At 46.1% G+C, this 55,122-nt stretch overlaps 1 protein-coding gene across 2 annotated transcripts; it reads right to left on the bottom strand.

The window, feature by feature from the left end:
- Positions 1–7,996: 7,996 nt before the first annotated feature.
- On the bottom strand, positions 7,997–52,178 carry LOC306968638 (serine/threonine-protein kinase TAO2-like). Of its 2 annotated transcripts, XM_079564075.1 has the most exons (21): positions 51,742–52,178; positions 40,771–40,911; positions 35,761–35,832; positions 35,523–35,624; positions 33,845–33,890; positions 32,477–32,573; positions 32,286–32,399; positions 30,165–30,256; positions 28,943–29,036; positions 26,996–27,077; positions 26,751–26,921; positions 24,175–24,384; positions 22,174–22,302; positions 21,853–22,089; positions 17,323–17,451; positions 17,051–17,254; positions 15,917–16,156; positions 13,855–14,076; positions 13,583–13,765; positions 9,916–10,388; positions 7,998–8,511 (listed from the first exon to the last, which is right to left on the bottom strand). In XM_079564075.1, the coding sequence occupies exons 2-21, from the start codon at positions 40,900–40,902 to the stop codon at positions 8,109–8,111; spliced, it is 3,432 nt and encodes a 1,143-aa protein (XP_079420201.1). In that variant the 5' UTR covers positions 40,903–40,911; positions 51,742–52,178; the 3' UTR covers positions 7,998–8,108. The 2 variants fall into 2 exon arrangements, with proteins under 2 accessions (XP_079420202.1, XP_079420201.1); XM_079564076.1 differs by lacking the exon at positions 51,742–52,178 and having other exon boundaries at positions 7,997–8,511; positions 40,771–40,906.
- Positions 52,179–55,122: the final 2,944 nt, after the last annotated feature.

Below are 55,122 nucleotides of genomic sequence, written 5' to 3'. Positions count from 1 at the left end.
CATTTTTTCATCAATTTTTTGTCATTTTTTCGTCTAATTTTTGTCATTTTTTCATCATCAACAACCCAGCAGCAGGACCGCTCTCTGCTCATAGTGCGCGGAGGAACAGGAGAAGCACTGCCCGAGCCCTACAAAAGGACCTTCACTGACCCCTAGTGGACACCAGAGGGAGCTGCAGTGAATGTGCCTGGACATGTTTTAAATCAGGGGTGCCCAAACTTTTTGTCTTCAACAGCACCACCTGTACTTGCAGTATCTACAGTGACTTTAGCTGATTCATTTCTTTAAGTCAAAGAAAATGCCATATTATATCATTTTGAAAGTGTCAGTTCAGCAAGGATTCTTTTATAAATCATAGATGTCAACGATTTTTGCAAAAAAAAAGTTGGATAAATGGGAAAGTTGATGCTACAGCGCTCTGTGATTGATAAACACCAAGACACCAGAACAGTGTTTCCTTAACTTTGTGAAAGGAGTGAAACAGCGCCCCCAATTTGACGCTGGTGGACAAAAAGTGTACTGCATCCATATATTTACCATTGAGAATGAACCGGAGTTTTTGACCAGTTGCGGCGCAAAAGTAGGTCAATCTCTGGCGGGCCAAGCTAATTGTTCCGGCGGGCCAAATTTGGCCCGCGGGCCCCACTTTGGGCACCCCTGTTTTAAATAAAGACAGAGTTAGACACACCGTTTTCTTCAGTTCGTCTTTACCCAAATCTAAAAGGGACGGTTTGTGAGTCAGAGTGAAGATCCAGCATCTCCAGGAACATCTCTCATCTGGACATGAACACGGCAGACACTTCCACACTTTGGCTTTATTCTCTTTATTCATATGTATATTTTAAAACAGTAACAGTAAAGATGTAGCTTCTCGCCTGTGTCGCAGCTGAAGAACGTTTTCCTGCAGTTAGAGCAGATTCTGATCCTGTCGACTGTGGTCGTTTCTGCTCATGTCCCAACGCTCTTCAGTTTGATCCTCGTTAATGAACACCACGGTTTTATTAAAGGCCACGCCCGATACCAGGAAGGCCGATTCCAAATGACTGAACCTCTTCCCACCCGCCTAAACCAAGTGCATTCTGTCCTCTTTGGCTTTGGTTATATAGGCCTGTGTAACACCTCATTTGAAAGCTAAGACCCACAAGACTGATCTTTTTCCTCGCATTGTTGCTGTGTTTTGTCACTTTATTAATGTTTTTTCTTGTTGAATTTTTGTCACTTTTTTGTCTCATTTTTGTCACATTTTTGTTGATTTTTTGTCACTTTTTCGTTGAATTTTTGTCACTTTTTCGTTGAATTTTTGTCACTTTTTCATTGATTTTTTGTCACTTTTTCGTTGAATTTTTGTCACTTTTTCGTATAATTTTTGTCACATTTTTGTTGAATTTTTGTCACTTTTTCGTAGAATTTTTGTCACATTTTTGTTGAATTTTTGTCACATTTTTGTTGAATTTTTGTCACTTTTTTGTTGAATTTTTGTGACATTTGTCGCGTTTACATCCTTGTTTTCTTCTCATTTTTTGTGGCTGTTTTGGTGCTTTTTTCCCCAAGAAGCTTTTTGATTCGGGTAAAGCCAAACTGGAGAAAATGGGATCCGTTCAGGTGGGAGTTAAGAGGTTAAACTCCACTACACTTAGATTTAGGCTCAGTTTGGATTAGTTTAAGTCACTTCCTGTGGAGGTGATGTCACTTCCTGTGGAGAGGTGGAGCTCACGTGCCCCTCCATCATCTGCATCCAGACCAAACTGTCCCTTTCATGTTAAATAAATAAATAAATAAAGACAGAGCCACATTTGGGAATCATTTATTGGACGTTCTGAGTTTTCAGTTTCGAGCCGAGTCCGAAAAACAACAAAAACATGAAACTAAAACGTAACGAAATGTTCTTGGCTTCAGTCTTTTTTTCCCGCTGAGGAAATGGCCCCAGAATCCGACAAATACGTAAAAACAAAGGGAATAAAATTGGCAAAAGACGCAGCTGACGGAGCGGCCCAGGCGTCGGGCCGGCCCACTGTGCAAAACTCTTAGAAAAACTACTAAAAAAAACATGGCACCAGAAAGAAAAGGGTTAATACTGGCTCATCAAACGTAACGGCCCTGAGGCATGCTGGGAAACGGAGTCCGTCGCGCGCTGGGACAGGAAGCCACGCCCCCCTGTGTCGCCTGATTGGACGAAACGGTACAAAACAAACCAACATTTTCTCAAATCTCTCGAACGAGCTCAACCAAAACAGAAAAGACGGACGACGCTGGACTCGTGTTTTTGTGCCGAAACCGAAAAACCCGAACCTACGGCGGCTCATGAGGGACAACTAGGAACAAAAGCTTTGGAGTTTAAACAGTAAAATGAGAAAATTTAAAGAAAACGGCAAGTTTCCCAGTGAACATTTTACATTTTTGAAGAAGTCGTTTTTTCATTCTGTACTTTTTGCTTTTACTTGAGTCAAAAAAAAGTAAATTAAGCGACAAAAGCTTCACTTTGCTCGATATAAAACAGATGAAGTTCATCTCACGCTCCTTGTTCTTTAGGATTCTTTACTTTTTCAACATTTTCTGGGAATTTTCTTTGGAAATGTCAGGATTTCCACAGGATTTTATATTTTGTTTCACTAAATGTATGGCGTAATCAGGGCTGGATTTAAGTTAAATGGGCCCCGGGGCTAACGTTTTCTTTAGGGCCCCCCATATACTGTCTCGCCCTCTCTCTACAAGGAAAAGACTGGTGGGGGGGGGGACATATTTAAAAGGGGGTCTGGGGGGGGGCTCTCACAAAGAGCTTTTTATTTTAATGGTGCAATTTGGTGCATTTTAACCGACCAACAGGTACACATTTTTTCCCAGTGTCAACTCAATGAAAATGGCTCAGACCTAGTTTAGTCCTAGTTTAATCCTGGTTTAGTCCTGGTTTAATCCTAGTTTAGTCCTGATTTAGTCCTGGTTTAGTCCTGGTTTAGTCCTGGTTTAGTCCTGGTTTAGTCCTGGTTTAGTCTTGAAAATAAATCAGACTTACTGTTACTAACTTCTCCAAGTACTTTACTTTTTCTTAGGTAATTTTTTAAGTCACTACTTTTTACTTGTACTTGAGTAAAATTATTTCAAAGTAACGTTACTCTTAGTTGTTTTCAAAATAAAAGCTTTAAATCTGTGGTATTTTCAAAATAAAAGCTTCAAAGTAACGTTACTCTTAGATTAGTAAATATTTTAGTGACTTAACCCACCTCGGGAAAGCAACATAAAAAAAAAGAATTAAAAAAAATTAAAAAGTTGAAAATGTGCAGGAAAAAAAGTGCATTTGTTAAATTGAACACGATAAAAAAAGTCAATTTCACAGCGATATTTAAAGTCTGCAAGAAGAAATGAACAAAAACAAAAAAAGGCTAAATTTGTGTGAAAAGTGTAGAATGTCAAAAACATAAATGTTCATGTTTCAAAGCTAAATTATTAGTGCGTTGTGATTATTAGTGTTATTTTCCCCTTGTTTTGTTTCTAAATGGCACTAATGGGCCGCCGTACGAACGGAACCGGCTGAAAACACCAAGTCAACTCCAGGTTTCGTCTCAGTTTAAACCGTTCAGTAACAAACGGAACCCGATACAAAAATACTCAGGTGTAAATACTGCGACTGCGTTTGACCCAAACTTCAACTCGCTCCTTCTCGCGCCTCAAACGTTTCCAAACCAGAAAAAGCACCAAAATAAAACACCAGAAACTTTGTTCTTCAGCGACGTTTTTCAAGTGAAATAAAAAAGTTCCTCCGTGGCTTCCCGTCGGCGAGTCTCTCACAGTAACGCACGCTCCCCCTAGTGGTCAACATTGGCAAATACATCTTTTATTAAAAAACTAACAGTAAAACTCTCGGACGACTGTTCGGAGGCGGAGCCGCGGCGGCGGAGCTCGTCTGGACAAAGCGCCGCTGGAAGACTTTAGTGTCGATTTAAAACCTCGGGAAAATCACTTTAAGTTCAAGACTTTAACTTTAAATTTCAAGTAGAAAAAAAACGTTTGGGATAAAGAAACTGTTCAGGATCTAAAATGAAAATGAAATTTAAAACTTACATCACTGATGTAAATGTGAAAATGTGTTTTCTGCCATTTCACGTTGTCATTTAAAATGGCCAAAAATGGCATATTTGTAAATATATACTTTTCATTTTTCAAAATAAAAGCTTTAAATCTGCGGCATTTTCAAAATAAAAGCTTTAAATCTGTGGCGTTTTCAAAATAAAAGCTTTAAATCTGTGGCGTTTTCAAAATAAAAGCTTTAAATCTGTGGCGTTTTCAAAATAAAAGCTTTAAATCTGTGGCGTTTTCAAAATAAAAGCTTTAAATCTGTGGCGTTTTCAAAATAAAAGCTTTAAATCTGTGGCGTTTTCAAATAAAAGCTTTAAATCTGTGGTATTTTCAAAATAAAAGCTTTAAATCTGTGGCGTTTTCAAAATAAAAGCTTTAAATCTGTGGCGTTTTCAAAATAAAAGCTTTAAATCTGTGGCGTTTTCAAAATAAAAGCTTTAAATCTGTGGCGTTTTCAAAATAAAAGCTTTAAATCTGTGGCGTTTTCAAATAAAAGCTTTAAATCTGTGGTATTTTCAAAATAAAAGCTTTAAATCTGTGGCGTTTTCAAAATAAAAGCTTTAAATCTGTGGCGTTTTCAAAATAAAAGCTTTAAATCTGTGGTGTTTTCAAAATAAAAGCTTTAAATCTGTGGTATTTTCAAAATAAAAGCCTCATCTTTCTGGCTAAACCCGCGGTGGAAGACTTTAGTGTCGTCTGTTTTTCAACTTAAAGCGTCTGAAATGTTTGTTTTTTGTCCCTTAATTTCGACGCTTTTGTCCAAACGGCTTCACTCGTCGCGTCTCCGTCTCTCACAGAGTAACACTAACCTGCTGCAGTAGTAGTAGTAGTAGTAGTAGTAGTAGTAGTAGTAGTAGAAGTATCAGACTAACGTTAATAATGATGGCGTTTTGCAGCCAGTGCTTCTGTACAGTCCTCCAGGTGGCGCCGTCTCTTCTTTTTTACACACTTTTTCTTACATTTCTACATAAATATTTGCAGTGTTTCCGTAGCAACGCTTCCGAAGTATGTACACGCCCACTCCCCCTCGACCGGCCAATCCGAATGAGCCGCTCCACGACGCCACAGGAAACAGGAAGTTTAATAAAAAACACCAGAATAAAAGGAAACTCTGCTCGGGCTCGAGGCGGAAGCGCAGGTTTGGGGAAAATCTAAAAAAATGTAAAGCGTCGCCGTCTCTGAAACCGAACCTCGAACTGAAGCACAAGAAATATTAGAATCAAAGGAGGACGACTTATCCAGAGCCTCCTCAATATCGAGGCTCACACAAATGTCAAGTGGAGCAAATTATTTGCATTTTCTCAGTTTTAATGTAATGACTTTAAATTAATGTAATAAAGAAACAGTTTGTAAACGGGACAGTATTTCTCCGTTTGGATCGCTGCCCTCGGCACTGCCCGACTGCACCATGAGCGCACTGCTGTCTGGTCCTTATGGCAGGGAGCTGTAACACCGCCCCCTGGTGGCCGGGGGCGACTCCAACTGACACTTGGGAGCATTGATTCTAATGAGACTCAAACGTCCAAAGAACGGCTTAAAAGCCGGGCTCCAAAGAGTTCTTCTTTCTAAAAATCCATGAGACCCATGAGACCCATGTGACCCACGTGACCCACGAGACACATGTGACCAATGAGACCCATGTGACCCATGTGCCCCTTAAGACCCATGTGGCCCATGTGACCCACGAGACCCACGTGACCCACGAGACCCACGTGACCCACGTGACCCATGAGACCACGCTAGGGCTAGGGCTAGGGTTAGGGTTAGGGAAGTGCAGGGCTTCCAGCCTTTTGCCCTCTGAAGGAACAGGAGGAGACCGAGCGGCCATTAAGGTTCACACAGGACTCGGGGCCTTTTCTATGAATGGGGCTGCCTGAAACCCGGTCATCTTTATTATATTATTATATCGATGCTCCTGCACCCTCCTCTCTCGGTCCTTCACGTAGTGGAGTTTATCCAAACCCATGCTCTCCCAGTCTCTGCGTCTCTATTTTACTTACGGCAGAGAATGTTCTGAGACTTCTCGTTACTGACGAACATTTCGACCTATTTTCTAACACGTGTTCTTCCCGTTGGTTCGGTTTCAGAGACGACTGAGCGTTTTGGTAACAATCATCGCCCCCTGTGGCGATGTGGAGCGGCGCCGGCAGATCGTCCCCGTGGCAGTGTCGTATAAAGAACTTATCACTACAAAAAAAACAAAAAAAACCTAACTTTGTTTAGTTTAAAATCTGACTTTGAAAGGGTTTTATTTACAGCCTATGTACAGCTCGACCCTCGGCGTGTGCGGGACCTACGAGAACGTCCCAAAGGGAGAAGATCAAAGAGGTGGAAGAGAACGCAGCGGGACAAGGGGAACGAAGAGTCTTTTTCTGGAAGATGTTTCAGATCAAACACAGAAAAGAGTTTTTAATAGTGTCGGATCAGATTCACCTAAAGACGCCCCTGAATCTGCGCTTTGGGAGGGATTTACAGGACAGTTATGATGCTGAATCTTTCTCTGGAGTGGGACAGGTGTGGGACGTTTCTCTCTCAGGTGTGGGGCGTTTCTCTCTCAGGTGTGGGACGTTTCTCTCTCAGGTGTGGGACGTTTCTCTCTCAGGTGTGGGACGTTTCTCTCTCAGGTGTGGGACGTTTCTCTCTCAGGTGTGGGACAGGTGTGGGACGCTCCTCTCTCAGGTGTGGGACGTTTCTCTCTCAGGTGTGGGACAGGTGTGGGACGTTTCTCTCTCAGGTGTGGGACGTTTCTCTCTCAGGTGTGGGACGTTTCTCTCTCAGGTGTGTGACGTTTCTCTCTCAGGTGTGGGACGTTTCTCTCTCAGGTGTGGGACGTTTCTCTCTCAGGTGTCGGACGTTTCTCTCTCAGGTGTCGGACGTTTCTCTCTCAGGTGTGGGACAGGTGTGGGACGCTCCTCTCTCAGGTGTGGGACGTTTCTCTCTCAGGTGTGGGACAGGTGTGGGACGCTCCTCTCTCAGGTGTGGGACGTTTCTCTCTCAGGTGTGGGACGTTTCTCTCTCAGGTGTGGGGCGTTTCTCTCTCAGGTGTGGGACAGGTGTGGGGCGTTTCTCTCTCAGGTGTGGGGCGTTTCTCTCTCAGGTGTGGGACAGGTGTGGGGCGTTTCTCTCTCAGGTGTGGGACGTTTCTCTCTCAGGTGTGGGACGTTTCTCTCTCAGGTGTGGGACGTTTCTCTCTCAGGTGTGGGGCGTTTCTCTCTCAGGTGTGGGACAGGTGTGAGGCGTTTCTCTCTCAGGTGTGGGGCGTTTCTCTCTCAGGTGTGGGACGTTTCTCTCTCAGGTGTGGGACGTTTCTCTCTCAGGTGTGGGGCGTTTCTCTCTCAGGTGTGGGACAGGTGTGAGGCGTTTCTCTCTCAGATGTGGGGCGTTTCTCTCTCAGGTGTGGGGCGTTTCTCTCTCAGGTGTGGGACAGGTGTGGGGCGTTTCTCTCTCAGGTGTGGGACGTTTCTCTCTCAGGTGTGGGATGTTTCTCTCTCAGGTGTGGGATGTTTCTCTCTCAGGTGTGGGATGTTTCTCTCTCAGGTGTGGGATGTTTCTCTCTCAGGTGTGGGGCGTTTCTCTCTCAGGTGTGGGATGTTTCTCTCTCAGGTGTGGGATGTTTCTCTCTCAGGTGTGGGGCGTTTCTCTCTCAGGTGTGGGGCGTTTCTCTCTCAGGTGTGGGGCGTTTCTCTCTCAGGTGTGGGGCGTTTCTCTCTCAGGTGTGGGACGTTTCTCTCTCAGGTGTGGGACGTTTCTCTCTCAGGTGTGGGACGTTTCTCTCTCAGGTGTGGGGCATTTCTCTCTCAGGTGTGGGACGTTTCTCTCTCAGGTGTGGGGCGTTTCTCTCTCAGGTGTGGGACGTTTCTCTCTCAGGTGTGGGACGCTCCTCTCTCAGGTGTGGGACGTTTCTCTCTCAGGTGTGGGACAGGTGTGGGACGTTTCTCTCTCAGGTGTGGGACGTTTCTCTCTCAGGTGTGGGACGCTCCTCTCTCAGGTGTGGGACAGGTATGGGACGCTCCTCTCTCAGGTGTGGGCCGCTCCCCTCAGGAGTAGGACAGGTGCGACCCGTTGGACATGTGCGAGGTGACCGAGGTGCTGCGGCTGAGCCCTCCGTCTCCGCTCTGCCCCCCGGAGGCCGTCCTGCGCAGCGGCGTGGGGCTGTTCCTCAGGGCGTGGGCGCGGCCGTACCCCCCCTGCTGCTGCTGCTGCTGCTGCTGCGAGGAGGAGGAAGACGAGGAGGGGTACCCGGCCCAGTCCCGGCTGCGCTCGGGCCGCTCCCGGGGGTCGGGCGCCTCGTGGTACAGCTGCGGCGTGCTCTGGTGGTGAATGAACGGATACTGGTGCTGCGAGGACGAGGAGGACGAGGAGGAGGACGAGGCGCGGCTCTTCATCTCCTCTCTGTACTTCAGGTCCTCGCGATACTTCAGCTCCTCACGCGGGTACTCCCTGGAGACGACAGGGGGGGGAACGGTTACTTTAACCTCTTAACCCTGCACATTTACACCAGGCTTTACCCAAATCTAAAAGCTTTTCAAAGTGTGGAAATAGCAACAAAAATGAGACGAAAACAAGGATGAAAATGTGACAAAAATGCAAGAAAATAATCTGTATAGATGAGTTTTGTCGGTCTTAGCTTCCAAATGAGGCGTTACACTGATCTATAGGCTATAACCTTAAAGATTTGGGTAAAGCTGAACTATAGAAAATGCTCTTGGTTAAGAAAAAATAGCACAAAAAAGGCTCATTTTCCAAATTAAAAAATGAGTCTGGGCTGAAATTATATTTACATTTCAAACACCGTTGGTTCAAAGATCAGCTAGGATTTTTGCAATTTTTTAGTGTCGATGTAAAGTCGAGTTCTCATGTATGTATGAATTGTGGCCCCCCCTTCTCTCATATTAGTTAACCCCTTAACTCCCACCGAGCACATTTTCCCCAGTTTGGCTTTACCCCAATCCAAAAGCTTCTGGAAAAAAGCTGTGAAAATAGCAACAGAACTGAGACGAAAACAATGATGGAAATGTGACAAAAACATTGACAGAAAAGGGATGAAAAATTGATGAAAAAGTGGCAAAAATGTCACAAGAAATTGACAAAAATGTGACAAAAATGTGATAAAAAAAATGACCAAAAAATGACAAAATGAGACAAGAAAATTACAAAAAAATTGATAAAAATTTGACAAAAAAATGACAAAAAATGACAAAAAATTGACAAAAATGTGACAAAAATATCGTTAGCCACATAGCAAAATTGCCTGACTCATTTTTGTTTTGTTTTTGGAACACATGTAAAAAGACATTTTGTAGGAAACACATTGTTTTTCTCATATTGCCATTTTAATACAAAATGACTTTTATTATGCAATAATGCTATGTGGCTAACGATATGACGAAAATGTGACAAAAAAAATGACAAAAATTAGATGAAAAAATGACAAAATGTGACAAGAAAATTTAAAAAATGTGATAATACATGAAAAAAGTGTGACAAAAAATTGACGAAAAAATGAAAAAAATTTGACAAATACCCAACAAATCCCGGTTCAGGCGGGAGTTAAGAGGTTAACAAAGCCCGAACGTGTTTCTCAAGTCGAGTCCAGCTCCATTTATCAGACTTTGTTAAGAAGCCCGTCACTACAGCAGCACTTTAAGGTCCATGTATGGAGGTAAGACTCTGCGATGAAGGATATTATTGAAGCCACAAAACTAGAAAAAGGAAACCTCTTGTTCTAAGAGTCTGTGTGAACATGACAACATGACTCGCATTAAACTAGAAGCTCAAAGAAACACCATAAATAATAATAAACCTTCTCAGAGTCATGTATTTGTTATATTTGAGAAGTCTCACCTCTGCTCCCTGTACTTGAGCTCCTCCCGCGCGTACTCCCTTTCCCGCGCGTACTCCCTTTCCCGCGGGTATTCCCTTTCCCGCGGGTACTCCCTGTCCCGCGGGTACTCCCTCCCGTACTTGTCCTGTGGGGAGTACTCCGTGGCCTGCCGGTACTTCTCCAGATACTTCTGCTCCTGCGTGAAGCCGTGGTTCCTCCAGGCGGGGGCGCCGGTGGCCGACACGCTGTGGGACCAGTGGCTGCCGGAGCGGGGCACGGGGCGCGAGGGCCAGGGGGCGGAGCCTGAGGGGGCGGGGCCGGAGGAGTACCCCTGAGAGTAGGCCTCGGCGGGGATCCCTCCCAGAGCCATGGTGCTGAAGCCCAGCCTCATGCTCTCGGAGTCGAACGCCTCGATCTCGTGGGCCTGGCGCTCCAGCAGCGAGCGGATGCGGTCGGAGCGCTCGTTCTGCAGCGACAGCATCTCCTCCTCGATCTGCGGGAGAGAACAGGGACTTTGAAATGCCGACGACGGGCGACAACGGACCACGGAGGATCCAAATCAATGGTTGTATTAGCACTGGTGTTTTGAGCCCCATGCTGTTCACGTTGTTTACTCATGATAATAATGTGATAATCAAATACATCGATGATTCCTCCATCTTTGAGCTGATGGATCTCGTTATCATGAGGAGGAGAATGTTGTTCAATGGAGCAAAGAAAACTACTTGTATTTGAACACTTTGAGTTGCCCATGACCATCATGATTCTGAGGCGGAGGTTACTATTGCGTAATTGAGTGTTTTCTGTGTATTTTGGTCTCACTGCTGAACTGGAGAAAGCACCTGGTTAAGGCCAGGGTGAAGAGGCTTAAATTGCTGCTTCACTGAAAGAAAATGATAATTACAGGGTGTCTGCAGAGCTGGACAAGTCAAATTTAAGACTTTTTAAGACCTTTTTAAGTCCACAAAATCTCAAAAATAAGACCTGTTTTTGAACGTGCAATATATACGGTAGTACAGCGGTTAGTGCTTGTGCTTCACAGCTAGAAGGTCCGGGTTCGATTCCCACCAAGGACGGGGCCTTTCTGTGTGGAGTTTGCATGTTCTCCCCGTGTCTGCGTAGGTTTCCTCCGGGTACTCCGGTTTCCCCTACCGCTAAACACATGTACAATAGGCCAGGATGTATGAGAGTGTGTTTGAGAGTGCGCATGGGGGACGACGGATGAAAATTAGCCTAAGGCTACAATCCGGTGTGGCTTGTTCATTAACTTGCACTGTCCCTACCAAATAAACCATAAATAAAATAAAAAATAAAAATAATGTACACTGCGTTCCAAATTATTATGCAAATGACATTTTTCTAAGATTTTCTAAATTGTCAACTCAAATGAGAGTCAGCATAATTTTTAAGTCTTTACCTGGTAGAGGATCATTTAAATGTGATGGAAAAAATTTCCTAGTGATAACAGTATTTTTTTCAAAAATAAATATAGTAAAAACCTCAAAATCCACTGTTTCAAATTATTATGCAACTCACCGTTTCAATACATTTTAAAGCTTGTAATTAACTGAAAATGGTCATTTGTTGAATTTGCAGCATTAGGAGGTCATATTTACTGAAATCAAAAGCTATTTCAATCAAAAAAATATTAACAGGTCAAGTTATATTTGACCATAGGAGCCCTTGTGTGAAAGCAGCTTCAAAATTCTTAAATCCATTAAACTTGTGAGTTTTTGGACAGTTTCTGCTTGGATTTGTTTGCAGGATGTTAGAATAGCCTCCCAGAGCTGCTGTTTGGATGAAAACTGCCTCCCACCCTCATAGAAGTATTTTTTGTTGAGGCTCCAAAGGTTCTCAATAGGGTTGAGGTCAGGGGAGGAGGGGGTCCACATCATGAGTTTCTCTCCTTTTATGCCCATAGCAGCCAGTGATGCAGAGGTTTTCTTTGCAGCAGGACATGGTGCGTTGTCAGAAGACAGTTGTCAGTCAGAAACTCCACATATTTTTCAAAGGTCATTTTCACACCTTCAGGGAGCCTAAAAGGGCCTAAAGGGGCCCACCAGCTCTCTCCCTTATGATTTTGGTCCAAAACATGACTCCGCCCCCTCCTTGTTGACTTCGTATCCTTGTTGGGACATTGTGGCCATTCACCAACCATCCACTACTCCATTGAGTTGACCATCCAGGGTCACACGGCCTCATCAGTGAACAGTTTGAAAATGAGTGCTCATGTATTTCTGAGCCACTGCAGCCGTTTCTGCTCATCAGCTTCAATTAACCGTTTAGGGGAGGCCCGGATAGAAGGTTTATGCACAACTGCAGCCTCTGGAGGGTCCTACACCTTGATGTTCGGGAGACTCCAGAGGCACCAGCAGCTTCAAATACCTGTATGCTTCTTTGTAGCATCTGTTCTCTTAATCTGATGTGTTTGTCTGGCAGAAACCGTCCATATTGTGCCTTTATCTGCACAAACCCGTGTGTGCTCTGAATCATCCACAAATCTCTTATCAGTTTGATGATCATGCTTAATCTTTCATGAAATATCGAAGGTTTTCATATCTAGACCAAGGCATTCAACTATTTGACGCTTTTCATCAGCAGAAAGTCCCTTTTTCTTTCCCATATTGCTTGAAAATTATGATCTGCATAATAAAGTGGAACATCCTTTTTCAGTAGTTTTTCCCTTAACTGGGCTTAACCTGAAAACTAATCATCCCAGGTCTCTGAGATTAATGTCAGTGATTCATAGAGCCCCAAGACACGATACCATCCATGAGTTTCATTATTATTGTGTTTTTTTTTACCTTTTTGACACACAAGTACAATTTGCATAATAATTTGGAACGCAGTGTAAATGGACTGTAAAGAAAATCACTGTCACAAAAATCCAAGAGTCAAACTGTTGTTTCTGATTTCACAGTGACACGAACAAATGTAAGGACTTCATTTTTCACATTTTAACAGCCATTCAAGTTTTAACAACCTTATCCCATTATAAGAATATTGAGATTGAATAATTACTCACAGTTATCGCCTGAATGAAAGAAAACAGATATTTAGTTTTTGTATTTAAAATGCTTTGTAATACTTGAGCTGGTAAAACATTCACTGTTTCTAAAAATAAAAGCAGCTTTTCCACTCGTTTGCAGAGAATAAAACACCGTCAACTTTACAACTCATTAATGATCATCATTATTTTAATGATATTATTATTAGGTCAGAATCTAGTCTCGGTTTGATGTTTTCTAAACTTGTTTGTCAGATGTTTTGATGAACAAAGTGAGAAACGTGTTTCTAAAGTAGGACTTTCACAGAGGAGCGTTCGGTTTGTGTTTCCCAACATTTGGACAAACTTTATTGTGAATTCTGCCGTTCATGACCTTGAGTTGGATATTTACAGCGAACCATGAGCGTCACCGGCGGCTCCTCATCCCTGCTTCTGGGCATTTATTTGTCGACTTTTGTGCGCAAATAACTGGGTCGTTGAACTTTAATTTTTAAGACCAGTTTACCGTGGACTTAAGACCAAACAGGCCCAATTTTAGACTTTTCAAGGCCTTAAATTTGAATTTAACTTTAACTTTAACTTTTTAAGACCCCATGGATACCCTGATTAAACCGGTCATGTACTTTGAGGCATCAGTTTGGGCACAGAGCTTTATCTGCTGTGTTGTGTGTAAGGAGTACCCGCTGCTCGAGGAGCGCCCGGCGGATGGACACTCTCTGCTCCAGCTCCTTGCCCTCGCGCTCGTGCTGGCTGTCCGTGTGGATCTTGATCTTGCTCTGGTAGGCGTTGAGCAGCTCCAGCTCCTGCTGCAGCTGCATCCTCAGCACCTGGTACTCGGCCTCCTGCGTCTCGTCCAAGCGCAGCTGGGACCACACGGGAGGGAAGATGTGAGGACCACACGGGAGGGAAGGTGAGCGCCTCGCCGCGGTAAAGACCTGCTGGGTGAGCTTACCTTGCTGACGGCCTGCGTGGACAGCATGTCGTTGACGGAGTGGTCGTACTGCTCGGCTAAGATGGCCAGTTTGCGCGTCTGCTCCTCCTTCAGCCGCTTGAGCACCGCCTTGTGGTCGGCCTTGGGAGTGCTCTCCAGCAGGTGGTTCCTGAGCGCTTTGTACTGACGCGTCTGGATCTTACACGTCTCCTGGAACTGACGCTTGATCTGCAGCTCCTTCGACTGGACACAGACAGGGCACACACAATCAACTCACATCCTCTGCATCAACTCATTATCTGATATCCTCTCGTCAACTCATTATCTAACATCCTCTCATCAACTCATTATCTGACATCCTCTCATTTACTCATTATCTGACATCCTCTCATCAACTCATTATCTGACATCCTCTCATCAACTCATTATCTGACATCCTCTCATCAACTCATTATCTAACATCCTCTCATCAACTCATTATCTGACATCCTCTCATCAACTCATTATCTGATATCCTCTCATCAACTCATTATCTAACATCCTCTCATCAACTCATTATCTAACATCCTCTCATACACTCATTATCTGACATCCTCTCATCAACTCATTATCTAACATCCTCTCATCAACTCATTATCTAACATCCTCTCATCAACTCATTATCTAACATCCTCTCATCAACTCATTATCTGACATCCTCTCATCAACTCATTATCTGACATCCTCTCATCAACTCATTATCTAACATCCTCTCATCAACTCATTATCTGACATCCTCTCATCAACTCATTATCTGACATCCTCTCATCAACTCATTATCTGACATCCTCTCATCAACTCATTATCTGACATCCTCTCATCAACTCATTATCTGATATCCTCTCATCAACTCATTATCTGACATCCTCTCATCAACTCATTATCTGACATCCTCTCATCAACTCATTATCTAACATCCTCATCATCAACTCATTATCTGATATCCTCTCATCAACTCATTATCTAACATCCTCATCATCAACTCATTATCTAACATCCTCATCATCAACTCATTATCTAACATCCTCTCATCAACTCATTATCTAACATCCTCTCATCAACTCATTATCTGACATCCTCTCATCAACTCATTATCTAACATCCTCTCATCAACTCATTATCTAACATCCTCTCATCAACTCATTATCTAACATCCTCTCATCAACTCATTATCTGACATCCTCTCATCAACTCATTATCTAACATCCTCATCATCAACTCATTATCTAACATCCTCATCATCAACTCATTATCTAACATCCTCTCATCAACTCATTATCTAACATCCTCTCATCAACTCATTATCTGACATCCTCTCATCAACTCATTATCTAACATCCTCTCATCAACTCATTATCTAACATCCTCTCATCAACTCATTATCTGACATCCTCTCATCAACTCATTATCTAACATCCTCTCGTCAACTAATTATCTGACATCCTCTCATTTACTCATTATCTGATATCCTCTCATTTACTCATTATCTGATATCCTCTCATCAACTCATTATCTGATATCCTCTCATCAACTCATTATCTGACATCCTCTCATTTACTCATTATCTGATATCCTCTCATCAACTCATTATCTGATATCCTCTCATATGCTCATTATCTGACATCCTCTGCTCCCCTGGCGGACCTCCTCTGACCCTCTCCTCCTGTATGACCCTTACCTTCAGGCTCTTGGGCTGCTAGTGGACCTCCTCTGACCCTCTCCTCCTGTATGAGCCTTACCTTCAGGCTCTTGGGCTGCTAGTGGACCTCCTCTGACCCTCTCCTCCTGTATGACCCTCACCTTCAGGCTCTTGGGCTGCTAGTGGACCTCCTCTGACCCTCTCCTCCTGTATGAGCCTTACCTTCAGGCTCTTGGGCTGCTAGTGGACCTCCTCTGACCCTCTCCTCCTGTATGACCCTCACCTTCAGGCTCTTGGGCTGCTAGTGGACCTCCTCTGACCCTCTCCTCCTGTATGACCCTCACCTTCAGGCTCTTGGGCTGCTAGTGGACCTCCTCTGACCCTCTCCTCCTGTATGACCCTCACCTTCAGGCTCTTGGGCTGCTGGCGGACCTCCACGGTGTGCTTCTGCCTCAGCTCCTGCTCTCTCCTCTTGTTGTACTCCATCTGGTTGGTGAGCTCGGTCTGGTGCTGCGTGCGGATGAGCTCGGCCCTGGTTCTCTGCACCAGCCCGAGCTGCCTGAACTCCAGCTCCTGCGTGGACTCGTGATGGCGCAGCAGCATGGCCCGCTCCAGGTCCTTCTGCGTCTGCTTCTTGTTCAGCTCCTGAGGGAAAGAGGAGTTTGATGAGATATTGTCGAAATAATAGCAACATCTCATCTTGATTTTGGCACATTTTGTTTTATGCTTAGTTTCTTATGCTTCAACGCCTTTGATCGACTTCAACCTCTTAACTCCCGCCTGAACCGAAAGGATCTTTTTCCACACGTCAGATCAGATTTTTCTTCCATCATTTTTTTGTTGGGTGTTCAACTCATTTTTGTAACTTTTTTGTCATTTTTTGTAACTTTTTTGTCATTTTTTCGTCATTTTTTGTCACATTTTTAGTATTTTTTTAAATAACATTTTTGTCACATTTTTGTAATTTTTTTGTAAATTTTGTCATAAATTTTTTATCATTTTTTTGTCACTTCTTTGTAATTTTTTTGTCAAATTTTGATAACATTTTTCATTTTTTTTGTCATATTTTTGTCACAATTTTGTCATTTTTTTTCTCGCAAATTTTGTATCTAATTTTTTTCATTTTTTTGTCAATTTTTTTTCATTTTTTCGTCCTTTTTTGTGACATTTTTTCGCACATTTTTAACCAATTTTTTTTACAAATTTTTGTCATTTTTAAATCACAATTTTGTCATTTTTTTCGCACATTGTTGTCATTTTTTCGTAAATTTTTTATCACATTTTTGTAATTTTTTGTCACATTTTTGTCATTTTTTAATCACATTTTTGACAATTTTTTGTCATTTTTTGTCACAATTTGGTCATTTTTTCGTAATTTTTTTTCCAATTTTTTTGTCACATTTTTTCGTCCTTTTTTTGTCAGTTTCGTTGCTATTTTCCAGAAGCTTTTGGATTGGGGTAAAGCCAAACTGGAGAAAACATGCTTGGTTCAGGTGGGAGGTAAGCGGTTGACCAGAAACAGAACGTGTGGACAGTCACCTCTCTGAGAAGGTCCTGCTCCAGGTTGTGTCGGGCCAGGAGCATCTTCCTCTTGTACTGCCTGCACTGGAGCTCGTAGTACTGCCTCTGGCGCCGCAGGAGGCTGTTCTCCTCCTCGGCCTGGACCTGCTGCAGACACTCCTTCTGCCGCAGCAGCCACTCCTGCTTCTCACGCTTCGGAGTCGACTGGTTCTCGCTCAGCTCCTGGACACAACACAAACATGAAGGCCATCATCACATCAGCAGTGGTACCCCTGGGGTCACAGCAGTACCTCTTTGAGCTGGTCCTTGCGGGCTCTGTACTGCCGTTTCTGGGCGTCTAACAGGCTGGTCAGCTCCTTCTTCTGCTGGCCCAGAATGTGCTGCTGGAACTTCTTCTCCTCCGCCAGAGCAGCTTTGGTCTGAACACACAGAGATAATGGCGGTCGACGTTAGAGAGAGGGGAAAGGTTTCACTGATTTTAAGAAACAAACCAGACCCAGGCCACTAAGAAGATGACCAGCGGGGGGCGCTGTGGTGCCGTGTTCGAGCTGCTGGACCGAGAAGGAAAAAGAGATAAACTTGCTGGTTCCTCTGTCTCCTTCTCCAGAATGGCCTGGTGTTTCTGATGTTTCTCTAAAGTGTCTCACCTCCTCCTGAATGGCCTGGTGTTTCTGATGTTTCTCTAAAGCGTCTCACCTTCTCCTGAATGGCCTGGTGTTTCTGCTGTTTCTCTAAAGCGTCTCACCTTCTCCTGAATGGCCTGGTGTTTCTGATGTTTCTCTAAAGCGTCTCACCTCCTCCTCCTGAATGGCCTGGTGTTTCTGATGTTTCTCTAAAGCGTCTCACCTCCTCCTGAATGACCTGGTGTTTCTGATGTTTCTCTAAAGCGTCTCACCTCCTCCTGAATGACCTGGTGTTTCTGATGTTTCTCTAAAGCGTCTCACCTCCTCCTGAATGGCCTGGTGTTTCTGATGTTTCTCTAAAGCGTCTCACCTCCTCCTGAATGGCCTGGTGTTTCTGATGTTTCTCTAAAGCGTCTCACCTCCTCCTGAATGGCCTGGTGTTTCTGATGTTTCTCTAAAGCGTCTCACCTCCTCCTGAATGGCCTGGTGTTTCTGATGTTTCTCTAAAGTGTCTCACCTCCTCCTGAATGGCCTGGTGTTTCTGATGTTTCTCTAAAGTGTCTCACCTCCTCCAGAATGATCTGGTGTTTCTGATGTTTCTCTAAAGCGTCCCACCTCCTCCAGAATGACCTGGTCTTTCTGATGTTTCTCTAAAGCGTCTCACCTCCTCCTGAATGGCTTGGTGTTTCTGATGTTTCTCTAAAGCGTCTCACCTCCTCCTGAATGGCCTGGTGTTTCTGCTGTTTCTCTAAAGCGTCTCACCTTCTCCTGAATGGCCTGGTGTTTCTGATGTTTCTCTAAAGCGTCTCACCTCCTCCTGAATGGCCTGGTGTTTCTGCTGTTTCTCTAAAGCGTCTCACCTTCTCCTGAATGGCCTGGTGTTTCTGATGTTTCTCTAAAGCGTCTCACCTCCTTCTCCTGAATGACCTGGTGTTTCTGATGTTTCTCTAAAGCGTCTCACCTCCTCCTGAATGGCCTGGTGTTTCTGATGTTTCTCTAAAGTGTCTCACCTCCTTCTCCAGAATGGCCTAATGTTTCTGATGTTTCTCTAAAGTGTCTCACCTCCTTCTCCAGAATGGCCTAATGTTTCTGATGTTTCTCTAAAGCGTCTCACCTCCTCCTGAATGGCCTGGTGTTTCTGATGTTTCTCTAAAGCGTCTCACCTCCTCCTGAATTACCTGGTGTTTCTGATGTTTCTCTAAAGCGTCTCACCTCCTCCTGAATGGCCTGGTGTTTCTGATGTTTCTCTAAAGCGTCTCACCTCCTCCTGAATGGCCTGGTGTTTCTGATGTTTCTCTAAAGCGTCTCACCTCCTCCTGAATGGCCTGGTGTTTCTGATGTTTCTCTAAAGCGTCTCACCTCCTCCTGAATGGCCTGGTGTTTCTGATGTTTCTCTAAAGCGTCTCACCTCCTCCTGAATGGCCTGGTGTTTCTGATGTTTCTCTAAAGCGTCTCACCTCCTCCTGAATGGCCTGGTGTTTCTGTTGTTTCTCTAAAGCGTCTCACCTCCTCCTGAATGGCCTGGTGTTTCTGATGTTTCTCTAAAGTGTCTCACCTCCTCCTGAATGGCCTGGTGTTTCTGATGTTTCTCTAAAGCGTCTCACCTCCTCCTGAATGGCCTGGTGTTTCTGTTGTTTCTCTAAAGCGTCTCACCTCCTCCTGAATGGCCTGGTGTTTCTGATGTTTCTCTAAAGCGTCTCACCTCCTCCTGAATGGCCTGGTGTTTCTGATGTTTCTCTAAAGTGTCTCACCTCCTCCTGAATGGCCTGGTGTTTCTGATGTTTCTCTAAAGTGTCTCACCTCCTTCTCCAGAATGGCCTAATGTTTCTGATGTTTCTCTAAAGTGTCTCACCTCCTTCTCCAGAATGGCCTAATGTTTCTGATGTTTCTCTAAAGCGTCTCACCTCCTCCTGAATGGCCTGGTGTTTCTGATGTTTCTCTAAAGCGTCTCACCTCCTCCTGAATTACCTGGTGTTTCTGATGTTTCTCTAAAGCGTCTCACCTCCTCCTGAATGGCCTGGTGTTTCTGATGTTTCTCTAAAGCGTCTCACCTCCTCCTGAATTACCTGGTGTTTCTGATGTTTCTCTAAAGCGTCTCACCTCCTCCTGAATGGCCTGGTGTTTCTGATGTTTCTCTAAAGCGTCTCACCTCCTCCTGAATGACCTGGTGTTTCTGATGTTTCTCTAAAGCGTCTCACCTCCTCCTGAATGACCTGGTGTTTCTGATATTTCTCTAAAGCGTCTCACCTCCTCCAGAATGACCTGGTGTTTCTGATGTTTCTCTAAAGTGTCTCACCTCCTCCTGAATGGCCTAATGTTTCTGATATTTCTCTAAAGCGTCTCACCTCCTCCTGAATGACCTGGTGTTTCTGATGTTTCTCTAAAGCGTCTCACCTCCTCCTGAATGGCCTAATGTTTCTGATATTTCTCTAAAGCGTCTCACCTCCTCCTGAATGACCTGGTGTTTCTGATGTTTCTCTAAAGCGTCTCACCTCCTTCTCCAGAATGACCTGGTGTTTCTGATGTTTCTCTAAAGTGTCTCACCTTCTCCAGAATGACCTGGTGTTTCTGATGTTTCTCTAAAGTGTCTCACCTCCTCCTGAATGGCCTGGTGTTTCTGATGTTTCTCTAAAGCGTCTCACCTCCTCCTGAATGACCTGGTGTTTCTGATGTTTCTCTAAAGCGTCTCACCTCCTCCTGAATGACCTGGTGTTTCTGATGTTTCTCTAAAGCGTCTCACCTCCTCCTGAATGACCTGGTGTTTCTGATGTTTCTCTAAAGTGTCTCACCTCCTTCTCCTGAATGACCTGGTGTTTCTGATGTTTCTCTAAAGCGTCTCACCTCCTTCTCCTGAATGACCTGGTGTTTCTGATATTTCTCTAAAGCGTCTCACCTCCTCCTGAATGGCCTGGTGTTTCTGATGTTTCTCTAAAGCGTCTCACCTCCTCCAGAATGACCTGGTGTTTCTGATGTTTCTCTAAAGCGTCTCACCTCCTCCAGAATGACCTGGTGTTTCTGCTGTTTCTCGAAAGCGTCTCACCTCCTTCTCCAGAATGGCCTGGTGTTTCTGCTGTTTCTCTAAAGCGTCTCACCTCCTCCTGAATGGCCTGGTGTTTCTGATGTTTCTCTAAAGCGTCTCACCTCCTCCTGAATGACCTGGTGTTTCTGATGTTTCTCTAAAGCGTCTCACCTCCTCCTGAATGACCTAATGTTTCTGATGTTTCTCTAAAGCGTCTCACCTCCTCCTGAATGGCCTAATGTTTCTGATGTTTCTCTAAAGCGTCTCACCTCCTCCTGAATGGCCTGGTGTTTCTGATGTTTCTCTAAAGCGTCTCACCTCCTCCTGAATGGCCTGGTGTTTCTGATGTTTCTCTAAAGCGTCTCACCTCCTCCTGAATGGCCTGGTGTTTCTGATGTTTCTCTAAAGCGTCTCACCTCCTCCTGAATGGCCTGGTGTTTCTGATGTTTCTCTAAAGCGTCTCACCTCCTCCTGAATGACCTGGTGTTTCTGATGTTTCTCTAAAGCGTCTCACCTCCTCCTGAATGACCTGGTGTTTCTGATGTTTCTCTAAAGTGTCTCACCTCCTTCTCCTGAATGGCCTGGTGTTTCTGATGTTTCTCTAAAGTGTCTCACCTCCTTCTCCTGAATGGCCTGGTGTTTCTGATGTTTCTCTAAAGTGTCTCACCTCCTCCTCCTGAATGGCCTGGTCTTTCTGATGTTTCTCTAAAGCGTCTCACCTCCTCCTGAATGGCCTGGTCTTTCTGATGTTTCTCTAAAGTGTCTCACCTCCTTCTCCAGAATGGCCTGGTGTTTCTGATGTTTCTCTAAAGCGTCTCACCTCCTTCTCCAGAATGACCTGGTGTTTCTGATGTTTCTCTAAAGTGTCTCACCTCCTCCTGAATGACCTGGTGTTTCTGATGTTCCTCTAAAGCGTCTCACCTCCTCCTGAATGGCCTGGTGTTTCTGATGTTTCTCTAAAGTGTCTCACCTCCTTCTCCAGAATGGCCTGGTGTTTCTGATGTTTCTCTAAAGCGTCTCACCTCCTTCTCCAGAATGACCTGGTGTTTCTGATGTTTCTCTAAAGTGTCTCACCTCCTCCTCCTGAATGACCTGGTGTTTCTGATGTTCCTCTAAAGCGTCTCACCTCCTTCTCCAGAATGGCCTAATGTTTCTGATGTTTCTCTAAAGCGTCTCACCTCCTTCTCCAGAATGGCCTGGTGTTTCTTCAGCAGCTTGTCGGCCTCGGAGCTGAAGCAGTTCCTCTGGTTCTCCAGCTCTTTGTCCAGTTTGAGCTGGTGCTCGTCCATCTCGGCCTTCAGCTTGTTCTCCAGGCCCATCAGCTGCTTCTGGTGCTGCCTCCTCATGCGCTTGTATCCGGACATCTGCTCTCGGAGAGCGGAGCCCTGCTCGTGCTCCTGGATCTGACGTGTAACCTGTGAAACCACAGAAATCAGAAGGTCCGGTTCCTCTAGATCCTCAAACGTTCAAATTAAAAGACTTTATGTAATCTTCTGTACCAGAGAGGCCGTGCGGATGGTGGCGAAGTGGTCCCTGTTCCTGTAGTAGTGCCGGCGTCGGCCAGCAGAGGGCGCCTGGGGCTGCTCCACCTCAGGCTGGTACGGGTCGTCGTAGATGTTGTCCTGGTTCTGCCACAGAGGAGAAACATGTTTAGGGTTTGTGCTTTATATTGACAGTATTTGTGGATAATAGAGCTGTAGCACTTTTATTTTGACAGTATTTGGTGATGATGGAGCTGTAGGGCTTTTATTTTGACAGTATTTGATGATGATGGAGTTGGTGGACCTTTATTTTGACAGTATTTGATGATGATGGAGCTGTAGGGCTTTTATTTTGACAGTATTTGATGATGATGGAGCTGTAGGGCTTTTATTTTGACAGTATTTGATGATGATGGAGCTGTAGGGCTTTTATTTTGACAGTATTTGATGATGATGGAGCTGGTGGACCTTTATTTTGACAGTATTTGATGATGATGGAGCTGTAGGGCTTTTATTTTGACAGTATTTGATGAAGATGGAGCTGTAGGGCTTTTATTTTGACAGTATTTGATGATGATGGAGCTGTAGGGCTTTTATTTTGACAGTATTTGATGGATAATGGAGCTGTAGCACTTTTATTTTGACAGTATTTGGTGATGATGGAGCTGTAGCACTTTTATTTTGACAGTATTTGATGATGATGGAGCTGTAGGGCTTTTATTTTGACAGTATTTGATGATGATGGAGCTGGTGGACCTTTATTTTGACAGTATTTGATGGAGGATGGAGCTGTAGGGCTTTTATTTTGACAGTATTTGATGATGATGGAGCTGTAGGTCTTTTATTTTGACAGTATTTGATGATGATGGAGCTGTAGGGCTGTTATTTTGACAGTATTTGTGGATGATGGAGCTGTAGGACCTTTATTCTGACAGTATTTGTGGATGATGGAGCTGTAGGACCTTTATTCTGACATTATTTGTGAATGATGGAGCTTTAGGGCTTTTATTCTGACAGTATTTGGTGATGATGGAGCTGTGGGACTTTTATTTTGACAGTATTTGATGATGATGGAGCTGTAGGACTTTTATTTTGACAGTATTTGATGATGATGGAGCTGTAGGACTTTTATTTTGACAGTATTTGATGATGATGGAGCTGTAAGACTTTTATTTTGACAGTATTTGATGATGATGGAGCTGTAGGGCTTTTATTTTGACAGTATTTGATGATGATGGAGCTGGTGGACCTTTATTTTGACAGTATTTGATGATGATGGAGCTGTAGGACTTTTATTTTGACAGTATTTGATGATGATGGAGCTGTAGGGCTTTTATTTTGACAGTATTTGATGATGATGGAGCTGGTGGACCTTTATTTTGACAGTATTTGATGATGATGGAGCTGTAGGACTTTTATTTTGACAGTATTTGATGATGATGGAGCTGTAGGACTTTTATTTTGACAGTATTTGATGATGATGGAGCTGTAGGACTTTTATTTTGACAGTATTTGATGATGATGGAGCTGTAGGGCTTTTATTTTGACAGTATTTGATGATGATGGAGCTGGTGGACCTTTATTTTGACAGTATTTGATGATGATGGAGCTGTGGGACTCGTATTCGAGCAGTTCTTACCGTGGGCCGGTGGATGATGGAGCTGTAGGGCTTTTATTTTGACAGTATTTGATGATGATGGAGCTGTAGGGCTTTTATTTTGACAGTATTTGATGATGATGGGGCTGTAGGACCTTTATTCTGACATTATTTGTGGATGATGGAGCTTTAGAGCTTTTATTCTGACAGTATTTGGTGATGATGGAGCTGTGGGACTTTTATTTTGACAGTATTTGATGATGATGGAGCTGTAGGGCTTTTATTTTGACAGTATTTGATGATGATGGAGCTGTAGGACTTTTATTTTGACAGTATTTGGTGATGATGGAGCTGTAGGACTTTTATTCTGACAGTATTTGTGGACGATACGGCTGTGGGACTTTTATTCGAGCAGCTCTTACCGTGGGCCGGTGGATGATGGAGCTGTTGGACGTCACCGTGTGCTCGCCCTCCTGCATCATGGCCATCTCGCCGCCGCTGTCGTCGGAGGCGTCGGCGAGGCTGTTCACGGAGCTGCTCTGGGAACTGGCCGAGATGGACATGGACGGCACCGACTGCGAGCTCTCCATGGAGTTCACCGTCCCCGAGCGCAGCAGGTACTGCTCCGACTCCTGGGGACGCACCGGGGAAACGCAGGTGAGGACAGCGCCACCAGCAGGACGAACGCACGCACAGCAGCACAGGCGTCTGCAGGCTAACCCTAACCAGTTACCGTTATGCCCATAAGTTTACACACCTGTTTTTATTTATTTTTGTGTAAACTTACTGCCACAACTGTCTGTAAATATGTGTTAAAATGGAATGTCCCCCCGTTTGGACGCCGCCCGCTCCGTCACTTACTCTGGTGCGGCCTGAGGCTTTCCAAAATACTCACTTTCTAGCAGGACTGTGACAGGTTTGAGTTCAAACTGTGTTGTTTTTAATACATGTAGCCACAGGGGCTCTCACCAGATACATCTCCCTCACCTCCTCACCTACTTCCTCACCTCCTCTTCTCCCTCACCTCCTCCTCTTCTCCCTCACCTCCTCCTCTTCTCCCTCACCTCCTCCTCTTCTCTTTTCCCTCACCTCCCCCTCTTCTCTTCTCACTCACCTCCTTCTCTTCTCCCTCACCTCCTCCTCTTCTCCCTCACCTCCTCCTCTTCTCTTTTCCCTCATCTCCTCATCTTCTCTTCTCCCTCACCTCCTCATCTTCTCTTCTCCCTCACCTCCTCCTCTTCTCTTCTCCTCACCTCCTCATCTTCTCTTCTCCCTCACCTCCTTCTCTTCTCCCTCACCTCCTTCTCTTCTCCCTCACCTCCTCCTCTTCTCCCTCACCTCCTCCTCTTCTCTTCTCCCTCACCTCCTTCTCTTCTCCCTCACCTCCTTCTCTTCTCCCTCACCTCCTTCTCTTCTCCCTCACCTCCTCCTCTTCTCCCTCACCTCCTCCTCTTCTCCCTCACCTCCTCCTCTTCTCCCTCACCTCCTCCTCTTCTCACCTCCTCCTCTCTTCTCCCTCACCTCCTCCTCTTCTCTTCTCCCTCACCTCCTCCTCTTCTCTTCTCCCTCACCTCCTCCTCTTCTTCCTCACCTCCTCCTCTTCTCACCTCCTCCTCTCTTCTCCCTCACCTCCTCTTCTCTTCTCCCTCACCTCCTCCTCTTCTCCCTCACCTCCTCCCCTCCTTCCTCACCTCCTCCTCTCCTTCCTCACCTCCTCCTCTCCTCAACTAACTCCTGTAGTGATTATCTCCCTCACCTCCTCCTCCTGCAGTCATCAGTGTGATTAACCCTCCTTCCTCACCTCCTCCTCTTCTCTTCTCCCTCACCTCCTCCTCCTCTTCTCCCTCACCTCCTCCTCTTCTCCCTCACCTCCTCCTCTTCTCTTCTCCCTTACCTCCTTCTCTTCTCCCTCACCTCCTCCTCTTCTCTTCTCCCTCACCTCCTTCTCTTCTCCCTCACCTCCTTCTCTTCTCCCTCACCTCCTCCTCTTCTCACCTCCTCCTCTCTTCTCCCTCACCTCCTTCTCTTCTCCCTCACCTCCTCCTCTTCTCCCTCACCTCCTCCTCTTCTCACCTCCTCCTCTCTTCTCCCTCACCTCCTCCTCTTCTCCCTCACCTCCTCCTCTTCTCCCTCACCTCCTCCTCTCCTTCCTCACCTCCTCCTCTTCTCCCTCACCTCCTCCTCTTCTCCCTCACCTCCTCCTCTTCTCCCTCACCTCCTCCTCTTCTCCCTCACCTCCTCCTCTTCTCCCTCACCTCCTCCTCTTCTCCCTCTTCTTCCTCACCTCCTCCTCTTCTTCCTCACCTCCTCCTCTTCTCCCTCACCTCCTCCTCTTCTCCCTCACCTCCTCCCCTCCTTCCTCACCTCCTCTTCTCCCTCACCTCCTCCTCTTCTCCCTCACCTCCTCCTCTTCTCCCTCACCTCCTCCTCTCCTTCCTCACCTCCTCCTCTTCTCCCTCACCTCCTCCTCTTCTCCCTCACCTCCTCCTCTTCTCCCTCACCTCCTCCTCTTCTCCCTCACCTCCTCCTCTTCTCCCTCTTCTTCCTCACCTCCTCCTCTTCTTCCTCACCTCCTCCTCTTCTCCCTCACCTCCTCCTCTTCTCCCTCACCTCCTCCTCTCCCTCACCTCCTCCTCTTCTCCCTCACCTCCTCCTCTTCTCCCTCACCTCCTCCCCTCCTTCCTCACCTCCTCTTCTCCCTCCTCACCTCCTCCTCTCCTTCCACACCTCCTCCTCTCCTTCCTCACCTCCTCTTCTCCCTCCTCACCTCCTCCTCTCCTCATCTAACTCCTGCAGTGATTATCTCCCTCACCTCCTCCTGCAGTCATTAGTGTGATTAACTCCTCACCTCCACCTCCTCCTCTTCCTCCTGCAGTCATTAGTGTGATTAACCCTCCTCCTCCTCCTCCTCCTCCTCCTCCTCCTCCTCCTCCTCCTCCTCCTCCTCCTCCTCCTCCTCCTCCTCCTCCTCCAGTCATCAGTGTGATTAACCCCTCACCTCCTCCTCCTCTCCGCCCTCGGGGCCCGGCCCGTTCTGCTGCGTCTCCTGGAAGAGGATCTTCTTCATCTTGCGGTACTGCAGGTTGTCCAGCTCGCGCACGGCGTCTTTGGTGCGAGCGATGAGGTCCATGACGGCGGTCTGCGGGCGCTCGCGGCACAGGAACCGGTGCTGAGGAGGAAACAGAAGGGAGGTCAGGAGGAACCGGGCGGGAGAACTACCACCACCTGGAACGAGCGGCTTACGTTGAGCAGCACATCAGAGGTAGGACGGTCCTGTGGAATCTTCTGGAGACACGAGTCCACGAAGTTTCGGAACGAGTCGGACCTGCAGCCAAGAGGAAACCCCTCACTCAAACATCATGAATAATAGTGGATAATGGAGCTGTAGGACCTTTATTTTGACAGTATTTGATGATAATGGAGCTGTAGGACCTTTATTTTGACAGTATTTGATGATAATGGAGCTGTAGGACCTTTATTTTGACAGTATTTGATGATAATGGAGCTGTAGGACCTTTATTTTGACAGTATTTGATGATGATGGAGCTGTAGGACCTTTATTTTGACAGTATTTGATGATAATGGAGCTGTAGGACCTTTATTTTGACAGTATTTGGTGATGATGGAGCTGTAGGGCTTTTATTTTGACAGTATTTGATGGACGATGGAGCTGTAGGGCTTTTATTTTGACAGTATTTGATGGATGATGGAGCTGTAGGGCCTTTATTTTGACAGTATTTGGTGATGATGGAGCTGTAGGGCTTTTATTTTGACAGTATTTGATGGACGATGGAGCTGTAGGGCTTTTATTTTGACAGTATTTGATGATGATGAAGCTGTAGGACCTTTATTTTGACAATATTTGATGGACGATGGAGCTGTAGGACCTTTATTTTGACAGTATTTGGTGATGATGGAGCTGTAGGACCTTTATTTTGACAATATTTGATGGACGATGGAGCTGTAGGACCTTTATTTTGACAGTATTTGGTGATGATGGAGCTGTAGGACCTTTATTTTGACAGTATTTGGTGATGATGGAGCTGTAGGACCTTTATTTTGACAATATTTGATGGACGATGGAGCTGTAGGACCTTTATTTTGACAGTATTTGGTGATGATGGAGCTGTAGGACCTTTATTTTGACAGTATTTGATGGATGATGGAGCTGTAGGGCCTTTATTTTGACAGTATTTGGTGATGATGGAGCTGTAGGACCTTTATTTTGACAGTATTTGATGGACGATGGAGCTGTAGGGCCTTTATTTTGACAGTATTTGGTGATGATGGAGCTGTAGGACCTTTATTTTGACAGTATTTGTGGATAATGGAGCTGTAGGACCTTTATTTTGACAGTATTTGGTGATAATGGAGCTGTAGGACCTTTATTTTGACAGTATTTGTGGATAATGGAGCTGTAGGACCTTTATTTTGACAGTATTTGGTGATGATGGAGCTGTAGGGCTTTTATTTTGACAGTATTTGATGGACGATGGAGCTGTAGGGCTTTTATTTTGACAGTATTTGATGATGATGAAGCTGTAGGACCTTTATTTTGACAATATTTGATGGACGATGGAGCTGCAGGACCTTTATTTTGACAGTATTTGGTGATGATGGAGCTGTAGGACCTTTATTTTGACAATATTTGATGGACGATGGAGCTGTAGGACCTTTATTTTGACAGTATTTGGTGATGATGGAGCTGTAGGACCTTTATTTTGACAGTATTTGGTGATGATGGAGCTGTAGGACCTTTATTTTGACAATATTTGATGGACGATGGAGCTGTAGGGCCTTTATTTTGACAGTATTTGGTGATGATGGAGCTGTAGGACCTTTATTTTGACAGTATTTGATGGACGATGGAGCTGTAGGGCCTTTATTTTGACAGTATTTGGTGATGATGGAGCTGTAGGACCTTTATTTTGACAGTATTTGTGGATAATGGAGCTGTAGGACCTTTATTTTGACAGTATTTGGTGATAATGGAGCTGTAGGACCTTTATTTTGACAGTATTTGTGGATAATGGAGCTGTAGGACCTTTATTTTGACAGTATTTGGTGATGATGGAGCTGTAGGACCTTTATTTTAAACCTCGTAAAGGGAGAGTCTGTTTATTCTCTGACGTCCTGGCTCTAACCCAGCAGCAGCAGAGCGTTGTGTTGTTCAGAGTGTGATGTTCTCACCAGTGGTTGGACTGCAGGATGGGGCTCTCGTTCTGCGCGATGTGGTATAAGGCACTCATAGCGTTCATGTTGAAGAGCGGCGGCTTCCTCTCCGCTGTGGACACACACATGGACACACACACACAGGTCAACAACTGCACCAATGCCATAAAGAAACACAGGATCATCCCTCCTTTAACCTCTTAACTCCCACCTGAACCGAGAGGATCTTTTATGTTATCAGATTTTTTTTCCATCTTTTTTTTGTTGGGTATTCAACTCATTTTTGTAACTTTATTGTCATTTTTTGCCACATTTGTGATTTTTCGTCCATTTTTTGTCATTTGTCGCATTTTTTGTGACATTTTTTGTCACTTTGTCATTTTTTTTGTCGCATTTTTGGCATTTTTTTGTGACATTTTTGTCATTTTTTGTCACATTTTTGTCATTTTTTGTGACATTTTTGTTGTTTTTTCGTCGATTTTTAATCACATTTTTGTCAAATTTTTCGTCAATTTTTTGTAATTTTTCTGTCGATTTTTTATCAAATTGTTGTCACATTTTTGTCATTTTTTGGTCAAATTTTTGTCACATTTTTGTAATTTTTTTGTCACATTTTTGTAATATTTTTGTAATTTTTTTGTCACATTTTTTGTCATTTTTTAGCACATTTTTTGTCAATTTCTTGTGACATTTTTGTGACTTTTTCATAACTTTTTCGTCACTTTTTTGTTACATTTCCATCATTGTTTTCGTCTCAGTTTTATTGCTTTTCTCACCTTTTTTGGACTGGGGTAAAGCCAAACTGGAGAGAATGTGGTTAAAAAGAGTAAATGTATCCAATAGATTTAATTTCAGCGTGTGGTGATTTCACTAATGAATTTTGCAAAGGAGCATTTAAAGTTGAGATCGACCGATATGGGTTTTTCTAGGGCCGATGCCGATAACTCTTCATAACCCTGTGTATGATGCTCCTGAACTGTGACAGCAGAGGGCGCTTTATTGGGGCATAGGGCTGATATATTAATGCTTAGTAGGTTCCTCAGAGGGAGCTCGTTTCAAAGACAAATATCAGCAGATTCTGTAATAAACAACAATCCGTGACTTCTCTCAAGTGGAATTAGGAACAAATAATGTGCAAAGACTTTTTTTGAGCCATTTGTCGTCTGTTCAGGACCGTTATCTTTTTGAGTGTCAAAGCGATCGCTCTTTAGTGAGGGAGGAGAGAGGGTCAGGCTGGTACCGAGTTCGATGGAGGTGATTCCCAGAGACCACACGTCCACTTTCCCGTCGTACTGCCCCTCGTCCATGGCCAGGATCACCTCTGGAGCCATCCTGCACACAAACACGAGTCACGAGTCAGGCGGAGAGTCAGGGCGAGAGTCAGGGCGAGAGTCAGGGCGAGAGTCAGGGCGAGAGTCAGGGCGAGAGTCAGGGCGAGAGTCAGGGCGAGAGTCAGGCTGAGAGTCGGGCCGAGAGTCAGGGCGAGAGTCGGGGCGAGAGTCAGGGCGAGAGTCAGGGCGAGAGTCGGGCCGAGAATCAGGCCGAGAGTCAGGGCGAGAGTCAGGGCGAGAGTCAGGGCGAGAGTCGGGGCGAGAGTCGGGCCGAGAATCAGGGCGAGAGTCGGGGCGAGAGTCAGGCCGAGAGTCAGGGCGAGAGTCAGGGCGAGAGTCAGGGCGAGAGTCAGGGCGAGAGTCAGGGCGAGAGTCAGGCTGAGAGTCGGCCCGAGAGTCAGGGCGAGAGTCAGGGCGAGAGTCAGGGCGAGAGTCGGGGCGAGAGTCAGGGCGAGAGTCAGGGCGAGAGTCGGGGCGAGAGTCGGGGCGAGAGTCGGGGCGAGAATCGGGGCGAGAATCAGGCCGAGAGTCAGGCCGAGAGTCAGGGCGAGAGTCGGGGCGAGAGTCGGGCCGAGAATCAGGGCGAGAGTCAGGGCGAGAGTCAGGGCGAGAGTCAGGGCGAGAGTCGGGGCGAGAATCGGGGCGAGAGTCAGGGCGAGAGTCAGGGCGAGAGTCAGGGCGAGAGTCAGGGCGAGAGTCAGGCTGAGAGTCGGGCCGAGAGTCAGGGCGAGAGTCAGGGCGAGAGTCGGGGCGAGAGTCGGGCCGAGAATCGGGCCGAGAATCAGGGCGAGAGTCAGGGCGAGAGTCAGGGCGAGAGTCAGGGCGAGAGTCGGGGCGAGAATCGGGGCGAGAGTCAGGGCGAGAGTCAGGGCGAGAGTCAGGGCGAGAGTCAGGGCGAGAGTCAGGGCGAGAGTCAGGGCGAGAGTCGGGGCGAGAGTCAGGGCGAGAGTCAGGGCGAGAGTCGGGGCGAGAGTCGGGGCGAGAATCGGGCCGAGAATCAGGCCGAGAGTCAGGGCGAGAGTCAGGGCGAGAGTCAGGGCGAGAGTCAGGGCGAGAGTCAGGGCGAGAGTCAGGGCGAGAGTCAGGGCGAGAGTCAGGGCGAGAGTCAGGGCGAGAGTCAGGGCGAGAGTCAGGGCGAGAGTCGGGGCGAGAGTCAGGGCGAGAGTCGGGGCGAGAGTCGGGCCGAGAATCAGGCCGAGAGTCAGGGCGAGAGTCAGGGCGAGAGTCAGGGCAAGAGTCAGGGCAAGAGTCAGGCTGAGAATCAGGGCGAGAGTCAGGGCGAGAGTCAGGGCGAGAGTCAGGGCGAGAGTCAGGGCGAGAGTCGGGGCGAGAGTCGGGCCGAGAATCGGGGCGAGAGTCAGGGCGAGAGTCAGGGCGAGAGTCAGGGCGAGAGTCAGGGCGAGAGTCAGGCTGAGAGTCAGGGCGAGAGTCAGGCTGAGAGTCAGGGCGAGAGTCAGGCTGAGAGTCAGGCTGAGAGTCGGGCCGAGAGTCAGGGCGAGAGTCAGGGCGAGAGTCGGGGCGAGAGTCGGGGCGAGAATCGGGCCGAGAATCAGGCCGAGAGTCAGGGCGAGAGTCAGGGCGAGAGTCAGGGCGAGAGTCAGGGCGAGAGTCAGGGCGAGAGTCAGGGCGAGAGTCAGGGCGAGAGTCAGGGCGAGAGTCAGGGCGAGAGTCAGGGCGAGAGTCGGGGCGAGAGTCGGGCCGAGAATCAGGCCGAGAGTCAGGGCGAGAGTCAGGGCGAGAGTCAGGGCAAGAGTCAGGCTGAGAGTCGGGCCGAGAGTCAGGGCGAGAGTCGGGGCGAGAGTCGGGCCGAGAATCAGGCCGAGAGTCAGGCCGAGAGTCAGGCCGAGAGTCAGCCCGAGAGTCAGCCCGAGAGTCGGGCCGAGAGTCGGGCCGAGAGTCGGGCCGAGAATCAGGCCGAGAGTCAGGCCGAGAGTCAGGCCGAGAGTCAGGCCGAGAGTCAGCCCGAGAGTCGGGCCGAGAGTCGGGCCGAGAGTCGGGCCGAGAGTCAGGCCGAGAGTCAGCCCTCTCACCAGTACGGCGTCCCCACGAAGGAGTTGGCCGGCGCCACGATGGAGGCGGAGCCGAAGTCACCCAGTTTGACCTGCCCCGGTTCGGTCAGAAGGATGTTCCCTGCCTTCACGTCCCTGAAACAGCAGAGAGAGGTCAGAGAGAGGTCAGAGACCACACTGAGGTTTAAAGGTTTAAGCCGCCATGAGTTTACCTGTGGATCATGTTGTGTGAGTGGAGATACGCCAGGCCCTGCAGAGCACCATGGGTAATGGCAGCGATCTCCACTTCCTGCAGAGGCTTCTTATGGACTGTGGACAGAGGACAGAGTCAGAACACTGAAGAAGAAAGAGGAACCACACAGAGAACTGAGTCAGAACAGAGAAGCAGAAAGAGGAACCACACAGAGAATAACAGAGTCAGAACAGAGAAGCAGAAAGAGGAACCACACAGAGGAACCACACAGAGAAGGACAGAGTCAGAACAGAGAAGAAGAAAGAGGAACCACACAGAGAAGGACAGAGTCAGAACAGAGAAGCAGAAAGAGGAACCACACAGAGAACTGAGTCAGAACAGAGAAGCAGAAAGAGGAACCACACAGAGAAGGACAGAGTCAGAACAGAGAAGAAGAAAGAGGAACCACACAGAGAAGGACAGAGTCAGAACAGAGAAGCAGAAAGAGGAACCACACAGAGAAGGACAGAGTCAGAACAGAGAAGCAGAAAGAGGAACCACACAGAGGAACCACACAGAGAAGGACAGAGTCAGAACAGAGAAGCAGAAAGAGGAACCACACAGAGAAGGACAGAGTCAGAACAGAGAAGCAGAAAGAGGAACCACACAGAGGAACCACACAGAGAAGGACAGAGTCAGAACAGAGAAGCAGAAAGAGGAACCACACAGAGAAGGACAGAGTCAGAACACTGAAGAAGAAAGAGGAACCACACAGAGAAGGACAGAGTCAGAACACTGAAGAAGAAAGAGGAACCACACAGAGAAGGACAGAGTCAGAACAGAGAAGCAGAAAGAGGAACCACACAGAGAAGAACAGAGTCAGAACAGAGAAGCAGAAAGAGGAACCACACAGAGAAGGACAGAGTCAGAACAGGGAAGCAGAAAGAGGAACCACACAGAGAAGGACAGAGTCAGAACAGAGAAGCAGAAAGAGGAACCACACAGAGAACTGAGTCAGAACAGAGAAGCAGAAAGAGGAACCACACAGAGAAGGACAGAGTCAGAACAGAGAAGAAGAAAGAGGAACCACACAGAGAAGGACAGAGTCAGAACAGAGAAGAAGAAAGAGGAACCACACAGAGAAGGACAGAGTCAGAACAGAGAAGCAGAAAGAGGAACCACACAGAGAAGGACAGAGTCAGAACAGAGAAGAAGAAAGAGGAACCACACAGAGAAGAACAGAGTCAGAACAGAGAAGCAGAAAGAGGAACCACACAGAGAAGGACAGAGTCAGAACAGAGAAGAAGAAAGAGGAACCACACAGAGGAACCACACAGAGAAGGACAGAGTCAGAACACAGAAGCAGCAAGAGGAACCACACAGTGAGGCAGAGGTTCGCAGCACTGACCTTCGAGGAGATCCGAGGCGGAGCCCAGACAGTACTCCATCACCAACTGCAACGCACACCAAACATCTGTTATTCATCAGCGAACACACCCCAAAAACCTGGCCTAACACAGCGATGTGACGTTCAGGACCTTTTGAACGGCTTTTCAGGGTGAACGGTTCAAACCAAATCTCCACTAAAGGCTGATATCATGGACTAGTTTTTCGTGCCACTGTTATGTGTAGAGCTGTGTGTACATGTCAAGTTTAAAGGGACTATATGGAGTTTAAAAATGTTTAATTTAAAGTGGGGTATTCTGCTTTCTTCAGTCCCATAGCACCAGTCTATATCACACTACAATGATGACCAAACCTTCTGTTGGTCTGTGAATGCAGTAAATTAGAATAACTGCCTTGTATTAACCTCTAACACTCGCCTAAACCAAATGCATTCTGTCCTCTTTGGCTATTATTTAGGTCTGTGTAACACCTCATTTGAAAGCTAAGACCCACAAAACTGATCTTTTTCCTCGCGTTGTTGCTGTGTTGTGTCACCTTTTTTGTGTTTTTTTTTTAAATTTTGGTCACTTTGTTGAGTTTTTGTCATTTTTTGTCACTTTTTTGTTGAATTTTTGTCATTTTTTTGTTGAATTTTTGTCACATTTTTGTTGAAATTTTGTCACTTTTTTGTTGAATTTGTGTCACTTTTTTGTTGAAATTTTGTCACTTTTTTGTTGAATTTGTGTCAAATTTTTGTCACATTTGTGTCACTTTTTTGTTGAATTTGTGTCACTTTTTTGTTGAAATTTTGTCACTTTTTTGTTGAATTTTTGTCAATTTTTTGTTGAATTTGTGTCACTTTTTTGTTGAATTTTTGTCACTTTTTTGTTGAATTTTTGTCACATTTGTTACGTTTACATCCTTGTTTTCTTCTCATTTTTTGTGGCTGTTTTGGTGCTTTTATCCCAAGAAGCTTTTTGATTAGGGTAAAGCCAAACTGGAGAAAATGGGATCCGTTCAGGTGGGAGTTAAGAGGTTAAATGTCTCCCTCAAAATGGCTGTAGTGAATGTCTTGAAATAGGCCTCTGTCTCTTTAAGAACCTCTGAGCCTTTAGACACGCCCCCTCCACACGCTGTCTGTGGCATCAGTGGGGAGGGGGTTCTGCTGAGGAGCAGTGGTTGGTTACTCGGCTGGTGACGAAAGCTCGGAGGCGTCTCCAGGAGGTGGGGGCGTTCCTAGGAGGACTCAGGCAAACCTATCCCTAAAATGGCCGCCATCAGAGTTTTTACAGATTACTCAGAAATACGTGAATGTGCCAAGGCAACACTTCAGCCATGTTTTTGATGAGGGAGTGACAGAATAACATGATGGAAAGCTTGAAAAAGTCCATTTTGCAGAATACCCCCCCTTTAATATAGAAGGTGCAGTTACACGTATGACCTGAGGTGGCAGTAGTGAGTATAAAATGGCTAACTTGCATCTAGCCCTTTAAATCTCGAAATTACAATTTTTACAACTTGGAATTATGAGTTTTTTAGATCCGTGATAGACGTCAGCCCTATTTTACTTTGAAAATCCAGATGTTGTGAGAAAATGTTTGAAATTTCGGGGGGAAAAATGTGGGTCAAATTTGGGGGGGAAAAAAGAAAACAAAATGAAAACAAAAGTGGGGGAAAAGTGAAACATGGCTGACACTGACCCAGGCCGTGTGCTCGCGGAGGTAACAGCCGCGGTACTCGATGGTGTTGGGGTGACGGAGCTTCTGGAGGAACTTCACCTCTTTGATGATGTCCTGCCATTTCTACAAACACACAGAGAGACGTTAATACCCCCCCACGGGACAACAGCGGGGTTCCCTCCAGCGGGGTTCCCTCCAGCGGGGTTCCCTCCAGCGGGGTTCCCTCCAGCGGGTTCCCTCCAGGAGAACTGGACCTCACCTCGTTGGTCTGTTTGCCGCTGAACGACATCTTCTTAATGGCCACCACTTCATTACTGCGAATGTCCCGGGCCTGAGATCAAACACAGAGGGAGGAGTTACAGAAACGAGGCCTGAGATCAAACACAGAGGGAGGAGTTACAGAAACGAGGCCTGAGATCAAACACAGAGGGAGGAGTTACAGAAGCGAGGCCTGAGATCAAACACAGAGGGAGGAGTTACAGAAACGAGGCCTGTGATCAAACACAGAGGGAGGAGTTACAGAAGTGAGGCCTGAGATCAAACACAGAGGGAGGAGTTACAGAAGCGAGGCCTGAGATCAAACACAGAGGGAGGAGTTACAGAAACGAGGCCTGAGATCAAACACAGAGGGAGGAGTTACAGAAACGAGGCCTGAGATCAAACACAGAGGGAGGAGTTACAGAAGTGAGGCCTGAGATCAAACACAGAGGGAGGAGTTACAGAAGCGAGGCCTGAGATCAAACACAGAGGGAGGAGTTACAGAAACGAGGCCTGAGATCAAACACAGAGGGAGGAGTTACAGAAGCGAGCCTGAGATCAAACACAGAGGGAGGAGTTACAGAAACGAGGCCTGAGATCAAACACAGAGGGAGGAGTTACAGAAACGAGGCCTGAGATCAAACACAGAGGGAGGAGTTACAGAAGCGAGCCTGAGATCAAACACAGAGGGAGGAGTTACAGAAGTGAGGCCTGAGATCAAACACAGAGGGAGGAGTTACAGAAACGAGGCCTGAGATCAAACACAGAGGGAGGAGTTACAGAAACGAGGCCTGAGATCAAACACAGAGGGAGGAGTTACAGAAGCGAGGCCTGAGATCAAACACAGAGGGAGGAGTTACAGAAGCGAGGCCTGAGATCAAACACAGAGGGAGGAGTTACAGAAGCGAGGCCTGAGATCAAACACAGAGGGAGGAGTTACAGAAGTGAGGCCTGAGATCAAACACAGAGGGAGGAGTTACAGAAACGAGGCCTGAGATCAAACACAGAGGGAGGAGTTACAGAAACGAGGCCTGAGATCAAACACAGAGGGAGGAGTTACAGAAACGAGGCCTGAGATCAAACACAGAGGGAGGAGTTACAGAAACGAGGCCTGAGATCAAACACAGAGGGAGGAGTTACAGAAGCGAGGCCTGAGATCAAACACAGAGGGAGGAGTTACAGAAGCGAGGCCTGAGATCAAACACAGAGGGAGGAGTTACAGAAGCGAGGCCTGAGATCAAACACAGAGGGAGGAGTTACAGAAACGAGGCCTGAGATCAAACACAGAGGGAGGAGTTACAGAAACGAGGCCTGAGATCAAACACAGAGGGAGGAGTTACAGAAGCGAGGCCTGAGATCAAACACAGAGGGAGGAGTTACAGAAGCGAGGCCTGAGATCAAACACAGAGGGAGGAGTTACAGAAGCGAGGCCTGAGATCAAACACAGAGGGAGGAGTTACAGAAGCGAGGCCTGAGATCAAACACAGAGGGAGGAGTTACAGAAACGAGGCCTGAGATCAAACACAGAGGGAGGAGTTACAGAAGCGAGGCCTGAGATCAAACACAGAGGGAGGAGTTACAGAAACGAGGCCTGAGATCAGACACAGAGGGAGGAGTTACAGAAACGAGGCCTGAGATCAAACACAGAGGGAGGAGTTACAGAAACGAGGCCTGAGATCAAACACAGAGGGAGGAGTTACAGAAGCGAGGCCTGAGATCAAACACAGAGGGAGGAGTTACAGAAACGAGGCCTGAGATCAAACACAGAGGGAGGAGTTACAGAAACGAGGCCTGAGATCAAACACAGAGGGAGGAGTTACAGAAACGAGGCCTGAGATCAAACACAGAGGGAGGAGTTACAGAAACGAGGCCTGAGATCAAACACAGAGGGAGGAGTTACAGAAACGAGGCCTGAGATCAAACACAGAGGGAGGAGTTACAGAAACGAGGCCTGAGATCAAACACAGAGGGAGGAGTTACAGAAGTGAGGCCTGAGATCAAACACAGAGGGAGGAGTTACAGAAACGAGGCCTGAGATCAAACACAGAGGGAGGAGTTACAGAAACGAGGCCTGAGATCAAACACAGAGGGAGGAGTTACAGAAACGAGGCCTGAGATCAAACACAGAGGGAGGAGTTACAGAAGCAAGGCCTGAGATCAAACACAGAGGGAGGAGTTACAGAAACGAGGCCTGAGATCAAACACAGAGGGAGGAGTTACAGAAGTGAGGCCTGAGATCAAACACAGAGGGAGGAGTTACAGAAACGAGGCCTGAGATCAAACACAGAGGGAGGAGTTACAGAAACGAGGCCTGAGATCAAACACAGAGGGAGGAGTTACAGAAGCGAGGCCTGAGATCAAACACAGAGGGAGGAGTTACAGAAACGAGGCCTGAGATCAAACACAGAGGGAGGAGTTACAGAAGTGAGGCCTGAGATCAAACACAGAGGGAGGAGTTACAGAAACGAGGCCTGAGATCAAACACAGAGGGAGGAGTTACAGAAGCGAGGCCTGAGATCAAACACAGAGGGAGGAGTTACAGAAACGAGGCCTGAGATCAAACACAGAGGGAGGAGTTACAGAAACGAGGCCTGAGATCAAACACAGAGGGAGGAGTTACAGAAGTGAGGCCTGAGATCAAACACAGAGGGAGGAGTTACAGAAACGAGGCCTGAGATCAAACACAGAGGGAGGAGTTACAGAAGCGAGCCTGAGGAGGCGACAGGAGACACACGAGAAGCTCCTGCTGGAGATACGGAACAGGAGCAAAACATTCTGCCATTTAAGCTTTTCAAATAAAAATAATAACGTTAAGCTAGTGTAAAGCTAACGTAAAGCTAAAATAAAGCTTAAGTAAAGCTTAAGTAAAGCTAATGTAAAGCTAGCGTAAAGTAGGGATGCACCGACACCGATACCAGTATCGGGTATCGGGCCGATACCACAGGCTTGTACTCATACTAGTACTCATTCATGAGGTCCCGATACCAGAAACCGATACCATTTGACGTGCGGCCAGCGCAGCTACGTGGCGCAGCTACGAGGCGCAGCTACGAGGCGCACCTACGAGGCGCACCTACGAGGCGCAGCTCTCAGCTGAGGAGAGAAGAAGCAACAAACTGGAGAATTGTTTAGTGTAAACACAATAATCCACATAGAGCTGACTTTATTACAGACTGCGCTCTCTAAATCAGAGTCTGAGCTGGATTTAACCAGAGCTTAATGTTGTTAGTGCTGCAGCGTCTGCAGTGTTTACAACATACAGGCTAACGTTGCTAACTCGCGGCTAGCGCAGTTTTGGCCATTCTGACGCCGTTTTATGCCCAGGGGTTTAATCATCTGAAAAACTAACCCAGCGACTAAAAAGTCCTCAGAAAATCCAAACTAAAGACATACAGCATGTTTATATTGAGGGAAAATGAGCTGCAGCAGAACAATGAAAACGCTGTAGCTACTCGCTAAGTTACTACAAACACACGAGAAAATCTACAGGAGCTGAAGTAAAGACGAAAAGAGACCATTTAAGAAACATCTCAATACTATTGTTACATAAAAAACACATAAATGAATAAAGCACAGGCATTGGGAGCTTTAGGACATGGGCTTTTCTGTCTATGATGGACAGAGACATAAAAATAAAAATTATATTGAATGAAAATAAAAAATAAATAAATAAATGGCATCAGCACAATTCTAATATAACTGCTCTTAAATGTGTCGCCTACTTTACTTAAGGAAATGTACATGAGTAAATTAACTAATTATGTAATTTCTCCATCTGTGAGATCAATAAAGTATTATCTTATCTTATCTTATCTTAATTACTGTGAAAAATGTAAGAATGAAGAAAATGCCTTGTACTCGTATTGGTATTCGGTATCGGCGAGTACTTAAATCAAAGCACTGGTACTCGTATCGGTTTTAGAAAAAGTGGTATCGGTGCATCCCTAGCGTAAAGTCTAGTCTCGTCAGGTTTTGGCCGTGGAGGTGAAGGCCGCCCTGTCCTGCTCCTCTGATACGCCGTGTTCTTCAGTACATGTCTGATGTGAGATGGTGGAGATGATGGAGCGGCTGGAGCGGCGTGGGCTCAGAGCTGGATGTGAAAATGTGAAATGCAGGTGACACAGCGCTCCAGCAGAGAACACTTTACATAAGACTCTCACTCTCAGACTCCAGATCTTTACTGGAGTCTGTCCGGCCAGAGCCACGGTCAGACTGATCATTTGGAAAAGAGGATTCGGTTTAGTTTAGTTTTAGTCCCCTTAACTTCCACCTGAACCGAGCACATTTTGTCCAGTTAGGCTTTACCCCCGTCCAAAAGCTTCTGGAAAAAAGCTGAGACGAAAACAATGACGGAAATGAGACAAAAAAGTGAGAAAACATTGACAAAAAAGTGACAAAAAATGGATGAAAAAGTGGCAAAAATGTGACAAAAAAGTGAAAAAAAATTGATGAAAATTAGACACATAAAATGGTCAAAAAAAATGACAAAAATGTGACAAAAAAATGACAAAAATGTGACAAAAAAATGACAAAAATGTGACAAAACATGACAAAAAATAACAAAAATGTGATAAAAATGTGACAAAAATGACAAAAAAAAATACAAAATGTGACAAAAAATTGATAAAAAAATTTGACGCAAAAATTACAAAAATGTGACAAAAATTTGATTAAAAAAATTGACAAAAAAAATACAAAAAATGTGACAAAAATGAGATAAAAATTTGACAAAAAAATGACAAAAATGTGACAAAAATCTGACAAAAATATAACAAAAAAATTACAAAAATGTGACAAAAAATGACAAAAAAGTTACAAAAATGAGTTGAATACCCAACAAAAAAATGATGGGAAAAAAATGTGATGACGTGAGGAAAAAGATCCTCTCGGTTCAGGCGGGAGTTAAGAGGTTAAAAAACAAAGTCATAGAAAAAAAAAAAAAACATCTAAACCTGGCTCTGCACATTAAAGGGTTTCTACAGATCTGATTACAGTGAAGAGAGTTACGTACGAAGTAAACGGCCCCGAAGCTGCCGTGGCCGATCTCCCGCAGGTCACTGAAGAGCTTCTCCGGGTCATCTTTACAGAAAAGATCTGCCACGTCCGGGTCCTTCAGGTTCCCCGCCCGCGCATTGGAGGGCATGGCCAGGGCCTGACGGAGAACAGAGGAGGAGAACGTGTTTAAAATGGAGAACAGAGGAGGAGAACGTGTTTCAAATGGAGGACAGAGGAGGAGAACGTGTTTAAAATGGAGAACAGAGGAGGAGAACGTGTTTAAAATGGAGGACAGAGGAGGAGAACGTGTTTAAAATGGAGGACAGAGGAGGAGAACGTGTTTAAAATGGAGAACAGAGGAGAACGTGTTTAAAATGGAGAACAGAGGAGGAGAACGTGTTTAAAATGGAGAACAGAGGAGGAGAACGTGTTTAAAATGGAGGACAGAGGAGGAGGAGAACATGTTTAAAATGGAGAACAGAGGAGAAGGAGAACATGTTTAAAATGGAGAACAGAGGAGGAGAACGTGTTTAAAATGGAGAACAGAGGAGAAGGAGAACATGTTTAAAATGGAGAACAGAGGAGGAGGAGAACATGTTTAAAATGGAGGACAGAGGAGGAGGAGAACATGTTTAAAATGGAGAACAGAGGAGGAGAACATGTTTAAAATGGAGAACAGAGGAGGAGAACGTGTTTAAAATGGAGGACAGAGGAGGAGGAGAACATGTTTAAAATGGAGAACAGAGGAGGAGAACATGTTTAAAATGGAGGACAGAGGAGGAGAACGTGTTTAAAATGGAGAACAGAGGAGGAGGAGAACATGTTTAAAATGGAGAACAGAGGAGAAGGAGAACATGTTTAAAATGGAGAACAGAGGAGGAGAACGTGTTTAAAATGGAGAACAGAGGAGAAGGAGAACATGTTTAAAATGGAGAACAGAGGAGGAGGAGAACATGTTTAAAATGGAGAACAGAGGAGGAGGAGAACATGTTTAAAATGGAGAACAGAGGAGGAGGAGAACATGTTTAAAATGGAGAACAGAGGAGGAGGAGAACATGTTTAAAATGGAGAACAGAGGAGGAGAACATGTTTAAAATGGAGAACAGAGGAGGAGAACGTGTTTAAAATGGAGAACAGAGGAGGAGAACATGTTTAAAATGGAGAACAGAGGAGGAGAACGTGTTTAAAATGGAGGACAGAGGAGGAGAACGTGTTTAAAATGGAGGACAGAGGAGGAGGAGAACGTGTTTAAAATGGAGAACACAGGAGGAGGAGAACGTGTTTAAAATGGAGGATGGAGGAGGGGAACGTGTTTAAAATGGAGAACAGAGGAGGAGGAGAACGTGTTTAAAATGGAGGACAGAGGAGGAGAACATGTTTAAAATGGAGAACAGAGGAGGAGGAGAACATGTTTAAAATGGAGAACAGAGGAGGAGGAGAACGTGTTTAAAATGGAGGACAGAGGAGGAGAACATGTTTAAAATGGAGAACAGAGGAGGAGGAGAACGTGTTTAAAATGGAGAACAGAGGAGGAGGAGAACATGTTTAAAATGGAGAACAGAGGAGGAGGAGAACGTGTTTCAAATGGAGGACAGAGGAGGAGGAGAACATGTTTAAAATGGAGGATGGAGGAGGAGGAGAACATGTTTAAAATGGAGAACAGAGGAGGAGGAGAACGTGTTTAAAATGGAGGACAGAGGAGGAGAACATGTTTAAAATGGAGAACAGAGGAGGAGAACATGTTTAAAATGGAGAACAGAGGAGGAGGAGAACGTGTTTCAAATGGAGGACAGAGGAGGAGGAGAACATGTTTAAAATGGAGGATGGAGGAGGAGGAGAACATGTTTAAAATGGAGGACAGAGGAGGAGGAGAACATGTTTAAAATGGAGGACAGAGGAGGAGGAGAACGTGTTTAAAATGGAGAACAGAGGAGGAGGAGAACATGTTTAAAATGGAGAACAGAGGAGGAGGAGAACGTGTTTCAAATGGAGGACAGAGGAGGAGGAGAACATGTTTAAAATGGAGAACAGAGGAGGAGGAGAAGATGTTTAAAATGGAGGATGGAGGAGGAGGAGAACATGTTTAAAATGGAGGACAGAGGAGGAGGAGAACATGTTTAAAATGGAGGACAGAGGAGGAGGAGAACATGTTTAAAATGGAGAACAGAGGAGGAGAACATGTTTAAAATGGAGAACAGAGGAGGAGAACATGTTTAAAATGGAGAACAGAGGAGGAGAACATGTTTAAAATGGAGAACAGAGGAGGAGGAGAACATGTTTAAAATGGAGGACAGAGGAGGAGGAGAACATGTTTAAAATGGAGGACAGAGGAGGAGAACGTGTTTAAAATGGAGGACAGAGGAGGAGAACGTGTTTAAAATGGAGGACAGAGGAGGAGGAGAACATGTTTAAAATGGAGGACAGAGGAGGAGAACGTGTTTAAAATGGAGGACAGAGGAGGAGAACGTGTTTAAAATGGAGGACAGAGGAGGAGGAGAACATGTTTAAAATGGAGGACAGAGGAGGAGAACGTGTTTAAAATGGAGGACAGAGGAGGAGGAGAACATGTTTAAAATGGAGGACAGAGGAGGAGAACATGTTTAAAATGGAGAACAGAGGAGGAGGAGAACGTGTTTAAAATGGAGAACAGAGGAGGAGGAGAACATGTTTAAAATGGAGGACAGAGGAGGAGGAGAACATGTTTAAAATGGAGGACAGAGGAGGAGGAGAACATGTTTAAAATGGAGGACAGAGGAGGAGGAGAACGTGTTTAAACAGAGGAGGAGCATTAGGACGAACATGAATGTTTTTCATCACAAATCTCTGGTGATTGTTCAGGAGCAGGCAGGGCTGATGTTCCACTAAATAAAAACAACAACAGCTGGACTTTGGCACTTTGTAGTTTTTAGGCTGGATTTGTAAGAAAATATGTGTCGATCTCAGTCAGAAGAAGATTTTACTGAAGTACATGTTCTCTGCAGCAAGGAGGGGCTGGAGGAGTAGAATAATAGTACAATGTGCAGTAGTTTTGAAGTATTCAGTGCAGTACTCTGTAGTACTCTGTAGTACTCTGTAGTACTCTGTAGTACTCTGTAGTACTGAGGGTTTCCCGTTGTGGGTGAAGTCAGGACTGTTTCTATTTCGGTCGTTGTTTATGAGCTTCATCTGAACAGCTTTAATGTGAAACGCACTGGAATCATCAGTGACCCACTTCCATCTGTGACAAGAGCCGGGCCTGAGGAGGATAAACCGGGGCTAAAGGAGGGCTAAAGGAGGGCTAAAGGAGGGCTAAACCGGGGCTAAAGGAGGGCTGAACTGGGGCTAAAGGAGGGCTGAACTGGGGCTAAAGGAGGGATAAACCGGGGCTAAAGGAGGGCTAAAGGAGGGCTAAAGGAGGGCTAAACTGGGGCTAAAGGAGGGCTAAACTGGGGCTAAAGGAGGGCTGAACTGGGGCTAAAGGAGGGCTAAACTGGGGCTAAAGGAGGGCTAAAGGAGGGCTAAAGGAGGGCTAAACCGGGGCTAAAGGAGGGCTAAACTGGGGCTAAAGGAGGGCTAAACTGGGGCTAAAGGAGGGCTAAAGGAGGGCTAAAGGAGGGCTAAACCGGGGCTAAAGGAGGGCTAAAGGAGGGCTAAACCGGGGTTAAAGGAGGGCTAAAGGAGGGCTAAAGGAGGGCTAAACCGGGGCTAAAGGAGGCCTAAAGGAGGGCTAAACCGGGGTTAAAGGAGGGCTAAACCGGGGATAAAGGAGGGCTAAACCGGGGCTAAAGGAGGGCTAAAGGAGGGCTAAACCGGGGTTAAAGGAAGGCTAAACCGGGGTTAAAGGAGGGCTAAACCGGGGCTAAAGGAGGGCTAAACCCTGGTTAAAGGAGGGCTAAACCCTGGTTAAAGGAGGGCTGAACCGGGGCTAAAGGAGGGCTAAACCCTGGTTAAAGGAGGGCTAAACCCTGGTTAAAGGAGGGCTGAACCGGGGCTAAAGGAGGGCTAAACCGGGGCTAAAGGAGGGCTAAAGGAGGACTAAACCGGGGCTAAAGGAGGGCTAAACCGGGGCTAAAGGAGGGCTGAACTGGGGCTAAAGGAGGGCTGGACCGGGGCTAAAGGAGGACTAAACCGGGGCTAAAGGAGGGCTAAACCGGGGCTAAAGGAGGGCTGAACCGGGGCTAAAGGAGGGCTGAACCGGGGCTAAAGGAGGGCTAAACCCTGGTTAAAGGAGGGCTAAACCGGGGCTAAAGGAGGGCTGAACCGGGGCTAAAGGAGGGCTAAACCGGGGCTAAAGGAGGGCTGAACAGGGGCTAAAGGAGGGCTGAACCGGGGCTAAAGGAGGGCTAAACCGGGGCTAAAGGAGAGCTAAACCGGGGCTAAAGGAGAGCTAAACCGGGGGCTAAAGGAGGGCTAAACCGGGGCTAAACCGGGGCTAAAGGAGGGCTAAACCGGGGATAAAGGAGGGCTGAACTGGGGCTAAAGGAGGGCTAAACTGGGGCTAAAGGAGGGCTGAACCGGGGCTAAAGGAGGGCTAAACCGGGGCTAAAGGAGGGCTAAACCGGGGCTAAAGGAGGGCTGAACTGGGGCTAAAGGAGGGCTGAACTGGGGCTAAAGGAGGGCTGAACCGGGGCTAAAGGAGGGCTGAACCGGGGCTAAAGGAGGGCTAAACCGGGGCTAAAGGAGGGCTGAACTGGGGCTAAAGGAGGGCTGAACCGGGGCTAAATGAGGGCTGAACCGGGGCTAAAGGAGGGCTAAAGGAGGGCTGAACCGGGGCTAAAGGAGGGCTGAACCGGGGCTAAAGGAGGGCTGAACCGGGGCTGAAGGAGGGCTGAACCGGGGCTGAAGGAGGGCTGAACCGGGGCTGAAGGAGGGCTGAACCGGGGCTAAAGGAGGGCTGAACCGGGGCTAAAGGAGGGCTGAACCGGGGCTGAAGGAGGGCTGAACCGGGGCTGAAGGAGGGCTGAACCGGGGCTAAAGGAGGGCTGAACCGGGGCTAAAGGAGGGCTAAAGGAGGGCTAAAGGAGGGCTGAACCGGGGCTAAAGGAGGGCTGAACCGGGGCTAAAGGAGGGCTAAAGGAGGGCTGAACCGGGGCTAAAGGAGGGCTAAAGGAGGGCTGAACCGGGGCTAAAGGAGGGCTAAACCGGGGCTGAAGGAGGGCTGAACCGGGGCTGAAGGAGGGCTGAACCGGGGCTAAAGGAGGGCTGAACCGGGGCTAAAGGAGGGCTAAAGGACGGCTAAAGGAGGACTAAACCGGGTCTAAAGAAGGGCTGAACCGGGGCTAAAGGAGGACTAAACCGGGTCTAAAGAAGGGCTGAACCGAGGCTAAAGGAGGGCTGAACCGGGGCTAAAGGAGGGCTGAACCTGTGGGAGACTGTGGGGGACTGACTGTGGGGGACTGTGGGGGACTGTGGGGGACTGTGGGGGGCTGTGGGAGACTGTGTGGGACTGTGGGGGACTGTGGGAGACTGTGGGGGACTGTGGGGGACTGTGGGGGGCTGTGGGGGGCTGTGGGGGGCTGTGGGGGACTGTGGGAGACTGTGGGGGACTGTGGGGGACTGACTGTGGGGGACTGACTGTGGGGGACTGTGGGGGACTGTGGGAGACTGTGGGAGACTGTGGGGGACTGTGGGGGACTGACTGTGGGGGACTGACTGTGGGGGACTGTGGGGGACTGTGGGGGACTGTGGGGGACTGTGGGGGACTGTGGGGGGCTGTGGGGGGCTGTGGGGGACTGTGGGGGACTGTGGGGGACTGTAACTGTAACCTCAGCATCATCTCCCACATTCGTCCCATGACTTTGCCACCGAGCGGGAACTCTCTGCATCAAACTAACGTGTCACAGTCCGTGTTCCGCCACCTCGAACACGCGCTTCCGCCACGTCTGCTGTGGACAAAGGGAAGCCCAGGCCTCGTCCCGGTCCAGGCCTGGTTTTTGGGTGAAATGAGGTTAGTGAGACGCGGAGGATAAAGCGTCTGGCCGCGCACAGTTTCTGCCCTACATTCTCCATAATCCCTCTCTCTTCCTGAGGCCTCTCTGCAGAAACACACTTTCTACATCACTGACACGGCACCAACACGACGCCAACGCCGCCGCCTCTATGAGCATGACGTCACAGCCGTGAAACGGACACCATTCTGAACTGAATTAGTGCATTTAAGAATCATAATGTGGTAAGAAACGAGGGATGGGCACCGATTAGGGCTGGGTACCGTGTTTTTTTCCGATACCACTACTTTAACGATACCTGCTTTTCGGTACCGGTGCCTTAACGGTCCTTTTTTCGATACTTGTGTTATTTTAATTGAGTTAAAATAATGTGCAGGAAAAGTCTGGTTCAGGAGGAAGTCCAAACACGGCACATCAGAAAACAGGAGCAGCAGCGTCACCTGGAACTTCATGTTTTTCTCAGAATTCCCACTAAAGCCGTGATAAAAAGAGAGTTGGGACATTATTACCTCCTGAGCTGCAGGAACAGACCAGATCCACATCAGGACCGTTTACTGAAGATAAACTTTTCTAAACTCACTGAGCTGTTCCACAGTGAAAGCTCCTCACACGTCACAGATCTGTTACATAGTGAGAGCGCTCACTCTGTCACTGACAATGCACCAGAACTGTTCCAAACATGGCTAATGCAGAGTGAGCCTCACCTTTTCCAGAGACAATCTGTGATCCAAACGCTCCGGTGCAGCTGGAGTTTAAACAACAGCAGTGACTTCAGGCTCTGCGGCTAAAGCTAAAGGTAAAGAGTCTCGCCAACCAGACTCCGCTTCTTTACAGAAGAGGGTCTGGCAACACTCGCGCTTTCAAAGGAAGTGCCGCAGCGATATGGAGCCTACCGACCAATCAGAGCAGCTCCCTGAACGGGCGTCACGTTGTTGCGCCTTTGTTTTGTAGTTTTTTAACACAAGCGACCACTTCACGTAATGCTCCGGTTTGCTTGTATTCTTAAGTTTTTCTGACATAAACGACAGAAGTCATTTCCTGAACTCCGTGTGGCAGGAGCGCCATTGTTAATGTCCCAATGATACAACTTTCTTGTGGCTGTTTCTGTCGTCACATCCGCTATGTTCTCATTGGCTGCTCTAAGCTTCGGTTGTCCCACATTAGTCCCGCCTCAAGCAGTAGCTTTTCTACGACAGGGTCGCCAGACTAGTCTCATGTTTATTAAATAATAAACATTGAAGATTAGTCTGGATGCCAGGCTAAAAGGTAAAGCCCATGAGTTTCTTGTTGTCACTGCTTTTCTCTTTGTCCAAGAGTCTAGTTTCTTATTCAGTCCTGGTTTAGTCCTGCTTTAGTCCTGGTTTAGTCCTGCTTTAGTCCTGCTTTAGTCCTGGTTTAGTCCTGGTTTAGTCCTGCTTTAGTCCTGGTTTAGTCCTGGTTTAGTCCTGGTTTAGTCCTGGTTTAGTCCTGGTTTAGTCCTGGTTTAGTCCTGGTTTAGTCCTGGTTTAGTCCTGGTTTAGTCCTGGTTTAGTCCTGCTTTAGTCCTGCTTTAGTCCTGCTTTAGTCCTGGTTTAGTCCTGGTTTAGTCCTGCTTTAGTCCTGCTTTAGTCCTGCTTTAGTCCTGCTTTAGTCCTGGTTTAGTCCTGGCTCAGTCCGCGGCTCTGCCATCTCTGATAATGACTGAAGTGTGAGTAAGTTACAGCTTTGCTTCTGCATTTGCGCTGAAGCTGCTCATGAGTTCAGGCTTTTTTAGACTCACTGTGGATCATTTATTGACGTTTGGAGAAAAAGTACCGAAAATTAGCACCGAAAAAAAAAAGTTTTTCGATACCGCCCCCTACCGGAGCTTTTCGGTCGGCACCAAGTAGGAAGCGTTTACCCAGCCCTAGTCACGATATATCTCGATACCGATACCTGAACGATACTTTTTTTCTTGACACTAAATTATTTGTCATATTGCTGGGCTGCAGGTTCTAGAATGTGATGATGTCACCGGACCCAGCCTTTCTTATTAACTGGCTTGTTGCACAATGTGGCTACGCTAGTTCCTCTGAGCTGAAGCTGTGGGCGTTAGAACTTCCTGTTCGTAGTAATTTCCATTAACGCCCTTTCGAATCATCGTATTTCCTAAAGATTCTGTGGTGGACGGCGAGTTCCTGGTAGACGATCACTTCCTGCAGGTTAACGCGTTGCTGTACAGTGTAAATATTCCCGTAGAGGGGACGTCTATGTTCATAAGGATCTGTGAGTTTTGTCTTGAAGCTAAAGGCTAACATTAATATCATGCATTATACAATTTGAAACAGTGCCTTGTTTTTTGTTTTTAGCTTATTTTTCATAGCATGTTAGCCTTTAGGAACTAGCATAGCCATACTGTGCAACAAGCCAACTGTATGAAATAGAAAAATTATCATTGATATCAGTCATGAGGTCAATAAGTAGATTTGGTTTGGCCTTAGAGCAGATAAAACTGGCCAATGGAACAAGCAAGTTTTTTTTTTCCTTACATTTTTTGTTTTTTCACATCTGAATCATTTGCTTGAGGTGAAACAAGAAACTTCCTTTAGCGACAAAAGGACGGAATAAACACTTTCCAATGTTTTCTTATTAATTCCCAAATTTGTAATCAATGTTTTTCCCCCAAAAAATGTTTTTCCATATGTTGTCCCTAAATTTCCCCCCATTTTTCCCACTTCTTTCATGCATAAAAACTTGAATGCAAAGATTTTGTGTTTGTTTTTTGTACCTGCTTTTGACACTTTGATTTTTTCGATACCAGACTGGCACCTTTTAACCTCTTAACTCCCGCCTGAACCGAGAGGATCTTTTTCCTCACGTCAGATTTTTTTCCATCATTTTTTTGTTGGATATTCAACTTATTTTTGTAACTTTTTTGTCATTTTATTGTCATTTTTTAAAAACATTTTTGTCATTTTATTGTCATTTTTTAAAAACATTTTTGTCATTTTATTGTCATTTTTTAAAAACATTTTTGTCATTTTTTGTAATTTTTAGGTCAAATTTTTAACACATTTTTGTAATTTTTTTTGTCACATCTTTGTCATTTTTACCAAGCTCTTCCACGTTTTCCCTATTTAAATATGGTTACGTGAAGTGTTCCACTACAAAGTATAATTACACAAAATTAAACAATGTGGATTTTCTAAGCGGATAAAAGGGGGGACTATATTGTAACGCGCAATAATACCAGGAGTAGTTCAAAATCCGCGCAGTAATCTTCACTTTACTGTGCGGATGCCAAACTACTCCTGGTATTATTACGATTAGAAAATCCACATTGTTTAATTTTGTGTAACTATACTTTGTAGTGGAACACTTCACGTAACCATATTTAAATAGGGAAAACGTGGAAGAGCTTGGTAGCTTCTATCTTGACCTGTTTTGGAGCTATAGAGGAGAGAGGGAGAGGCTAAATGCTAACGCCGTCTGTGCTGTGTTTACGTGACTGAAGATCACACAGGTCCTAAAGAACTCGTCACAGCTCAGGTAAGAACATATCTCAGTACGGAAAAACGGTGGCCTGTTCCTTTAAGAAAGCTGAAGGACAGTTGATAGAGACAGTTTCTTGTTTGTGGAACGTGCAGGAAAAAGTGTCTCTAAAGCAGCAAAACTTCGAACCTCTGACTCTCCTGCGTGACCGTGTCCCTCTATAGCAGGAAGCTAACGCTAGCGTGACCGTCTCCCTCTATAGCAGGAAGCTAACGTTAGCGTGACCGTCTCCCTCTATGGCAGGAAGCTAACGTTAGCGTGACCGTCTCCCTCTATAGCAGGAAGCTAACGTTAGCGTGACCGTCTCCCTCTATAGCAGGAAGCTAACGTTAGCGTGACCGTCTCCCTCTATAGCAGGAAGCTAACGTTAGCATGACCGTCTCCCTCTATAGCAGTAAGCTAACATTACTGCTTTAGCAGAAATGCTGATGTGGAGCTTTGGGTTGAGGAGAATGTAACGAGTCGCCTCATAGTGCAGCTGCAGCGCCACCGCCAGCATAAGCCGTGTCCGGATACCTCCGCACGATGGCACAATGCGTTACTGGGCTCCCGGTGGCAGATTAAAATAGATTCACTCTCAACGCAGCATTATGAATTTAAGACTGATCACTGTCTGAGGCATTTTCCCAAATCTGCAAAGTGAAAGCTCACTGGAAGGAAACAAACTGAGGACAATGTTCCTGATATAGACGGTTTATCTTGTTCAAAAATATTATTATTCTTTGTTTCTGGTGCTATAAATGTAATACCCTCGAAACGATCAACACATCGTTATAGTTCCTTAACTTTCAAGTGAAAAGTTGCACTTTGGATAAGGTTTGTCTGTATTTATTTTATGTAATAAGCACTGTTAAACTTTTTTGAAACTATTCCAGTTTGTGCAGGACTATCAATGCTTTCTGAACCGTGGTAATACCGAAAACCGTGATAACTTTGGTCACAATAACCGTGAGGTAAAATGTTCACACCGTGACAGCCCTAGCGCACACACATGGAAGCTTCTAAATGATGCAAAACTGCACTTCCAGTCCGGATTTTCCTCATTTGTCCTGATCAAAGTCTTTTTGACGCATTATGCTTACAAATTCAAAGATAATGGAGTTGAACAGGTTTCACATCGTGCAGGTTTAGTTCATAAAGCGGTCATAAGAGGAAGCTCTGGTAATAACTAGGCCAACCAGCTCCGAGTCTAGACATGTATGTTTCACAGCTGTAGATCAAATTACACACGATTTACACGCACAGCCACAGCCTCCCCCGTTATAAACAACAATGTCGTTTTGTAAAGTGAAGAGTTAAGCCCAAAGAGCCAGATCAAGAACAACCACATACTGAGCATCTCGAGCAGGGGATAAGCAGATTATTGCCAAACAAATTTCACTTTTCCTACAATTGCTCCAGAGAAAAGTAGGACCCTCTCATCCTCTCTTTGGGACAGGAGGGGGAAACTGCAGCCCGAAGAGGGACAACTGCAGAGGACATCCATAAACTATTATCCCCAAACACGGGCTCCTTCCTCCAGCGGTTGGAGAGAGTTTCGCTGCACTTACCGCGGCTTATTGTGGGTCCCGAAAAACAACTGGGCTTTAGCGGCGAAGCTAGCAGCTCCCCGTCCACATCCCCCGGGTCTCCCTGGAGCTGTCCGGCCCGCTCACGGCGTCCCCATGTCGGCAGGCCCCTGGTCCTTCACCGCCGCAGGAAAACACGGCCGGAATCCCACCGAAAACAGCCGCCGTTAGCCTAGCGTTAGCCCGTTAGCCTGAGCTAGCCGCGGCGCTAACGGGGGGGCATTAGCTTTATTTACGGGGTGTGGCTGTGCTTTCTTCCGCCGTGTCTCTGGCTAAAACACACGGGACCGAGAGAGGGACTCCTCACGCAGCCCTGACCCAGGATTCAGAGCCGAAACTCGGGCCCCGGCGGCGGAAAGGAGCCGTTAGAGTCTCGGTTTTTGTTCGAGCTAAAGCACAAGCGGCTCAGAGCGGACACCGGAAACAAGGCTCAGCAGCTTCCGCTTCACAAATAAAACTGCAAATTAATAATAATAATAATAATAAAATGATAATAGTAATAGTAATAATAATAATAAAATGATAATAGTAATAGTAATAACAATAACAATAATAATAATAACAATAATAATAATATAGTAATAATAATAATAATAATAATAGTAGTAATAATAATAATAATAGTAATAGTAATAATAATAATAATAGTAATAATAATAATAATTATAATAATAATAATAATAACAATAATAATAATATTTTTAAAAAATAAATAAAATAATAATAATAATAATAATACGATGTTTAGCCGGTATCCATTTTTTTTGGTTTACGCTATTGTGCCATGACTTGCTCCTAATCCGTCAATTAATATTTTAACCTCTTAAACCCCGCCTGAACAGAGCACATTTTCACCAGTTTGGAATTCCCCAAATCTAAAGGCAAAAAGTGGCAAAAGAGCAAGAAAAAACGGAAAAGGGTGGCTTCCCCCTCTTCAGGTCGGTGGGAGTCCTTGCCTCAGGTGGAGGAGTTCAAGTATCTCGGGGTCTTGTTCACGAGTGGGGGACGGATGGAGCGTGAGATCGACAGACGGATCGGTGCGGCGATCTACGTTCCCACTCTCACCTATGGTCATGAGATCTGGGTGCACTGTAATAAGTGCTGCAGACCAAACTTTGGAAAAAATATTTTAATTAGTTACTACGTACTTATTTTTTTTATGAATTTACATTTTTGGTTGACAAATAAGTACTATATATCATTATTACAGCGCCATAAAAAATACAGATTTTATTGCTTTAGGTGAAAACACTTTAAGTATTTATTTTGTCTGAGTGGTGGTCCTGTAATGACAAAACTATTAGAATGTGTTGATCGAACACAAGCTTGACCCGGGGGGCGGGTTTGTAGGCTGACTTTCAGACCGGTTCAAGCCGGTCTGGTGCAACTTCTTGGGACCTGAGCAGCAGAAGTGCCTTCGCCATCGCGGTGGCTCCAAATATTTTCCAAGTGAATAAGACAAGGTACGTGTATCCTTTACTGCAAACGGTGGTTATCTTGTTTGTCAAATCTGTCCAAAAAATTAGGCACTACTTGTGTTCAAAATACATGCTCTAAGCTAGCATTAGCCGACGTTAACATGTTGTTGTTGGTGCTAGAAAGAAATGTTTTGGAAAACTTTGTTGCGTTTATGTGTTATGTGTTTTTATAAAACGGCAGAGATCCTGGTGAATGAAGTTGGTTTAACATTGTAAGTGGCCGTGAAAGCTAGCGAGTTGGGGAGGAGGACTATCTGAACAGAGAGGATCATGGTTACTCAAGTGGTGAGCAAATTGGCAGGAAATGTGAGAAAAATAAACAAAAAAAGATAAATAAATAGTATAATAGTGGTACATGTACAATGACAACCAAAGACTTTGTGGGGACAAAAGTATAAACAGTAAATAATACAGTAAACAGACTATAACAAAAGTGTGTATAGAGCAAGTGGTTGATAAAGTGACTCAGGTCAGTGATGTAAATACAGGGATTATTGTGTGTTTTCTGCTTAGAGATTATTGCACATGTTACTTTACAGTCTTGTTGTTCAGTCTGACAGCAGTGGGTATGAAGGACCTGCCACTGAGAGAGCTGCTCAGCTCCTCTACAGCCCCGTGCAGTGGGTGGGAGGTATTGTCCATGATGGAGGTGAGCTTGGGTAACACCCTCCTGTCCTCCGGGGGGCAGCCCAGGACGGAGCTGGCCCTCCTGACCAGCTTGTTCAGTCTGATCTTGTCCCGCTCTGTGCTGCCCGGGGCCCAGCACACGGCAGCGTAGTGGAGAGCAGAGGCCACCACAGAGTCATAAAAAGTCCTGACTCTGAAGGACCTCAGTCTCCTCAGAAGGACCTCAGTCTCTTCTGAAGGACCTCAGTCTCCTCAGAAGGACCTCAGTCTCCTCAGAAGGACCTCAGTCTCCTCTGAAGGGCCTCAGTCTCCTCAGAAGAACCTCAGTCTCAGAAGGACCTCAGTCTCCTCAGAAGAACCTCAGTCTCAGAAGGACCTCAGTCTCCTCAGAAGGACCTCAGTCTCCTCAGAAGGACCTCAGTCTCTTCTGAAGGACCTCAGTCTCCTCAGAAGGACCTCAGTCTCCTCAGAAGGACCTCAGTCTCCTCTGAAGGGCCTCAGTCTCCTCAGAAGAACCTCAGTCTCAGAAGGACCTCAGTCTCCTCAGAAGAACCTCAGTCTCAGAAGGACCTCAGTCTCCTCAGAAGAACCTCAGTCTCAGAAGGACCTCAGTCTCCTCTGAAGGACCTCAGTCTCCTCAGAAGGTGGCTCTGGCCCTTCTTGTTCAGGGCACCGGTCCAGTTTATTGTTGAGGTGAACACCAGGTACTTGAAACTGTCCACCTCCTCAGTGTCCTCCCCCTGGATGTTCCGCGGTGTGTGCGGTCGTGACCTCCTCCTGAAGTCCATCACCATCTCCTCCATCTTACTGATGCTCAAGCACAGGTGGTTCCGCTCACACTGGTCCACAAAGTCCATGATCACCGCCCGGTTCTCCAGGTCGTTCCCCCTCAAGTGTCTTGCACAAGGACACAAGAACCCACGCCTTTAACCGAGCACTTCATCTCCACTTCAGCTTTACCCAAATCTAAAAGGTTACAGCCTATAGGCCAGTGTCACGCCTCATTTGAAAGCTAAGTCCTACAAAACTGATTTCTCCTCAAGGTAGAAAAACCCTATAAAAGTTCAGTCCATTCATTTACCATTTATCACTTAAAGGCGGGAGGTAAGAGGTTAAAGGTAAAACATGTACAAGAGAGTAACATGTACAATAACAGGGGAGAGCAGGGAAGTCGAACCATCACGTTGTGACAATAGAGACAATTTAGATTTTTATGTGAGATCATAGATTTGAACTTGTGTTAAAGGGACTATACAGA

Source organism: Gobius niger, assembly GCF_951799975.1.
Source record: "Gobius niger genome assembly, chromosome: 10".
In the NCBI taxonomy this organism is placed as follows: Eukaryota; Metazoa; Chordata; class Actinopteri; order Gobiiformes; family Gobiidae; genus Gobius; species Gobius niger.
The sequence above is the reverse complement of the archived record's forward strand: the minus strand, read 5'-3'. Positions and strand labels throughout refer to the sequence as shown.

Excerpts from the sequence above, each read along its gene's own strand:
- LOC306968638 (XM_079564075.1), bottom strand. The coding sequence starts at position 40,902 with ATGCCCTCCAATGCGCGGGCGGGGAACCTGAAGGACCCGGACGTGGCA. Across the intron at positions 32,574-33,844 it reads CGCCTCGGATCTCCTCGAAG|TCCATAAGAAGCCTCTGCAG; the intron begins GTCAGTGCTGCG and ends CTCTGTCCACAG. Across the intron at positions 8,512-9,915 it reads CTCAAGTACAGGGAGCAGAG|GGAGTACCCGCGTGAGGAGC; the intron begins GTGAGACTTCTC and ends TGTCGTCTCCAG.